This window comes from Cyanistes caeruleus, chromosome 38 (assembly GCF_971803275.1).
Source record: "Cyanistes caeruleus chromosome 38, bCyaCae1.hap1.1, whole genome shotgun sequence".
Lineage (NCBI taxonomy): Eukaryota > Metazoa > Chordata > Aves > Passeriformes > Paridae > Cyanistes > Cyanistes caeruleus.
In genome coordinates this window covers 1240269-1307858 of record NC_141739.1, presented here as the reverse complement: position 1 = coordinate 1307858, position 67590 = coordinate 1240269, and the positions used below count along the sequence as shown (strand labels likewise).

The window sequence follows — 67590 nt, the reverse complement described above, 5'->3', positions numbered from 1 at the left end:
AAATTTGGGATTTGTCCCCAAAATTTGGGATTTGGACCCAAAATTCCCAGAAATTTGGGATTTGGACCCAAAAATGCCCAAAATCTGGCATTTGGACCCAAAATTCCCAGGGAATTTATCCCTCCAAAAATGCCCAAAATTTGGGATTTGTCCCCAAAATTCCCAGAAATTTGGGATTTGGACCCAAAAATCCCCAAAATTTGAGATTTGTCCCCAAAATTCCCAGGGAAATTATCCCTCCAAAAATGCCCAAAATTTGGGATTTGGACCCAAAATCCCCAAAATTTGGGATTTGGACCCAAAATCCCCAAAATTTGAGATTTGGACCCAAAATTCCCCAAAGTTTGGGATTTGGACCCAAAATTCGGGATTTGGACCCAAAAATTGGGATTTGTCCCCAAAATTCCCAGAAATTTGGGATTTGTCCCCAAAATTCCCAGAAATTTGTGATTTGGACCCAAAATCCCCAAAATATGGGATTTGTCACTAAAATTCCCCAAAATTTGGGATTTGTCCCCAAAATTTGGGATTTGTCCCCAAAATTCCCAGAAATTTGGGATTTGTCCCCGAAATTCCCCAAAATTTGGGATTTGTCCCCGAAATTCCCGTGGTTTTGGAGCCTCCCAGGATTCCCGGGGCTGCTCTCCCCAAAAATCTCCATTTTCAGGGTTTCACCCCAAAAGTTGCTGCTGATTTCCCCAAACCTTGGGGTTTTCCCCCCAATTTTATTCCCCTGAGTTGAATTTTGGGGCCCCCCCAGGTGGCGATTTTGGGGTGAAATTGTTTCTTTTTGGTGAATTTTTGTTTATTTTGGGGTAAATTTGTTAATTTTGGGGTGAATTTGTTTATTTTGGGGTAAATTTGTATTTATTTTGGGGTGAATTTGTTTATTTTGGGGTAAATTTTTATTTATTTTGGGGTGAATTTGTTAATTTGGGGTGAATTTTTGTTTATTTTGGGGTGAATTTGTTTTTATTTTGGGGTAAATTTGTTTATTTTGGGGTGAATTTGTTTATTTTGGGTGAATTTTTGTTTATTTTGGGGTGAATTTGTTAATTTTGGGGTAAATTTGTTTTTATTTTGGGGTAAATTTGTTTATTTTGGGGTGAATTTGTTAATTTTGGGTGAATTAATATTTATTTTGGGGTGAAATTGTTAATTTTGGGGGAATTTGTATTAATTTGGGGTGAATTTATGTTTATTTTGGGGTGAAATTTGTTTATTTTGGGGTGAATTTGTTAATTTTGGGTGAATTTTTATTTATTTTGGGGTGAATTTGTTTATTTTGGGGTAAATTTTTATTTATTTTGGGGTGAATTTGTTAATTTTGGGGTGAATTTTTATTTATTTGGGGTAAATTTGTTAATTTTGGGTGAATTTTTATTTATTTTGGGGTGAATTTGTTTATTTTGGGGTGAATTTTTATTTATTTTGGGGTAAATTTGTTTATCTTGGGGTAAATTTTTATTTATTTGGGGTAAATTTGTTTATTTTGGGGTGAATTTTTATTTATTTTGGGGTGAATTTGTATTAATTTGGGGTGAATTTTTATTTATTTTGGGGTGAATTTGTTTATTTTGGGGTGAATTTTTATTTTTTTTGGGGTGAATTTGTTTATTTTGGGTGAATTTTTATTTATTTTGGGGTGAATTTGTTTATTTTGGGGTAAATTTGTTTTTATTTTGGGGTAAATTTGTTTATTTTGGGGTAAATTTTTATTTATTTGGGGTAAATTTGTTTATTTTGGGTGAATTTTTATTTATTTGGGATAAATTTGTGTTTATTTTGGGGTGAATTTGTTAATTTTGGGTGAATTTTTATTTATTTTGGGGTAAATTTGTTTATTTTGGGTGAATTTTTATTTATTTTGGGGTAAATTTGTAAATTTTGGGGTGAATTTGTTAATTTTGGGGTGAATTTTTATTTATTTCAGGTGAATTTCTATTTATTTTGGGGTAAATTTTTATTTATTTGGGGTAAATTTCTTTATTTTGGGGTGAATTTTTATTAATTTTGACTGAATTTGTATTAATTTTGACTAAATTTTTATTAATTTTGACTAAATTTGTATTAATTTTGATTGAATTTGTATTAATTCAACAAAACTTTATTTATTTGGGGAGGAATTGAATATTTAATTGGGGGAAATTGAGTTGATTTGATGAATTTGGATTTATTTGGGGTAATTTTGGAGGAATTTGTATTTATTTTAGATTAATTTGTATTTATTTAAGGGAAATTTGTATTTATTTTAAGGAAATTTGTATTTATTTTAGGTTAATTTGTATTTATTTTAGGGAAATTTGCATTTATTTGGGGGGAATTTTATTTATTTTAGATTAATTTGCATTTATTTTAGGTTAATTTGTATTTATTTTAGGTTAATTTGTATTTATTTTAAGAAAATTTCTATTTATTTTAGGGAAAATTGTATTTATTTTAGGGAAAATTGTGTTTATTTAAGGAAAAATTGTATTTATTTTAAAGAAATTTGTATTTATTTTAGGGAAATTTGTATTTATTTGGGGGGAATTTTATTTATTTTAGTGGAATTTGTGTTAATTTTAGAAAAAATTGTATTTATTTTAGGAAAAATTGTATTTATTTTAGATTAACTTGTATTTATTTTAGATTCATTTGTATTTATTTTAGGAAAAATTGTATTTATTTTAGATTAACTTGTATTTATTTTAGATTAATTTGTATTTATTTTAGATTAATTTGTATTTATTTTAGGGAGGATTAAATTCATTTTAGAAAAATCTGTGTTTCATTTAAAATCTGTGTTTATTTGAGAATAAATTGGGTTTAATTTGGAAAAATTTGTATTTAATTCGGATTAATTTGTATTTAATTTAGATTAATTTGTATTAAATTTAGGAAAATCTGTATTTAATTTAGAAAAATCTGTATTTTAGAAAAGTTTTTTTAATTTCGATTAATTTGTATTTATTTTAATTAATTTGTATTTATTTTAGGGAGGGTTAAATTTTAGAGAAATTTGCATTTACTTTAAATTAATTTGTATTTAATTTAAATTAATTTGTATTTAATTTAGAGAAATTTGTATTTAATTTAGATTAATTTGTATTTATTTTAATTAATTTATGTTTATTTTAGGGAGGGTTAAATTTATTTTAGAGAAATTTGTATTTAATTTAGATTAATTTGTATTTAATTTAGATTAATTAGTATTTAATTTAGATTAATTTGTATTTATTTTAGATTAATTTGTATTTAATTCAGAAAAATCTGTATTTATTTTAGAAAAATTTGTGTTTAATTTAGATTAATTTGAATTTATTTTAATTAATTTATGTTTATTTTAGGGAGGGTTAAATTTATTTTAGAGAAATTTGTATTTAATTCAGAAAAAATTGTATTTAATTTAGATTAATTTGTATTTAATTTAGATTAATTTGTATTTAATTTAAATTAATTTGTATTTATTTTAGGAAAATTTGGATTTAATTTAGAAAAATTTGTATTTAATTTAAATTAATTTGGATTTATTTTAGGAAAATTTGGATTTAATTTAGAAAAATTTGGATTTATTTTAGAGAAATTTGGATTTAATTTAGAGAAATTTGGATTTAATTTAAATTAATTTGGATTTAATTTAGAGAAATTTGGATTTATTTTAGGAAAATTTGGATTTATTTTAGAGAAATTTGGATTTAATTTAGGAAAATTTGGATTTATTTTAGAAAAAATTGTATTTATTTTAGAGAAGTTTGGATTTAATTTAGAAAAATTTGGATTTAATTTTAATTTGTATTTATTTTAGGAAAATTTGGATTTAATTTAGGAGAATTTGGATTTAATTTAGAAGAATTTGTATTTAATTTATATTAATTTGGATTTATTTTAGATTAATTTGTATTTATTTTACAGAACTTTATATTAATTTTAGGAAAATTTGTATTTAATTTAAATTAATTTGCATTTATTTTAGGAAAATTTGGATTTATTTTAAATTAATTTGGATTTATTTAAGGAAAATTTGGATTTATTTTAGAAAAATTTGGATTTAATTTAAATTAATTTGTATTTATTTTAGAAAAATTTGTATTTAATTTAGAATAATTTGTATTAAATTTAGAGAAGTTTGGATTTATTTTAGGAAATTTTTTGTATTTATTTTAGAATAATTTGTATTTATTTTAATTAATTCGTATTTATTTTAGAGAACTTTATATTAATTTTAGGAAAATTTATGTTAATTTAAGGAAAATTTGAATTCAAATTAATTTGGATTTATTTTAGGAAAATTTATATTTATTTTAGAGAAATTTGGATTTAATTTAAATTAATTTGTATTTATTTTAGAAAAAATTGTATTTAATTTAAATTAATTTGGATTTAATTTAGAGAAATATGGATTTAATTTAAATTAATTTGTATTTATTTTAGGAAAATTTGGATTTAATTTAGAAAAAACTATTTAATTTAGAGAAATTTGGATTTATTTTAGAGAAATTTGGATTTAATTTAGAAAAATTTGGATTTAATTTAGGAAAATTTGGATTTAATTTAGAGAAATTTGGATTTATTTTAGAGAAATTTGGATTTAATTTAGAAAAAATTCTATTTAATTTAAATTAATTTGTATTTATTTTAGGAAAATTTGGATTTATTTTAGAGAAGTTTAGATTTATTTTAGAAAAATTTGTATTTAATTTAAATTAATTTGTATTTAATTTAGAAAAAATTGTATTTCTTTTAGAGAAGTTTGGATTTAATTTAGAAAAATTTGGATTTAATTTTAATTTGTATTTATTTTAGGAAAATTTGGATTTAATTTAGGAGAATTTGGATTTAATTTAGAAGAATTTGTATTTAATTTATATTAATTTGGATTTATTTTAGAGAAATTTGGATTTAATTTAGAAAAAACTATTTATTTTAGAAAAATTTGGATTTATTTTAGGAAAATTTGGATTTATTTTAGGGAAGTTTGGATTTAATTTAGAAAAAATTGTATTTAATTTAAATTAATTTGGATTTATTTTAGGAAAATTTGGATTTAATTTAAAAAAATTGTATTTATTTTAGAGAAGTTTGGATTTAATTTAGAAAAATTTGGATTTAATTTTAATTTGTATTTATTTTAGGAAAATTTGGATTTAATTTAGAAAAATTTGGATTTAATTTAAATTAATTTGGATTTATTTTAGGAAAATTTGGATTTAATTTAGAAAAATTTGGATTTATTTTAGAAAAATTTGGATTTAATTTAGAAAAATTTGTATTTAATTTAAATTAATTAGTATTTATTTTAGAAAAATTTGGATTTATTTTAGGGAAGTTTGGTTTTATTTTAGGAAAATTTGTATTTAATTTAAATTAATTTGGATTTATTTTAGAAAAAATTGTATTTATTTTAGAGAAGTTTGTATTTATTTTAGGAAAATTTGGATTTATTTTAGAGAAATTTGGATTTAATTTAGAAAAATTTGGATTTAATGTAAATTAATTTGGATTTATTTTAGGAAAATTTGGATTTAATTTAGAAAAAACTGTATTTAATTTAGAGAAATTTGGATTTATTTTAGAGAAATTTGGATTTAATTTAGAAAAATTTGGATTTAATTTAAATTAATTTGTATTTATTTTAGAAAAAATTGTATTTATTTTAGAGAAGTTTGGATTTATTTTAGGAAAATTTGGATTTATTTTAGAGAAGTTTGGATTTATTTTAGAAAAAATTGTATTTAATTTAAATTAATTTGGATTTATTTTAGGAAAATTTGGATTTAATTTAGAAAAAACTATTTAATTTAGAGAAATTTGGGTTTATTTTAGAGAAATTTGGATTTAATTTAGAAAAATTTGGATTTAATTTAAATTAATTTGTATTTATTTTAGAAAAAATTGGATTTATTTTAGAGAACTTTGGATTTATTTTAGGAAAAATTGGATTTATTTTAGAGAAGTTTGGATTTAATTTAGAAAAAATTGTATTTAATTTAAATTAATTTGGATTTAATTTAAATTAATTTGGATTTATTTTAGGAAAATTTGGATTTATTTTAGCGAAGTTTGGATTTATTTTAGGAAAATTTGTATTTAATTTAAATTAATTTGTATTTATTTTAGGAAAATTTGGATTTAATTTAGAAAAAACTATTTAATTTAGAGAAATTTGGATTTATTTTAGAGAAATTTGGATTTAATTTAGAGAAATTTGGATTTAATTTAAATTAATTTCGATTTATTTTAGGAAAATTTGGATTTAATTTAGAGAAATTTGGATTTATTTTAAAGTTTGGATTTATTTTAGGAAATTTTTTGTATTTATTTCAGGGCAGTTTGTGTTGATTTGGGGATATTGAATTTTGGGGAGGGGGATCAGAGGTGCTGCAGAGCCCCCCAAAAATGTAAATAAATCAAGGGGTCACAGAGAGCTGAGGGGGCTTCCTGAATTTCCTGGGGAAAGAGGGGCTCAGACACCCCAAAAATGGGTTTAAAACACTCAGAAATGGGCTCAGACACCCCAAAAATGGGTTAAAACACCCCAAAAATGGGTTAAAACCCCCAAAAATGGGCTCAGACACCCCAAAAATGGGTTCAGACACCCCAAAATGGGTTAAAACACCCCAAAAATGGGATTAAAACCCCCAAAAATGGGATTAAAACCCCCAAAAATGGGTTAAAACACCCCAAAAATGGGCTCAGACACCCCAAAATGGGCTCAGACACCCCAAAAATGGATTAAAACCCCCAAAAATTGATTAAAACACCCCAAAAATGGGTTAGAACATTCAAAAATGGGCTCAGACACCCCAAAAATGGGTTAAAACACCCCAAAAATGGGCTCAGACACCCCAAAAATGGGATTAAAACACCCCAAAAATGGGCTCAGACACCCCCAAAATGGGTTAAAACACCCCAAAAATGGGTTTAAAACACTCAGAAATGGGTTAAAACCCCCAAAAATGGGCTCAGACACCCCAAAATGGGTTAAAACACTCAAAAATGGGTTCAGACACCCCAAAAATGGGATTAAAACCCCCAAAAATGGGATTAAAACATTCAAAAATGGGATTAAAACACTCAAAAATGGATTAAAACACCCCAAAAATGGGTTAAAACACCCAAAAATGGATTTAAAATTCCCAAAATTGGATTTAAACCCCCAAAATTGAATTTAAACCCCCCAAAAATGAATTTAAACCCCAAAAAACGAATTTAAACCCCAAAAAATGGATTTAAACCCCCCAAAAATGGATTTTTTTCCCCAAAATCGGATTTTTTCCCCCCAAAATTGGATTTAAAATTCCCAAAATTGAATTTAAATCCCCCAAAATTGAATTTAAACCCCCCAAAAATGAATTTAAACCCCCCAAAATTGGGGTTTTTTTCCCCCAAATTGGATTTTTTTTCCCCAAAATTGGATTTAAACCCCCCAAAAATGGATTTTTTTCCCCAAAATTGGATTTTTCCCCCCAAAATTGAATTTAAAATTCCCAAAATTGGATTTTTTTCCCCCAAAATTGGATTTTTTCCCCAAAATCGGATTTTTTTTCCCCAAAATTGGATTTTTTTCCCCAAAATTGAATTTAAACCCCCCAAAAATTGAATTTAAACCCCCAAAATTGGATTTAAACCCCCCAAAATTGGATTTAAACCCCCCAAAATTGAATTTAAACCCCCAAAATTGGATTTAAACCCCCCAAAATTGGATTTTTTTTCCCCAAAATTGGATTTTTCCCCCCAAAATTGGATTTTTTTTCCCCAAAATTGGATTTTTTTCCCCAAAATCGGATTTTTTCCCCCCAAAATTGGATTTTTTTCCCCAAAATTGGATTTAAACCCCCAAAATTGAATTTAAACCCCCCAAAATTGAATTTAAACCCCCCAAAATTGAATTTAAACCCCCCCAAAATTGAATTTAAACCCCCCAAAATTGGATTTTTTCCCCCCAAAATTGGATTTTTTCCCCCCAAAATTGGATTTTTTTCCCAAAATTGGATTTTTTCCCCCCAAAATCGGATTTTTTCCCCAAAATCGGATTTTTTTTCCCAAAATTGGACTTCTTTTTCCCAAAATCGGATTTTTTCCCCCCAAAATCGGATTTTTTCCCCCAAAATTGGATTTTTTTCCCCAAAATTTGATTTAAACCCCCCCAAAATTGGATTTTTTCCCCCCAAAATCGGATTTAAACCCCCCAAAATTGGATTTTTCCCCCCAAAAATGGATTTAAACCCCCCAAAATTGGATTTTTTTTCCCCAAAATTGGATTTTTTCCCCCCAAAATTGGATTTTTTTCCCCAAAATTGAATTTTTTTCCCAAAATCGGTTTTTTCCCCCCAAAGAAGAGCCCGGAGCCGCAGCTGCTGGTTGGGATTTATTGGGGGAGGGGTCCCGGTCCCGCTCACAGCCTGCAACAGAAACGGGGGAGGGGAAGGGTCAGGGGGGTCCCCAAAATTTGGGTGTCCCCCAGGGTCCCCAAATTTCGGGGTGTCCCCCCATCCCCGGTCCCCAGATTTTGGGTGTCCCCCCCCATGGTCCCCAAATTTCGGGGTGTCCCCCCTGGGTCCACAAATTTTGGGGTGTCCCCCCCCCGGGTCATCCAAATTTTGGGGTGTCCCCCCACTGGGTCCCCAAATTTGGGGTCTCCCCCCCGGGTCACCCAAAATTCGGGGTGTCCCCCCCCCCGGGTCCCCAAATTTGGGGTGTCCCCCCCTCCCCGGGTCCCCAGATTTCAGGGTGTCCCCCTCCCCGGGTCCCCAAAATTTGGGGTGTCCCCCCCAGGGTCCCCAAATTTGGGTGTCCCCCCCCAGGGTCCCCAAATTTGGGGTGTCCCCCCCCGGGTCACCCAAAATTCGGGGTGTCCCCCCCCCTGGGTCCCCAAATTCTGGGGTGTTTCCCCCCCCCCTGGGTCCACAAAATTCGGGGTGTCCCCCCCCAGGTCCCCAGATTTTGGGGTGTCCCCCCCCTCCCGGGTCCCCAAAATTCGGGGTCTCCCCCAGGGTCCCCAAAATTTGGGGTGTCCCCCCCAGATTCCCCAAATTTCGGGGTGTCCCCCCCTCCCCGGGTCCCCAAATTTGGGGTGTCCCCCCCTGGGTCCCCAAAATTTGGGTGTCCCCCCCAGATTCCCCAAATTTTGGGGTGTCCCCCCCTCCTGGGTCCCCAAATTCGGGCTCTCCCTCCCCTGGGTCCCCAAATTTTGGGGTGTCCCCCCCTCCTGGGTCCACAAATTTCGGGGTGTGTCCTCCCCCCGCCCCGGGTTCCCAAATTTCGGGGTCTCCCCCCATGGTCCCCAAATTTCGGGGTGTCCCCCCCTCCTGGGTCCCCAAATTTGGGGTGTCCCCCCCTCCCCAGGTCCCCAAAATTCAGATGTCCCCCCCTCCCCAGAATTCAGGGTGTCCCCCCTGGGTCCCCAAATTTCAGGTGTCCCCCCCCTGGCTCCCCAAAATTTGGGGTCTCCCCCCACAGGATCCCCAAATTTTGGGTGTCCCCCCACCAGGTCCCCAAAATTCGGGGTGTGTCGTGTCCCCCCCCCCCACCGATGCCCAGATTTTGGGGTGTCCCCCCCCCCGGGTCCCCAAATTTCGGGGTGTCCCCCCCCCCCGGGTCCCCAAAATTTGGGGTGTCCCCCCCCCCCCCGGGTCCCCAGATTTCGGGGTGTCCCCCCACTGACGTCACTTGGCGGAAGGATCGCTTCTCCACGTATTTCACCCGGTACCGACGGCGGAACCTGGGGAGGAACCGGCTCAGAACACCCCAAAAACACCCCGGAACGCCCCAAAAACACCCCGAAAACACCCCAAAACCACAAAAAACACCCCAGAAACACACCAAAACCACAAAAAACACCCCAAAACCACACCAAAACACCCCAAAACCACAAAAAACACCCCAAAAACACCCATAAACCCCCCCCAAAAACCCCTAAAACCCCCCAAAACCACCTCAAAAACCCCAAAAACCCCCAGAACACCCCAAAGTGTTTTCCACTACATTTTGGGATTTTCCTCCAAATTTTGGGATTTTCCCCAAAATCCCCATTTTCCCCAAAATCCCCGTTTCCCCCAAAATCCCCATTTTCCCCATTTTCCCCCCAAAATCCCCGTTTTTCCCCATTTTGCCCAAAATCCCGGTTTTTCCCCCCAGACCCCCATTTTCCCCAAAATCCCCATTTTACCCAAAATCCCGGTTTTTCTCCCCAAACCCCCATTTTCCCCCATTTTCCCCAAACCCCCCTTTTTTCCCCCAAAATCCCCATTTTCCCCCCAAAATCCCCGTTTTTCCCAAAATCCACATTTTTCCCCAAAATCCCGGTTTTTGCCCCCAATCCCCATTTTCCCCCATTTTGCCCAAAATCCCGTTTTTTCCCCCATTTTTCCCCATTTTCCCCCAAATCCCCGTTTTTCCCCCCAAACCCCATTTTCCCTAAAAACCCCCATTTTTCCCCATTTTCCCCAAAATCCCGTTTTTTCCCCCAAATCCCCATTTTTCCCAAAATCCCCATTTTGCCCAAAATCCCCGTTTTTCCCCCAAACCCCTTTTTCCCCCCAAACCCCATTTTTCCCCATTTTGCCCAAAATCCCGTTTTCCCCCCGTTTTTCCCCATTTTGCCCAAAATCCCGTTTTTTCCCCCCAAACCCCATTTCCCCCATTTTTCCCCATTTTGCCCAAAATCCTGTTTTTCCCCCCAAACCCCATTTTGCCCAAAATCCCCATTTTTCCCCCCAAACCCCATTTTTCCCCGTTTTCTCCCCAAACCCCGTTTTTCCCCATTTTGCCCAAAATCCCGGTTTTTCCCCCAAACCCCATTTTTCACCAAAATCCCCATTTTCCCCCATTTTCCCCCAATCCCCATTTTCCCCATTTTTCCCCATTTTCCCCAAAATCCCGTTTTTTCCCCCATTTTTCCCCATTTTGCCCGAATCCCTGTTTTTTCCCCCCAAATCCCGCCCTGCTCACTTGGCTCTCTGCCGGGGCTCGATCCAGTTCCTCCTCTGGAGGCTCCGGAAGCGATCGCGGAGCACGCTGCCCTCGGGCTGGGCACGGGATTCACCCCAAAACACCCGGATTTACCCCAAAACACCCCAAAACACCCGGATTTACCCCAAAACACCCGGAATTCACCCCAAAACACCCGGATTTACCCCAAAACACCCGGAATTCACCCCAAAACACCCGCAATTCACCCCAAAACACCCGCAATTCACCCCAAAACACCCGGATTTACCCCAAAACACCCCAGAACACCCGCAATTCACCCCAGAACACCCGGAATTCGCCCCAAAACACCCGGAATTCACCCCAAAACACCCGGAATTCACCCAAAACACCCGCAATTCACCCCAAAACACCCGGAATTCACCCCAAAACACCCGCAATTCACCCAAAACACCCGCAATTCACCCCAAAACACCCCAAAACACCCGGAATTCACCCCAAAACACCCGCAATTCACCCCAAAACACCCGGAATTCACCCCAAAACACCCGCAATTCACCCCAAAACACCCGCAATTCACCCCAAACACCCGCAATTCACCCCAAACACCCGCAATTCACCCCAAAACACCCGGAATTTACCCCAAAACACCCCAAAACACCCGGATTTACCCCAAAACACCCCAAAACACCCGGAATTCACCCCAAAACACCCGGATTTACCCCAAAACACCCCAAAACACCCGGAATTCACCCAAAACACCCGGAATTCACCCCAAACCACCCGCAATTCACCCCAAAACACCCGGAATTCACCCAAAGCACCCGGAATTCACCCCAAAACACCCGGAATTCACCCCAAAATCGGGAATTCACCCCAAAACACCCGGAATTTACCCCAAAACACCCGGTATTTACCCCAAAACACCCGGAATTCACCCCAAAACACCCGGAATTTACCCCAAAACACCCGGAATTCACCCCAAAACACCCCAAAACACCCGGATTTACCCCAAAACACCCCAAAACACCCGGAATTCACCCCAAAACACCCGCAATTCACCCCAAAACACCCGGAATTCACCCCAAAACACCCGCAATTCACCCCAAAACACCCGGAATTCACCCCAAAACACCCGGAATTTACCCAAAATACCCGGAGTTCACCCCAAAACACCCGAAATTCACCCCAAAATACCCGAAATTTACCCCAAAATTGGGATATTCCCAAAATACCGGGATTTTATCCCAAAATTTGGGGATTTTTCCCCTAAATTTTGGGGTTTTTTCCTTAAATTTTGGATTTTTTCCCATAAATTTTGGGATTTTTCCCCTAAATTTGGGGATTTTCTCTCCAATTTTGGGATTTTATCTCTAAATTTTGGCATTTTCCCCTTAAATTTTGGGATTTTCTCTCCAATATTGGGACTTTCTCTCCAATTTTGGGATTTTCCCTGTAAATTTTGGGATTTTCCCTGTAAATTTTGTGATTTCCCCCCTAAATTTTGGGATTTCCCCCCTGTAAATTTTGGTATTTCCCCCTAAATTTCGGGGTGCTCTCAGCAGCCTCAGCCTCTCCGGGGTCTCATCCACGCGACGAAACCCCGGAACCCCCAAATCCTTCACATTCCCGGCTCTGGGAATTCTCACAGCGCAAGGATGGCTCTCATCACCAGCTGCTGCCAGCCCCCAAACCCCCAAATTCGGGGTTTTTCCCCCAAAATCGGAGCTCACCCGGAGGCAGCGCAGGGATTCGGGCAGTTCCTCGCTCAGCTGCACCTCGGGGCCGGGCTCCTCGTACCTGGAATGGCCCAAAATCCCCAATTTTAGGGCTCAGGAAGGGCGGGGATGGCACAAAAGTCGCCACAAAATTTGGGATCCTTTCGGAATTCAGCGTTTGCTCCGTCCCCAAATCCCTGTTTCCCTCTGAAATCTCCTTTATTTCCCTCTAAATCCCCTTTATTCCCTTCTGAAATCCCCTTTATTCCCTTCTGAAATCCCCTTTATTCCCTTCTGAAATCCCCTTTATTCCCCCCAAATCCCCTTTATTCCCCCCAAATCCCCTTTATTCCCCCAAATCCTCTTTATTCCCCCCAAATCCCCTTTATTCCCTTCTGAAATCCCCTTTATTTCCCTCTAAATCCTCTTTATTCCCCCCCAAATCCCCTTTATTCTCCCCAAATCCCCTTTATTCCCCCCAAATCCCCTTTATTCCCCCCCAAATCCCCTTTATTCCCTTCTGAAATCCCCTTTATTCCCCCCAAATCCCCTTTATTCCCCTCTAAATCCCCTTTATTCCCCTCCAAATCCCTTTTATTCCCTTCTGAAATCCCCTTTATTCCCTTCTGAAATCCCCTTTATTCCCCCCAAATCCCCTTTATTCCCTTCTGAAATCCCCTTTATTTCCCTCTAAATCCTCTTTATTCCCCCCCAAATCCCCTTTATTCCCCCCAAATCCCCTTTATTCCCCCCAAATCCCCTTTATTCCCCCCAAATCCCCTTTATTCCCCCCAAATCCCCTTTATTCCCCTCCAAATCCCCTTTATTCCCCCCAAATCCCCTTTATTCCCCCCAAATCCCCTTTATTCCCTTCTGAAATCCCCTTTATTCCCCCCAAATCCCCTTTATTCCCCCCAAATCCCCTTTATTCCCCTCTGAATTCTTATTTTTCACCCCTAAATCCTTTCCTTTTCCACACAAATCCCCATTTCCTTCCACAAAATTCCATTTCCTCCCCATTCCCCATTTCCCCAATCCCCATTTCCAATCCCTATTTCCCATACAATCCCCATTTCCCTTTCCCAATCCCCAATTCCCCATTTGCAATCCCCATTTGCCCCCAAATCCCAATTTCTTTCCCCAGCTGCCATTTCCCAATCCCAATCCCCAAATCCCCATTATCCCATCCCCATTTGCCCCCCAATCCCCAATCCCCATTTCCCCAAATCCCCATTTCCCAATCCAAATCCCAATTTCCAATCCTCATTTGCCCCCCAATCCCCAATCCCCATTTCCCCCAATCCCCATTTTCCTTTTCCACAATCCCCTTTTACCCAATCCCCATCCCTCCCCAATCCCAATTTGTTTCCCCAATCCCCATTTCCTTTCCAAAACCTATCCCCAATCCCCATTTATTTCCCCAATCCCCATTTCCCCATCTCCCAATTCCCGTCTTCCCCTCCCTGAATCCCCATTACCAATTCCCATTCCCCAAATCCCCATTCCCAATACCAATCCCCATTTCCCAATCCCCATTTCCCTCCTCCAGTTCCCATTTCCCCCTCCAGTTCCCATTTCCCCTCCCTGCAATCCCCATTCCCCAATCCAATCCCCATTTCCCCAAATCCCCATATCCCAAAATCCCCATTTCCCAATCCCCATTTCCCTTTCCCAATCCCCACTCCCCAAATCCCCATTTCCCAATCCCAATCCCCATTCCCCCTTCCCCATTTCCCAATCCCCATTTCCCCCCCAAATCCCCAATCCCCATTTCCCCCATCCCCATTCCCCCAATCCCAATTTCCCAATCCCCAAATCCCCATTTCCCACTCCCCAAATCCCCATTCCCCAAATCCCCATTTTCCCCTCCCCAATTCCCATTCCCCATTCCCCAATCCCCAAATCCCCATTTCCCAAATCCCCATTCCCCAATCCCCAATTCCCCTCCCCACATTCCCCAATCCCCATTTCCCTTTCCCAATCCCCATTTGCCAATCCCCATTCCCCAAATCCCCATTTCCCAATCCCCATTTCCCCAATCCCCAAATCCCCATTTCCCTTTCCCATTTCCCCAATCCCCATTTCCCTTTCCCAATCCCCAATCCCCATTCCCCAATCCCAATCCCCATTTCCCCAATCCCCATTTCCCTTTCCCAATCCCCACTTCCCTTTCCAATCCCCATTTCCCAATCCCCATTTCCCGTTCCCCATTTTCCCTCACCGGATCCTCCCGAGCCGTTTCGGGGCTCTGTCCTTCATTTCCCGCAGCCGCGCCCGGCGCAGCCGCCGCTGCCGCAGCTCCTGCTCCCGCTGCCGCAGCGCCCGGCGCAGCACCCGCAGCCGGAACAGCCCCTGCAGCCTCAGGGCAGCCGCGCGTTCCCGAGCCCGCAGCCCCGCCTGGGAGGGGGAAAAACCCTGAGATCCACCCCAAAATCCCTGGGATCCACCCCAAATCCCCAGGGATCCACCCCAAATCCCCAGGGATCCACCCAGCCGCAGCTCCTGCTCCCGCTGCCGCAGCGCCCGGCGCAGCGCCCGCAGCCGGAACAGCCCCTGCAGCCTCAGGGCAGCCGCGCGTTCCCGAGCCCGCAGCCCGGCCTGGGAGGGGGGAAAAACCCTGAGATCCACCCCAAATCCCCAGGGATCCACCCCAAATCCCCAGGGATCCACCCCAAATCCCCAGGGATCCACCCCAAATCCCCAGGGATCCACCCCAAATCCCCAGGGATCCACCCCAAATCCCCAGGGATCCACCCCAAATCCCCAGGGATCCACCCAGCCCCAGCTCCTGCAGCCTCAGGGCAGCCGCGCGTTCCCGAGCCCGCAGCCCCGCCTGGGAGGGGGGAAAAACCCTGAGATCCACCCCAAAATCCATGGGATCCACCCCAAATCCCCAGGGATCCACCCAGCCGCAGCTCCTGCTCCCGCTGCCGCAGCGCCCGGCGCAGCGCCCGCAACCGGAACAGCCCCTGCAGCCTCAGGGCAGCCGCGCGTTCCCGAGCCCGCAGCCCGGCCTGGGAGGGGTTAAATCACAGGGATCTACCCCAAAATCCATGGGATCCACCCCAAATCCCCAGGGATCCACCCCAAATCCCCAGGGATCCACCCCAAATCCCCAGGGATCCACCCAGCCGGAACAGCCCCTGCAGCCTCAGGGCAGCCGCGCGTTCCCGAGCCCGCAGCCCCGCCTGGGAGGGGGGAAAAACCCTGAGATCCACCCCAAAATCCACTGATCCACCCCAAATCCCCGGGATCCACCCCAAAATCTGTCAGGGAGCACCCAGGGATCACTGATCCCTTCCCATGGATCCCATCCCACCCCCCAAACGCTCCAATACTACTCCAGACCTCCCCAGTCCCAACCCCGATCCTGACCTCAATCCCAATCCTGATCCCAATCCTGATCCTGACCCCAATCCCAATTCTAATTCCAATCCGGACCTCAATCTCGATCCCAACCCCAATCCCCATCCTGACCCCAATCCCAATCTCGATCCCAATCCTGACCCCAATCCCAATTCTAATTCCAATCCTGACCCCAATCTCGATCCCAATCTCGATCCCAATCCTGACCCAAATACCAACCCCGATCCAAATCCCAATCCCAAATCCCGATCCCAATCCTGATCCTGATCTCGATCCCAATCCCGATCCCAAATCCCAATCCCAATCCTGATCCCAATCCCTATCCCGAATCCCGATCCCGAATCCTGATCCCGAATCCCGATCCCAATCCCGATCTTGACCCCGATCCCAATCCCAATCCCAATCCCAATCCCGATCCCAATCCCGATCCCGATCCCAATCCCGATCCCGACCCCAATCCCAATCCCAATCCCAAATCCCGATCCCAATCCCGATCCCAATCCCAATCCCAATCCCGATCCCGATCCCAATCCCGATCCCGATCCCAATCCCAAATCCCGATCCCAATCTCGGTCCCAATCCCGATCCCGATCCCAAATCCCAATCCCGATCCCAAATCCCGATCCCAATCCCGATCCCGACCCCGACCCCAATCCCGACCCCGATCCTGACCCCAATCCCGACCCCAATCCCGATCCCGACCCCGACCCCAATCCCGACCCCGATCCTGACCCCAATCCCGACCCCAATCCCGATCCCAAATCCCGATCCCGACCCCGCTCTCTCACCTTCTCCCTCTGCTCCTTCTCCTTCCGTCGCTGTTTCTCCGTTTTCCTGCCCGGCTGTTGCCGTTTCCGGGGCCGATCCCCATTCTCCTCCTCCTCCTCCTCCTCCTTCTGCTCTTCCTCCTCCTCCTCCTCTTCCTCCAGGAGCCCCTGCAGCTGCTCCTGCAGCACGGCCTCCTGCGGGACCCCAAATCCCGGGATCAGACCACAAATCCTGGGCTCAGATCCCAAACTCCGGGCTGAGACCCCAAATCCCGGGCTGAGACCCCAAATCCTGGGCTCAGATCCCAAATCCCGGGCTCAGATCCCAAACTCCAGGCCCAGATCCCAAATCCTGGGCTCAGATCCCAAATCCCATAGCTCAGATCCCAAATTCCAGAGCTCAGATCCCAAATCCCGGGCTCAGATCCCAAATCCTGGGCTGAGACCCCAAATCCTGGGCTCAGATCCCAAATTCCAGAGCTCAGATCCCAAATTCCAGGGCTCAGATCCCAAATCCTGGGCTCAGATCCCAAATTCCAGGCCCAGATCCCAAATTCCGGGCTCAGACCCTGAATCCCGGGCCCAGATCCCAAATTCCAGGCCCAGATCCCAAATTCAGGAGCCCTGACCCCAAATTCCGGGCTCAGACCCTGAATCCCGGGCCCAGATCCTGAATCCCGGGCCCAGATCCCGAATTTTGGATCTCAGATCCCAAATTCCAGGCTCTGATCCCGAATCCCGGGCCCAGATCCCGAATCCTGGGCCCAGATCCCAGATCCCGGGCCCAGATCCCAAATCTTGGGCCCAGATCCCAGATCCCGGGCCCAGATCCCAGATCCCAGGCCCAGATCCCAGATCCCGGGCCCAGATCCCGGGCCCAGATCCCGAATCCCGGGCCCAGATCCCAGATCCCAGGCCCACTCCGGAATTCCCGCGCTCCCACCTGCGAGGGCGGCTCCTCGGTGACCTTCAGCCTCCGCTCCACCTTCTCCTCCTCCCTCCTCCTCCTCGTCTCCACCTCCAGCGCCCGCAGCAGCAAATCCTGGGAAAACGGCCACGGGCTCACCCCAAAACCACCCAAAACACCCCAAAACACCCCAAAACAGCCTCAAAACACCCCAAAACAGCCTCAAAACACCCCAAAACAGCCTCAAAACACCCCGAAACCTCCTCAAAACACCCCAAAACAGCCTCAAAACACCCCAAAACAGCCTCAAAACACCCCAAAACAGCCTCAAAACACCCCAAAACCTCCTCAAAACACCCCGAAACCTCCTCAAAACACCCCAAAACAGCCTCAAAACACCCCAAAACAGCCTCAAAACACCCCAAAACAGCCTCAAAACACCCCAAAACCTCCTCAAAACACCCCGAAACCTCCTCAAAACACCCCAAAACAGCCTCAAAACACCCCGAAACAGCCTCAAAACACCCCAAAACAGCCTCAAAACACCCCGAAACAGCCTCAAAACACCCCAAAACCTCCTCAAAACACCCCAAAACCTCCTCAAAACACCCCAAAACAGCCTCAAAACACCCCAAAACAGCCTCAAAACACCCCAAAACCCACCCAGGACCCCTAAAACCCCCCAAAACCCACCCAGGACCCCCAAAACATCCTCAAAACCCACCCAGGAGCCCCAAAAAACCCACCCAAGACCCTCAAAAGCCTCCTCAGGACCCCCCAAAACCCCTCTAGAACCCCCCAAAACCCCCCAGGGACCCTTCAGAAACCCTCCACAACCCCCCAAAACCCCCTCGTGACCCCACAACCACCCCTTGCAACCCCCCAAAAACCCCTCAAACTCTTCAGAACCCCCCAAAACTCCCTCAGGACCCCCCAAAACCCCCTCAGGACCCCCCAAAACTCCCTCAGGACCCCCCAAAACTCCCTCAGGACCCCCCAGGACCCCCCAAAACCCCCTCAGGACCCCTGAAAACCACCTCAGAACCTCCCAAAACCCCCTCAAGACCCCCCAACACCCCCTTAGGACCCCCCAAAACCCCCTCACGACCCCTCAGGACCCCCAAAAAACTCCCTCAGGACCCCCCAAAACCCCCCCAGGACCACCCAAAACCCCCCAAAAACTCCCTCAGGACCCCCCAAAACCCCCTCAAGACCCCCACAGGACCCCTCAAAACCCCCTCAGGACCCCCCAAAACCCCCCCAGGACCACCCAAAACCCCCCCAGGACCCCCCAAAACCCCCCCAGGACCCCCCAAAACACCCTTAGGACCCCCCAAAACCCCCTCATGACCCCCCAAAAACTCCCTCAGGACCCCCCAAAACCCCCCCAAAACCTTCTCACGACCCCCCAGGACCCCCAAGACCCCCTCAGGACCACCCAAAACCCCCTCACGACCCCCCAGGACCCCCCAAAAACTCCCTCAGGACCCCCCAGGACCCCCTCAGGACCCCCCAAAAACTCCCTCAGGACCCCCCAAAACCACCCCAGGACCACCCAAAACCCCCCAGGACCTCCCAACACCCCCCCCCAGGACCCCCAAAACCCCCCCAGGACCCCCCAAAACCCCCCCCAGGACCCCCAAAACCCCCCTCAGGACCCCCAAAACCCCCTCACCACCCCCCAAAACCCCCTCAGGACCCCCCAAAACCCCCCCAGGACCACCCAAAACCCCCTTGTGACCCCCACAGGACCCCCCAAAACCCCCTCAGGACCCCCCAAAACTCCCTCAAGATTCCCTCAGGACCCCCCAAAACCCCCTCACGACCCCCCAGGAGCCCCCAAAACCCCCCCAGGACCCCCCAGGACCCCCAAAAACTCTCTCAGGACCCCCCAAGACCCCCCCAGGACCCCCCAAAAACTCTCTCAGGACCCCCCAAAACCCCCCCAGGACCCCTCAGGACCCCCCAAAAACTCTCTCAGGACCCCCCAAAACCCCCCCAGGACCCCCCAAAACCCCCCCAGGACCCCCCAGGACCCCCCAAGACCCCCTCACGACCCCCCAGGACCCCCCAGGACCCCCACCTGGTGGGCCTGGAAGGGGGGGTTGTAGGAGCCCCCCTGGCCGATCACCTCCACGGGGGGAAGGGGCGACGGCCGCACCTGGAGCCGGGGGGGACGCTGGAAAAAAGGGGGTGGGGGACCCCAAAATGAGACCCCTGACCCGGGGAGGGGCAGTCAGGGGATTTGGGGGGGTCCTGAGGGGGTTTTGGGGGTCCTGAGGGGGTTTGGGGGGTCCTGAGGGGGTTTTTGGGGGGTTGTGGAGGGTTTCTGAAGAATTCTGGGAGGTTTTGGGGGGTCCTGAGGGGGTTTTTGGGGGGGTTGTGGAGGGTTTTTGAAGGGTTTTGGGGGGTTCTGAGGGAGTTTTGGGGGGTCCTGAGGGGGTTTTGGGGGGATGTGCAGGGTTTCTGAAGAATTTTGGGAGGTTTTGGGGGGTCCTGAGGGGGTTTTGGGGGTCCTGAGGGGGTTTTGGGGGTCCTGAGGGGGTTTTGGGGGTCCTGAGGGGGTTTTTGGGGGGGTTGTGGAGGGTTTTTGAAGGGTTTTGGGGGGTTCTGAGGGGGTTTTGGGGGTCCTGAGGGGGTTTTGGGGATCCTGAGGGGGTTTTGGGGGTCCTGAGGGGGTTTTGGGGGGTCCTGAGGGGGTTTTGGGGGGGTTGTAGAGGGTTTTTGAAGGGTTTTGGGGGGTTCTGAGGGGGTTTTGGGGGTCCTGAGGGGGTTTTGGGGATCCTGAGGGGGTTTTGGGGGTCCTGAGGGGGTTTTGGGGGGTCCTGAGGGGGTTTTGGGGGGGTTGTAGAGGGTTTTTGAAGGGTTTTGGGGGGTTCTGAGGGGGTTTTGGGGGTCCTGAGGGGGTTTTGGGGATCCTAAGGGGGTTTTGGGGGGTCCTGAGGGGGTTTTGGGGGGGTTGTGGAGGGTTTCTGAAGAATTTTGGGAGGTTTTGGGGGGTCCTGAAGGGGTTTTGGGGGTCCTGAGGGGGTTTTGGGGGGTTGTGGAGGGTTTTTGAAGGGTTTTGGGGGGTTCTGAGGGGTCTCGGGGGGTTGTGGAGGGCTTTTGAAGGGTTTTGGGGGGTTCTGAGAGGTTTTAGAGGATTGTGGAGGGCTTTTGAAGGGTTTTGGGGGGTTCTGAAGGGTTTTGAAGGATTGTGGAGGGTTTTTGAAGGGTTTTGGGGGTTGTGAGGGGTTTTGGAGGATTGTGGAGAGCTTTTGAAGGGTTTTGGGGGTTCTGAGGGGTTTTGGGGGATTTTGGAGGGTTTTTGGAGTGTCCCAGGGTGGGTTTTGGGGGGTCCCAACCTGAACTCGCAGCTTCTTGGTCTGCTGGAGGTACCAGGGGTCCTGCCCGGCCAGGGGGGCATCCAGAGGGTCTGGGGGAGGCACAGAGAGCTCAGGGAAGGGGTCCCCAAAATCCCCCCACCCCTAAAAAGTGCCTTTAAACCCCCCCAAACCTCCCCCACCCCAAAAAGAGCCCCCCCAAAATCCCTCCTGAATTTTTCCGAGATCGTTAAAATCGTTTCTCCCGCCCCTAAATTCATCAGAATTGCTCCCAAATCTCCCCCCCAGACTCACTGTGCTCGCCCCAGATGTCGTAGAAGCCCCTCTGGGGGTCTGAGCGCCCCAATTCGGGGGGTTTTTCGGGGGTGGGGGTCTCCCCCCGGCTGAGCCGGGCCCGGAGCCGCCGCTCCCCGCGAGGGAAAATCCCTTTTTCCGCTTTTTTCTCCCAAAACTCCCGGCGCCGCTTCTCCTTCCGCCCGTTCGGGGTCTGGTGGGCGCAGATGCTGCGGGAAGGGACCCCCAGAACTGAGACCCCTCCCCAAAATATCCTTCAGGAGCTCACAAAGCCCCTCCCAAACCACTTCAGGACACCCCAAAACCCCCCGGGAGCCTTCAAAAACCCCCTCAGAACCCCCAAAAACCCCCTTGTGACCCCTCAACCACCCCCTGCAAACCCCCAAAAACCTCTCAAAGCCCCCCAAAACCCCCTCAGAACCCCCCAAAACCCACCAGGGACCCTTCAAAAACCCTCCACAACCCCCCCAAAACCCCCTCAAAGCCCCCAAAAACCCTCCAGGATCCCCCAAAACCCCCTCAGAAACCCCAAAAACCCACCAGGGACCCTTCAAAAACCCTCCAAAATCCCCCAAAACCCCCTTGTGACCCCTCAACCACCCCTTGCAAACCCCCAAAAACCCCTCAAAGCCCCCCAAAACCATCAAGGACCCCCCAAAACCCCCTCAGAACCCCCCAAAACCCCCCGTGACCCTTCAAAAACCCTCCAAAATCCCCCAAAACCCCCCCAGAACCTCTCAACCACCCCTTGCAAACCCCCAAAAACCTCAAGGACCCCCCAAAACCCCCCAGGGACCCTTCAAAAACCCTCCACAACTCCCCCAAAACCCCCTCAAAGCGCCCAAAAACACTCCAGGATCCCCCAAAACTCCCTCACGACCCCCAAAGCCCCCTCAGAAACCCCAAAACGCCCCAGGGACCCCCCAAAAACCCGAGGGACCCTTCAAAAACCCTCCAGGATCCCTTAAAACCCCCTCAAAGCCCCCAAAAACCCTCCAGGATCCCCCAAAGCCCCCTCAGAAACCCCAAAACCCCCCAGGGACCCCCCAAAAACCCGAGGGACCCTTCAAAAACCCTCCAGGATCCCCCAAAAGCCCATCAGGACCCCCAAAACCCTTCAGAAACCCTCCACAACCCCCCAAAACCCCCTCAGGACCCGTCAACCACCCCTTGCACCCCCCCAAAAACTCCTCAAAGCCCCCAAAAACCCTCCAGGATCCCCCAAAACCCCCTCAGGACCTCCCAAAACTCCCTCAGGACCCCCAAAACCCTTCAGAAACCCTCCACAACCCCCCATAACCCCCCTGTGACCCCTCAACCACCCCTGGCAACCCCCCAAAAACCCCTCAAAGCCCCCCAAAACCCTCAAGGACCCCCCAAAACCCCCTCAGAACCCCCAAAAACCCACCAGGGACCCTTCAAAAACCCTCCACAATCCCCCCAAAACCCCCTCAAAGCGCCCAAAAACCCTCCAGGATCCCCCAAAACCCCCTCAGAACCCCCAAAACCCTTCAGAAACCCCAAAACCCCCCAGGGACCCCCCAAAAACCCAAGGGACCCTTCAAAAACCCTCCAGGATCCCCCAAAAGCCCATCAGGACCCCCAAAACCCTTCAGAAACCCTCCACAACCCCCCAAAACCCCCTCAGGACCCGTCAATCACCCCTTGCAAACCCCCAAAAACCTCTCAAAGCCCCCAAAAACCCTCAAGGACCCCCCAAAACCCCCTCAGAACCCCCAAAAACCCACCAGGGACCCTTCAAAAACCCTCCACAATCCCCCAAAACCCCCTTGTGACCCCTCAACCACCCCCTGCAAACCCCCAAAAACCTCTCAAAGCCCCCCAAAACCCTCAAGGACCCCCCAAAACCCCCCAGGGACCCTTCAAAAACCCTCCACAATCCCCCCAAAACCCCCTCAAAGCCCCCAAAAACCCTCAAGGACCCCCCAAAACCCCCTCAGACCCCCCAAAAACCCGAGGGACCCTTCAAAAACCCTCCACAACTCCCCCAAAACCCCCTCAAAGCCCTTCAAAAACTCTCCAGGATCCCCCAAAACTCCCTCATGACCCCCAAAGCCCCCTCAGAAACCCCAAAACCCCCCAGGGACCCCCCAAAAACCCGAGGGACCCTTCAAAAACCCTCCAGGATCCCCCAAAACCCCCTCAGGACCCCCCAAAACTCCCTCAGGACCCCACCAAAACCCTTCAGAAACCCTCCACAACCCCCAAAACCCCCTCACGACCCCTCAACCACCCCTGGCAACCCCCCAAAACCCCCGCAGAACCCCCAAAAACCCACCAGGGACCCTTCAAAAACCCTCCACAATCCCCCCAAAACCCCCTCAAAGCGCCCAAAAACCCTCAAGGACCCCCCAAAACCCCCTCAGACCTCCCAAAAACCCGAGGGACCCTTCAAAAACCCCCCACAACTCCCCCAAAACCCCCTCAAAGCCCTTCAAAAACTCTCCAGGATCCCCCAAAACTCCCTCACGACCCCCAAAACCCCCTCAGAAACCCCAAAACCCCCCAGGGACCCCCCAAAAACCCGAGGGACCCTTCAAAAACCCTCCACAACTCCCCCAAAAACCCCTCAAAGCCCTTCAAAAACCCTCCAGGATCCCCCAAAACTCCCTCACGACCCCCAAAGCCCCCTCAGAAACCCCAAAACCCCCCAGGGACCCCCCAAAAACCCTCGGGACCCTTCAAAAACCCTTCAGGATCCCCCAAAAGCCCATCAGGACCCCCAAAATCCCCTCGTGACCCGTCAACCACCCCTTGCAAACCCCCAAAAACCTCTCAAAGCCCCCAAAAACCCTCCAGGATCCCCCAAAACTCCCTCAGGACCCCCCAAAACCCTCCAGAAACCCTCCACAACCCCCAAAACCCCCTCACAACCCCTCAACCACCCCTGGCAACCCCCCAAAAACTCCTCAAAATACGGGGAGGGTTCCTGAGGGGGAAACTGAGGAAGAACCCACCCAAAAAAGTTTCCCCCCGAGTCAGTTTTTTAGGGAAATAGAGCCCCAAAAGCACCCCCAGACTCACTTTTTGGGGGGAGGCACTTTGGAGAGGGGCTGAAGAACCAGGTCTACGTGCAGGGGTTTCTGTGGGGGTTTCTTGGGTCGCCGGCCTGAGGAGGTTCGGGAAGGTCAAAGCACCCCAAAATCCTCGGGAGAGCTCGAATTTAGGCAAAAAACCCAAAAGATCGCCCTCACCTTTGCGGGTTTTTCCCGTGTCCAGGAAGAAAAGACCCTCGTCGGGCTGCTCAGAGATCAAACCCCTGCAAAAGATTCCCCCCAAAAAAGCGGAGACCCTCATAAACCTCAAAATCCCCCAAAACTCCCTCAGAGCTTCCCCTTCCCCTCTCAAATCCCCTGCGAGACCCTCGGGGAGCTCCGGCACCCCCAGAACCGCTGGGAGCTCCCTCACGATTCTCCCCCAAAAGCCCCTCACGACCCCCTCCTCACCCCGCCGCTCGCTCCTGCAGCCCCACATCCTCCAGGAAATCGCCGATTTCCCGGCCCAGCTGCGCCTCGGGGCCGCTCCAGCGCTTCCAGCCCTTTTTGCGGTTGCGGGGACCGCGGGAGCGGCGCCGGGAGCCGGCGGAGAGGCCGGACCGAGCCGCGGGGTTGAAGGCGAGGAACGACTCGGCCGCCGCCATTTCGTGAGGGAGCAGCGTGAGGGGAGAGGAAGCGGAAGTGGCCGAGGCGGAAAAAAGGCGGGAACGACCCGGCCGCCATTTTAGGGAGGGCGTGGCAACGGCGGCGCCATTTTAGGGAGGTCGTGGGGGGCTGAACTTTGCCCCTAAATCGCCTTTAAAACGTTATAAAAACAAGCCCAAATGTGCCCAAAACTCCTAAACGTGCCACGAGTCCTCCTAGGTGTGCCCAGACGTCCCAGAACACCGTAAGCAACAATGCTTGGGAGGAGAGGAAACGTTTCCTTCGCCATCTTGGGAAGGACAGGAAAAAAAAATATCGTCGCCCTCAGGGGACGGGAAATGATTTTGTGTCTTCCCGGTAAGGAGAGGAAACGATGCGGCTGCCGGGTCGGGAAGGACAGGAAATGGAGCCGCCGCCATCTCTGGGAGGACCGGAAATGACGGAGGCGCCATTTGGGGAAGGGCCTGGCACGGGCGCGACGCCATCTTGGGAAGGTCGAGGGCCGCCCTCAGCTGAGGGGGGGCCCAAGGAGCCCCAAAACCACTTAAAATGTTCCCAAAAATCCGCACAAAATGTTCCCAAAAATCCCCCCAAAATGTTCCTCCCAAATGTTCCCCAAATCCCCTCAGATGTTCCCCAAAACGCCACAAAATGTTCCCCCCAAATGTTCCCCAAATGTTCCCAAAATCCCCTCAGATTTTCCCCAAATCCCCCAAATGTTCCTCAAATCCCCAAAAATCCCCCCAAAATCCCAAAATGTTCCCCAAATCCCCCAAAATCCCCCCCAGATATTCCCCAAATCCCCTCAGATTTTCCCAAAATCCCCCCAAATGTTCCCAAAATCCCCCCAAATGTTCCCCAAATACTCCCAAAAGTCCCCCCAAATATTCCCAAAATTCCCCAAATCCCCCCAAATATTCCCCAAATCCCCCCAAATCCCCCCAAATATTCGCAAAATCCCCCCAAAATCCCCCCAAAATCCCAAAATATTTCCCAAATCCCCCAGATGTTCCCCCAAATGTTCCCCAAATGTTCCCCAAAATCTCCCCCAAATCCCCCAAAATCTCCCCCAAATCCCCCAAATATTCCCAAAATCTCCCCAAATCCCCCCAAATGTTCCCCAAATCCCCCCCAAATCCCCCCAAATCCCCCCAAATCCCAAAATATTTCCCAAATCCCCCAAATGTTCCCCAAATCCCCCCAAAATCCCCCCAAATCTCCCCAAATCCCCCCAAATGTTCCCAAAATCTCCCCAAATCCCCCCAAATGTTCCCAAAATCTCCCCAAATCCCCCCAAATCCCCCAATTTTCCCCCCAATTTCCCCCAAATTTCCCCCAAATTTCCCCCAAATCCCCCAAATTCCCCCCAAATCCCCCAAATTATTCCCAAATCCCCCAAATTTCCCCCAAATTTCCCCCAAATTTCCCCCAAATTTTCCCCAAATTTCCCCCAAATTTCCCCCAAAATCTCCCCAAATTTCCCCAATTTCCCCCAAATTTTTCCCAAAATCTCCCCCAAATTTTCCCCAAATTTTCCCCAAATATCCCCAAAATCCCCCCAAATTTCCCCCAAATTTCTCCCAAATTTTCCCCAAAATTTCCCCCAAATTCTCCCCAAATTTCCCCCAAATCCCCCAAATTTCCCCCAAATCCCCCAAATTTCCCCCAAATTTCCCCCAAATTCCCCAAATTTCCCCCAAATGTTCCCAAAATCCCCCAAATTTCCCCCAAATTCTCCCCAAATTTCCCCCAAATTCTCCCCAAATTTCCCCCAAATTTCCCCCAAATTTCCCCCAAATCCCCCCAAATCCCCAAATCCCCCCAAATCCCCAAATCCCCCCAAATGTTCCCAAAATCCCCCCAAATCCCCCAAATTTCCCCCAAATTTCCCCAAATTTTTCCCAAATTTTCCCCCAATTTTCCCAAAATCCCCCCAAATTTCCCCAAATTTCCCCAAATTTCCCCCAAATTTCCCCCAAATTCCCCCAAATCCCCCAAATTTCCCCCAAATCCCCCAAATTTCCCCCAAATTTCCCCCAAATCCCCAAATTTCCCCCAAATGTTCCCAAAATCCCCCCAAATCCCCCAAATGTTCCCCCCAAATCCCCCCAAATTTCCCCCAAATCCCCCAATTTTCCCCAAATCCCCCAAATTTTCCCCAAATTTTCCCCAAATTTTCCCCAAATTTCCCCAAATTTCCCCAAATTTCCCCAAATCCCCCAAATTTTCCCCAAATTTTCCCCAAATTTCCCCCAAATTCTCCCCAAATTTCCCCCAAATCCCCCAAATTTTCCCCAAATTTCCCCAAATTCCCCAAATTTCCCCCAAATCCGAGTTGGGGGCGGCCCCTCCCCCCCGGCTCCGCCGTTTTTGGGGCGTCCCCGGTTTTTTTGGGGGGTTTTGCTTCTCCAGGGGAGCAATTTTGGGGCAAATTCGGGCGATTTTGGGTTCGTCCGGAGGAGCCCGGGACTGCCGGGGTTGGGGCTGGGATTTTGGGGTGAAAAACGGGGATTTTGGGGTTTTTGGGGTGAATAATGGGGATTTTGGGGTTTTTGGGGTGAATAACGGGGATTTTGGGGTTTTTTGGGGTGAAAAATGGGGATTTTGGGGTTTTTTGGGTTGAATAACGGGGATTTTGGGGTTTTTGGGGTGAATAACGGGGATTTTGGGGTTTTTGGGGTGAATAATGGGGATTTTGTGTTTTTTGGGGTGAAAAATGGGGATTTTGGGGTTTTTTGGGTTGAATAACGGGGATTTTGGGGTTTTTGGGGTGAATAATGGGGATTTTGTGCATTTTTGGCGTGAAAAATGGGGATTTTGGGGTTTTTGGGGTGAATAATGGGGATTTTGGGGTTTTTTGGGGTGAATAATGGGGATTTTGGGGTTTTTGGGGTGAATAATGGGGATTTTGGGGTTTTTGGGGTGAATAATGGGGATTTTGTGCATTTTTGGGATGAAAAACGGGGATTTTGGGGTTTTTTGGGGTGAAAAACGGGGATTTTGGGGTTTTTGGGGTGAAAAACGGGGATTTTGGGGTTTTTGGGGTGAAAAACGGGGATTTTGGGGTTTTTGGGGTGAATAATGAGGATTTTGGGGTTTTTGGGGTGAATAACGGGGATTTTGTGGCTTTTTGGGGCTGTTTTTTGGGGTGAATAACGGGGATTTCATTGGTTTTTGGGGCGGAGTTTTTGGATTTCCTGCCTGGTTTTGGGGCTGTTTTTTGGGGTGAATAACGGGGATTTTGTGTTTTTTTGGGGTGGATGATGGGTTTTTGTGCCTGGTTTTTGGGCTGGGTTTTTGGGGCGGATGATGGGGATTTTGTGGTTTTTTGGGGCTGAGTATTGGGTTGAATAACGGGGATTTTGTGGTTTTTTGGGGCTGGGTTTTGGGTTGAATAACGGGGATTTTGTGGCTTTTTGGGGCTGTTTTTTGGGGTGAATAACAGGGATTTCGTGGCTTTTTGGGGCTGAGTTTTTGGGTTGAAAAAAGGGGATTTCAAGCCATGTTTTGGGGCTGGGATTTTGGATTCCATTCCCGGTTTTGGAGCTGAGTTTTTGGATTTCAAGCCTGGTTTTGGGGTGAATAATGGGAATTTCGTGCCTGGTTTTGGGGTGGATGACGGCGATTTCTTGCCTGGTTTTGGGGCTGAGTTTTTTGATTCCATTCCCGGTTTTGGGGCTGAGTTTTTGGATTCCATTCCCGGTTTTGGGGCTGAGTTTTTGGATTCCATTCCCGGTTTTGGGGCTGGGATTTTGGATTCCATTCCCGGTTTTGGGGCTGAGTTTTTGGATTCCATTCCCGGTTTTATTGCCGGATTTTCACCCCCAACAACAGCCCTTTCCTTTTTTCCCCCTCTCACTCGGCCGAGCCCTTTGGCCTCCTCTTGGACGGCGGCACCAATATTGCTGGGTTTTTGGGGTGAATAACGGGGATTTGGTGGGTTTTTGGGGCTGGGTTTTTGGGGTGAATAACGGGGATTTGGTGTTTTTTGGGGTCTGGATTTTTGGGGTGAATAACGGGGATTTTGTGTTTTTTGGGGTCTGGATTTTTGGGGTGAATAACGGGGATTTCGTGGCTTTTTGGGGCTGGGTTTTTGGGGTGAATAACAGGGATTTTGTGGCTTTTTGGGTCTGGGTTTTGGGATGAATAACGGGGATTTCGTGGCTTTTTGGGGCTGGGTTTTTGGGGTGAATTACGGGGATTTCCTGCCTGGTTTTGGGGCTGTGAATTTTTATTTCATGCTTGTTTTTATTGCTGGGTTTTTGGGGTGAATAACGGGGATTTGGTGGTTTTTTGGGGTGGATGATGGGATTTTGTGTCTGGTTTTGGGGCTGTTTTTTGGGTTGAATTACGGGGATTTCGTGGTTTTTGGGGTGGATGATGGGTTTTTGTGCCTGGTTTTGGGGCTGGGTTTTTGGGGTGAATAACGGGGATTTTGTGGCTTTTTGGGGCTGTTTTTTGGGGTGAATAACAGGGATTTCGTGGTTTTTTGGGGCTGAGTTTTTGGGTTGAAAAAAGGGGATTTCAAGCCCAGTTTTGGGGCTGAGTTTTTGGATTTCAAGCCTGGTTTTGGGGTGAATAATGGGAATTTCGTGCCTGGTTTTGGGGTGGATGACGGCGATTTCTTGCCTGGTTTTGGGGCTGAGTTTTTGGGTTGAAAAAAGGGGATTTCAAGCCCAGTTTTGGGGCTGGGATTTTGGATTCCATTCCCGGTTTTATTGCCGGATTTTCACCCCCAACAACAGCCCTTTCCTTTTTCCCCCTCTCACTCGGCCGAGCCCTTTGGCCTCCTCTTGGACGGCGGCACCAATATTGCTGGGTTTTTGGGGTGAATAACGGGGATTTGGTGTTTTTTTGGGGCTGGGTTTTTGGGGTGAATAACGGGGATTTCATGCCTGGTTTTGGGGCTGTGAATTTTTATTTCATGCTTGTTTTTATTGCTGGGTTTTTGGGGTGAATAACGGGGATTTCGTGTTTTTTTGGGGTGGATGATGGGATTTCATTCCTGTTTTTGGGGCTGAGTTTTTGGATTCCATGCCCAGTTTTGGGGCTGAGTTTTTGGATTTCACGCCCAGTTTTGGGGCTGAGTTTTTGGATTTCACGCCTGGTTTCGGGGTGAATAATGGGAATTTCGTGCCTGGTTTTGGGGTGAATAATGGGAATTTCGTGCCTGGTTTTGGGGTGGATGACGGCGATTTCTTGCCTGGTTTTGGGGCTGAGTTTTTGGATTCCATTCCCGGTTTTGGGGCTGAGTTTTTGGATTCCATTCCCGGTTTTGGGGCTGAGTTTTTTGATTCCATTCCCGGTTTTGGGGCTGAGTTTTTGGATTTCATTCCCGGTTTTGGGGCTGAGTTTTTGGATTCCATTCCCGGTTTTGGGGCTGAGTTTTTTGATTCCATTCCCGGTTTTGGGGCTGAGTTTTTGGATTCCATTCCCGGTTTTGGGGCTGAGTTTTTGGATTCCATGCCCGGTTTTGGGGCTGAGTTTTTTGATTCCATTCCCAGTTTTGGGGCTGAGTTTTTGGATTCCATGCCCGGTTTTGGGGCTGAGTTTTTGGATTTCAAGCCTGGTTTTGGGGTGAATAATGGGAATTTCGTGCCTGGTTTTGGGATGGATGACGGCGATTTCTTGCCCAGTTTTGGGGCTGAGTTTTTGGATTCCATTCCCGGTTTTATTGCCGGATTTTCACCCCCAACAACAGCCCTTTCCTTTTTTCCCCCCTCTCACTCGGCCGAGCCCTTTGGCCTCCTCTTGGACGGCGGCACCAAGCGCGGCGGCAAATCCTCCGGCAGCCCCCGTCCCTCCAGCTTGACCCCGATCAGGTGCCCGGCCAAGGCGAACTCCTCGTGGTCCAGCATCCCATCCCTGTCCACGTCGCTGAGCTTCCAGATCCTTCCCAGCACCGAGCTGGGCAGTTTGCTGCTCGCCCGCTGCTGGGGCTGCATCTTGGGCTTCCTGACCGATTTGGGGCTGGGGTTTGGGGTGAAGAACGGGGATTTCCTGACTGATTTGGGGCTGTTTTTTGGGGTGAAGAACGGGGATTTCCTGACTGATTTGGGGCTGGGGTTTGGGGTGAAGAACGGGGATTTCCTGACCGATTTGGGGCTGGGGTTTGGGGTGAAGAACGGGGATTTCCTGACTGATTTGGGGCTGTTTTTTGGGGTGAAGAACGGGGATTTCGTGGTTTTTTGGGGTGGATGATGGGATTTCATTCCTGGTTTTGCTGCTGGGTTTTTGGGGTGGATGATGGGATTTCGTGCCTGTTTTTGGGGCTGAGTTTTTGGATTTCATGCCCAATTTTGGGGCTGAGTTTTTGGATTTCATGCCCAGTTTTGGGGCTGGGATTTTGGATTTCACGCCTGGTTTTGGGGTGAATAATGGGAATTTCGTGCCTGGTTTTGGGGTGTATGACGGCGATTTCTTGCCTGGTTTTGGGGCTGAGTTTTTGGATTCCATTCCCGGTTTTGGGGCTGAGTTTTTGGGTTTCAAGCCCAGTTTTGGGGCTGAGTTTTTGGATTCCATGCCCGGTTTTGGGGCTGAGTTTTTGGATTTCACGCCCAGTTTTGGGGCTGGGATTTTGGATTTCACGCCTGGTTTCGGGGTGAATAATGGGAATTTCGTGCCTGGTTTTGGGATGGATGACGGCGATTTCTTGCCTGGTTTTGGGGCTGAGTTTTTGGATTCCATTCCCGGTTTTGGGGCTGGGATTTTGGATTCCATTCCCGGTTTTGGGGCTGAGTTTTTGGATTCCATTCCCGGTTTTGGGGCTGAATTTTTGGATTCCATTCCCGGTTTTGGGGCTGAGTTTTTGGATTCCATTCCCGGTTTTGGGGCTGAATTTTTTGATTCCATTCCCGGTTTTATTGCCGGATTTTCACCCCCAACAACAGCCCTTTCCTTTTTTCCCCCTCTCACTCGGCCGAGCCCTTTGGCCTCCTCTTGGACGGCGGCACCAATATTGCTGGATTTTTGGGGTGAATAACGGGGATTTCGTGGCTTTTTGGGGCTGGGTTTTTGGGGTGAATAACGGGGATTTCGTGGTTTTTTGGGGTGGATGATGGGATTTTGTGCCTGTTTTTGGGGCTGGGTTTTTGGATTTCAAGCCCAGTTTTGGGGCTGAGATTTTTGATTTCACTCCTGGTTTTGGGGTGAATAATGGGAATTTCGTGCCTGGTTTTGGGGTGGATGACGGCGATTTCTTGCCTGGTTTTGGGGCTGGGATTTTGGATTCCATGCCCGGTTTTGGGGCTGGGTTTTTTGATTCCATTCCCGGTTTTATTGCCGGATTTTCACCCCCAACAACAGCCCTTTCCTTTTTTCCCCCTCTCACTCGGCCGAGCCCTTTGGCCTCCTCTTGGACGGCGGCACCAAGCGCGGCGGCAAATCCTCCGGCAGCCCCCGTCCCTCCAGCTTGACCCCGATCAGGTGCCCGGCCAAGGCGAACTCCTCGTGGTCCAGCATCCCATCCCTGTCCACGTCGCTGAGCTTCCAGATCCTTCCCAGCACCGAGCTGGGCAGTTTGCTGCTCACCCGCTGCTGGGGCTGCATCTTGGGCTTCCTGACCGATTTGGGGCTGGGGTTTGGGGTGAAGAACGGGGATTTCCTGACTGATTTGGGGCTGGGGTTTGGGGTGAAGAACGGGGATTTCCTGACCGATTTGGGGCTGGGGTTTGGGGTGAAGAACGGGGATTTCCTGACCGATTTGGGGCTGGGGTTTGGGGTGAAGAACGGGGATTTCCTGACCGATTTGGGGCTGGGGTTTGGGGTGAAGAACGGGGATTTCCTGACCGATTTGGGGCTGGGGTTTGGGGTGAAGAACGGGGATTTCCTGACCGATTTGGGGCTGGGGTTTGGGGTGAAGAACGGGGATTTCCTGACCGATTTGGGGCTGTTTTTTGGGGTGAAGAACGGGGATTTCCTGACCGATTTGGGGCTGGGGTTTGGGGTGAAGAACGGGGATTTCCTGACCGATTTGGGGCTGGGGTTTGGGGTGAAGAACGGGGATTTCCTGACCGATTTGGGGCTGGGGTTTGGGGTGAAGAACGGGGATTTCCTGACCGATTTGGGGCTGGGGTTTGGGGTGAAGAACGGGGATTTCCTGACCGATTTGGGGCTGGGGTTTGGGGTGAAGAACGGGGATTTCGTGGTTTTTTGGGGTGGATGATGGGATTTCATTCCTGGTTTTGTTGCTGGGTTTTGGGTTGAATAACGGGGATTTCCTGACCACTTTTGGGGCTGAGTTTTTGGATTCCATTCCCGGTTTTGGGGCTGAGATTTTGGATTCCATGCCCGGTTTTGGGGCTGAGTTTTTGGATTCCATGCCCAGTTTTGGGGCTGAGTTTTTGGATTTCACGCCGGGTTTTGGGGTGAATAATGGGAATTTCGTGCCTGGTTTTGGGATGGATGACGGCGATTTCTTGCCTGGTTTTGGGGCTGAGTTTTTTGATTCCATGCCCAGTTTTGGGGCTGAGTTTTTGGATTCCATTCCCGGTTTTGGGGCTGAGTTTTTGGATTCCATTCCCGGTTTTGGGGCCGGTTTTTTTGATTCCATTCCCGGTTTTATTGCCGGATTTTCACCCCCAACAACAGCCCTTTCCTTTTTCCCCCCTCTCACTCGGCCGAGCCCTTTGGCCTCCTCTTGGACGGCGGCACCAAGCGCGGCGGCAAATCCTCCGGCAGCCCCCGTCCCTCCAGCTTGACCCCGATCAGGTGCCCGGCCAAGGCGAACTCCTCGTGGTCCAGCATCCCATCCCTGTCCACGTCGCTGAGCTTCCAGATCCTTCCCAGCACCGAGCTGGGCAGTTTGCTGCTCGCCCGCTGCTGGGGCTGCATCTTGGGCTTCCTGTCCGATTTGGGGCTGGGGTTTGGGGTGAAGAACGGGGATTTCCTGACCGATTTGGGGCTGGGTTTTGGGGTGAAGAACGGGGATTTCCTGACCGATTTGGGGCTGGGGTTTGGGGTGAAGAACGGGGATTTCCTGACCGATTTGGGGCTGGGGTTTGGGGTGAAGAACGGGGATTTCCTGACCGATTTGGGGTTGGGGGTTTTTGTTTCATGCCTGGGTTTATTGCTGGGTTTTTGGGGTGAAGAACGGGGATTTCGTGTTTTTTTGGGGTGGATGATGGGATTTCATTCCTGGTTTTGTTGCTGGGTTTTTGGGGTGGATGATGGGATTTCATTCCTGTTTTTGGGGCTGAGTTTTTGGATTCCATGCCCAGTTTTGGGGCTGAGTTTTTGGATTTCACGCCTGGTTTTGGGGTGAATAATGGGAATTTCGTGCCTGGTTTTGGGATGGATGACGGCGATTTCTTGCCTGGTTTTGGGGCTGAGTTTTTTGATTCCATTCCCGGTTTTGGGGCTGAGTTTTTTGGATTCCATTCCCAGTTTTGGGGCTGGGATTTTGGATTCCATTCCCGGTTTTATTGCCGGATTTTCACCCCCAACAACAGCCCTTTCCTTTTTTCCCCCTCTCACTCGGCCGAGCCCTTTGGCCTCCTCTTGGACGGCGGCACCAAGCGCGGCGGCAAATCCTCCGGCAGCCCCCGTCCCTCCAGCTTGACCCCGATCAGGTGCCCGGCCAAGGCGAACTCCTCGTGGTCCAGCATCCCATCCCTGTCCACGTCGCTGAGCTTCCAGATCCTTCCCAGCACCGAGCTGGGCAGTTTGCTGCTCACCATCCAGCCCTTGGCCCTGCGCCCGCTCAGCTTCCCCCCGTTGGGCGCCAGCCCGTAGAAAATCTCGTCGTATTTGGCTTTGTCCTTCATCACCACCCACTCGTCGTCGTCGTCGTCGTCGTCGTCGTTGTCGGAGTCGTCGGAGTCGGTGAAGGGCGCCGGGGGCGCGTCCAGGGCGCCGCCGCGGGCGCCGGGCGTGGTGGGGGTCAGCAGAGGGGTGAGGGAGGGGAGGTCGCGGGTGAGGAGCTCGTCCAGCCTCTCCAGCAGGCGCCGGTTGGGGCCGGGCAGTTTGGAGAGGTCCCGGGCCAGGAGCTGCTCCTGGGGGGTGTGGGGGGAATGGAAAAAGCAGGGGAGGTGGGGATGGGTGGGGTGGGGTGGAGAGGGGGGGGTGAGGAGTCACAGAGGGGGTTGGTAGATTGAAAACAGGCGAGGAAACGCCCCAAAAACCCCCTCAGATCCTCAAAAAAACCCCTCAGATCCCCCCAAAAAACCCCTCAGATCCCCCCAAAAACCCCCTCAGATCCCCCCAAAAACCCCCTCAGATCCCCAAAAACCCTCTCAGATCCTCAAAAACCCCCTCAGATCCCCCCAAAAACCCCCTCAGATCCCCCAAAACCCCCTCAGATCCCCCAAAACCCCCTCAGAGCACCAACCCCCCCCCCATCCCCCCAAAGCCCCCTGGATCCCCCCAAATCCCCCCCCAGATCCCCCCCAGATCCCCCTGGATCCCCCCAAATCCCCCCCCAGATCCCCCCCAGATCCCCCTGGATCCCCCCAAACCCACCCAGATCCCCCCCGGATCCCTTTGGATCCCTCCAGATCCCCCAAATCCCCCTGGATCTCCCCCCAGGATTCCCCAGATCCCCCCCAAATCCCCATAAAACCCCCCCGGATCCCCCCTGGATCCCCCCAGATCCCCCTGGATCCCTCCAGACCCCCCGGATCCCCCCAGATCCCACCCCCCAGGATTCCCCAGATCCCCCCCAAACCCCCCCGGATCCCCCCAGATCCCCCTGGATCCCCCCAGATCCCCCCCCCAGATCCCCTTGGATCCCTCCAAACCCACCCAGATCCCCCCCAGATCCCTCCAGACCCCCCAAATCCCCGCAGATCCCCCCCCAGATCCCCCTGGATCCCTCCAGATCGCCCAAATCCCCCTGGATCTCCCCCCAGGATTCCCCAGATCCCCCCGGATCCCCATAAAACCCCCCCCAGATCCCTCCCAGCCCCCCCCAGATGCCCCCCAGATCCCCCTGGATCCCTCCAGACCCCCCAAATCCCCCCAGATCCCCCCCCCCAGGATTCCCCAGATCCCCCCCAAACCCCCCCGGACCCCCCCAGATCCCCTTGGATCCCTCCAGATCCCCCCCCAGATCCCCCTGGATCCCTCCAGATCCCCCAGATCCCCCCGGATTCCCCCCCGGCTCCCCCCGATCCCCGTCACCTGCAGCCGGGCGCAGTCGGGGATCTCCCCGGCCGGGATCTGCTGCTCGCTCTGGATCTGGGCCAGCAGCTCCGGCAGCCGCTGGATCAGGCGCTTGCGGCGGCCGCGGCTCCCGAGCAGCGCCGGCAGCTCCCGCTGCAGCCGCGACAGGATCAGCGCGTGCACCTGCCCGGGGACGGCCGTGGGATCCACTGGATCCACCGGATCCACTGGGATCCCCCAAAGATCCCAACCCCGGCAGCGCCGGCAGCTCCCGCTGCAGCCGCGACAGGATCAGCGCGTGCACCTGCCCGGGGACGGCCGTGGGATCCACCGGATCCCCCCCAGGGATCCCCCAAAGATCCCAAACCCCAGGGAGATCCCGCATGCACCTGCCCGGGGGCGGCCGTGGGATCGACCGGATCCCGCCGGATCCCTGTGGGGATCCCCCAAAGATCCCAAACCCCAGGACATCCCGCGTGCACCTGCCCGGGGACGGCCGTGGGATCCACTGGATCCCCCGGGATCCCCCCAGGGATCCCAAACCCCGGGAGATCCCCCGTGCACCTGCCCGGGGACGGCCGTGGGATCGACCGGATCCCGCCGGATCCCTCCGGGGATCACAAAGACCCCCCTGGATCCCCCCAGGGAGATCCCACGGTCTCGGGGAGGCTCTGAAGGGTCCCCCCCGTGGGATCTCCAGGGATCCCCGCAGGAGCTCCAGGGGATCCCGGGATCCCCAGGGGATCCTGGAGGGATCAGGGGGAGGTTCAGTGAACCCTGGAATCGCTTCAGTCCCTGGGGATCCCCAAAGAACCTTGGGATTCCCTGGAGATCCCTGGAGATCCCTGGAGATCCCTGGGGATCCCTGGAGATCCCCCAAACCCCGGGGGGAATCGCCAATCCATTCCCAACCCCAGGAGATCCCCCAGGAGAGAGATCCCACCGGAGAGAGATATCCCCCTGGTCAGAGAGATCCCCCAGTGGATCCCCCCAGTGGATCCCCCAGTGGATCCCCCCAGTGGATCCCTCCCCCTCTCACCTTGACGAGCCGCGCCCTCTTCACCAGCTCGTTGACCTTGGGGATCTCCAATCCCAGGAGAGAGATCGATCCCCAGTGGATCCCCCCAGTGGATCCCCCCCAGTGGATCCCCCCAGTGGATCCCACCCCCCCTCACCTTGACGAGCCGCGCCCTCTTCACCAGCTCGTTGACCTTGGGGATCTCCAGCCCCAGAAGAGAGATCCCCCAGGAGATCCCCAGTCGATCCCCCAGTGGATCCCCCCAATGGATCCCCCCAGTGGATCCCCCCAGTGGATCCCCCCCCTCACCTTGACGAGCCGCGCCCTCTTCACCAGCTCGTTGACCTTGGGGATCTCCAATCCATTCCCAACCCAGTGGATCCCCCCAGTGGATCGATCCCCAGTGGATCCCCCCAGTGGATCCCCCCAGTGGATCCCCCCAGTCGTTCGATCTCCAGTGGATCCCTCCCCTCTCACCTTGACGAGCCTCGCCCTCTTCACCAGCTCGTTGACCTTGGGGAGCTCCAATCCCAGGAGAGAGATCCCCCAGTCGATTGATCCCCCAGTGGATCCCCCCGTCGATCGATCCCCAGTCGATCCCCCCAGTCGATCCCCCTCCCCCTCACCTTGACGAGCCGCGCCCTCTTCACCAGCTCATTGACCTTGGGGATCTCCAACCCATTCCCAACCCAGTGGATCCCCCAGTGGATCCCCCCAGTGGATCCCCCCAGTGGATCCCTCCCCTCTCACCTTGACGAGCCGCGCCCTCTTCACCAGCTCGTTGACCTTGGGGATCTCCAGCCCCAGTAGACTGATCCCCAGTGGATCCCCCAGTGGATCCCCCCAGTGGATCCCCCCAGTGGATCTCCTCTCACCTTGACGAGCCGCGCCCTCTTCACCAGCTCGTTGACCTTGGGGATCTCCAACCCATTCCCAACCCAGTCGATCCCCCCAGTGGATCCCCCCAGTGGATCCCTCCCCCCCTCACCTTGACGAGCCGCGCCCTCTTCACCAGCTCGTTGACCTTGGGGATCTCCAATCCCAAGAGATAGATCCCCCAGTCGATTGATCCCCAGTGGATCCCCCCAGTAGATCGACCCCCCCAGTGGATCCCCCCCAGTGGATCCCCCCAGTTGATCGATCTCCCCCTCACCTTGACGAGCCTCGCCCTCTTCACCAGCTCGTTGACCTTGGGGATCTCCAGCCCCAGGAGAGAGATCCCCCAAGAGATAGATCCCCAGTGGATCCCCCCAGCAGATCCCCCAGTGGATCGATCCCCAGTCGATCGATCCCCTCAGTGGATCCCCCGGTGGATCCCTCTCCCCCTCTCACCTTGACGAGCCGCGCCCTCTTCACCAGCTCGTTGACCTTGGGGATCTCCAGTCCCAAGAGATAGATCCCCCAGTCGATTGATCCCCAGTGGATCCCCCCAGTGGATCCCCCCAGTCGATCGATCTCCAGTGGATCCCTCCCCCCCTCACCTTGACGAGCCGCGCCCTCTTCACCAGCTCGTTGACCTTGGGGATCTCCAGCCCCAGCAGAGAGATCCCCCAGTCGATCGATCCCCCCAGTGGATCCCCCAGTCGATTGATCCCCAGTGGATCCCCCCAGTGGATCCCCCCAGTGGATCCCCCCAGTGGATCCCCCCAGAGGATCCCTCTCCCCCCCTCACCTTGACGAGCCGCGCCCTCTTCACCAGCTCGTTGACCTTGGGGATCTCCAGCCCCAGTAGACTGATCCCCAGTGGATCCCCCAGTGGATCCCCCCAGTGGATCCCCCCAGTCGATCCCCCCTCACCTTGACGAGCCGCGCCCTCTTCACCAGCTCGTTGACCTTGGGGATCTCCAGCCCCAGGAGAGAGATCCCCCAGTCGATCGATCCCCCCAGTGGATCCCCCCAGTGGATCCCTCTCTCCCCCTCACCTTGACGAGCCGCACCCTCTTCACCAGCTCGTTGACCTTGGGGATCTCCAACCCATTCCCAACCCAGTGGATCCCCCCAGTGGATCCCCCTCTCACCTTGACGAGCCGCGCCCTCTTCACCAGCTCGTTGACCTTGGGGATCTCCAGCCCCAGGAGAGAGATCCCCCAGTGGATCGATCCCCAGTGGATCCCCCCAGTGGATCCCCCCAGTGGATCCCCCCAGTGGATCCCCCCAGTGGATCTCCCCCTCACCTTGACGAGCCTCGCCCTCTTCACCAGCTCGTTGACCTTGGGGATCTCCAAGCCATTCCCAACCCAGTGGATCCCCCCAGCGGATCCCCCAGTCGATCGATCCCCAGTAGACTGATCCCCAGTGGATCCCCCCAGTGGATCCCCCCAGTGGATCCCCCCAGTGGATCTCCTCTCACCTTGACGAGCCGCGCCCTCTTCACCAGCTCGTTGACCTTGCGCGTGGCGGCGTGGCGCGGCAGCGCCCGGATCTCCCGGAACAGATCCCTCTCCTCGCGCTGGAAGAGGCGCCGGTGCTCGGCGTGGCGCAGCGGCCGCGCCCAGAGGGAGCCCAGGAACACCCGCAGCACCTCGGGGGCGCCCAGGGCGCGGCCCAGGCCCCACATCAGCGCCCCGTAGACGCGCAGCAGCCGCTGCGGCGCCACCGCGTCCGCCTTGTTCAGCACCAGCCGCAGCTTCTCCTCGTGGCCCCGCAGCGCCGCCAGCGCCGCCGACAGCTCGGCAGAGATCTCCAGGTGCTCGGCGTCCAGGAGGAGGATCACCAGGTCCGAGCGCTCGGCGAACCAGCGCAGCACGGCCGGGAAGTCGTAGCCTGGGGAAAGATCCCAAAATCCCGGTGGAAAACCCAAAATAATCCCAAATTAATCCCAAATAATCCCAAATAATCCCAAATAATCCACCCCAAGAACCAGCGCAGCACGGCCGGGAAGTCGTAGCCTGGGGAAAGATCCCAAAATCCCGGTGGAAAACGCTAAATCCAGCCCAAAATCCCGGTGGAAAACCCTAAATCCAGCCCAAATCCCAAATAATCCCAAATAATCCCAAATCATAAATTAATCCCAAATAATGCACCCCAAGAACCGGCGCAGCACGGCCGGGAAGTCGTAGCCTGGGGAAAGATCCCAAAATTCCAATGGAAAACCCAAATAATCCCAAATAATCCCAAATTCCAAAATAATCCCAAATAATCCACCCCAAGAACCGGCGCAGCACGGCCGGGAAGTCGTGGGCTGAGGGAAAATGGGATTGGATCCCAAAATTATGGTGGAAAAACCTAAATCCAGCCCAAAATCCCAAAATAATCCCAAAATAATCCCAAAATAATCCCAAATAATCCAAAATCCCAAATTAATCCCAAATAATCCACCCCAAGAACCGGCACAGCACGGCCGGGAAGTCGTAGCCTGGGGAAAGATCCCAAAATTCCAATAAATAATCCCAAATTAATCCCAAATAATCCCAAATAATTCCAAATAATCCAAAATCCCAAATTAATCCCAAATAATCCACCCCAAGAACCGGCGCAGCACGGCCGGGAAGTCGTGGGTTGAGGGAAAGATCCCAAAATCCCGGTGGAAAACCCTAAATCCAGCCCCAAATTCCAATGGAAAACCCTAAATCCAACCCAAAATTCCAATGGAAAACCCTAAATCCAGCCCCAAATTCCAATGGAAAACCCTAAATCCAGCCCAAAATCCCAAATTAATCCCAAATAATCCGTTGTAAAAACCAGCGCAGCACGGCCGGGAAGTCGTGGGCTGAGGGAAAAATGGGATTGGATCCCAAAATTCCAATGGAAAACCCTAAATCCCAAATTAATCCCAAATTAATCCCAAATAATCCACCCCAAGAACCAGCGCAGCACGGCCGGGAAGTCGTAGCCTGGGGAAAGATCCCAAAATCCCAGTGGAAAACGCTAAATCCAGCCCCAAATTCCAATGGAAAACCCTAAATCCAGCCCTAAATTCCAATGGAAAACCCTAAATCCAGCCCTAATCCCAAATTAATCCCAAATCATCCACCCCAAGAACCAGCGCAGCACGGCCGGGAAGTCGTAGCCTGGGGAAAGATCCCAAAATCCCGGTGGAAAACCCAAAATAATCCCAAATTAATCCCAAATAATCCCAAATTCCAAAATAATCCCAAATAATCCACCCCAAGAACGGGCGCAGCACGGCCGGGAAGTCGTAGCCTGGGGAAAGATCCCAAAATCCCGGGGGAAAACCCAAAATAATCCCAAATAATCCCAAATAATCCCAAATAATCCCAAATCATCCACCCCTAGAACCAGCGCAGCACGGCCGGGAAGTCGTAGCCTGAGGGAAAATGGGATTGGATCCCAAAATCCCAGTGGAAAACCCTAAATCCAGCCCAAAATTCCAATGGAAAACCCTAAATCCAGCCCTAAATCCCAAATAATCCCAAATAATCCCAAATCATAAATTAATCCCAAATAATCCACCCCAAGAACCAGCGCAGCACGGCCGGGAAGTCGTGGGCTGAGGGAAAAATGGGATTGGATCCCAAAATTCCAATGGAAAACCCTAAATCCAGCCCAAAATTCCAATGGAAAACCCTAAATCCAGACCAAAATTCCAATGGAAAACCCTAAATCCAGCCCTAAATCCCAGTGGAAAACCCTAAATCCAGCCCAAAATTCCAATGGAAAACCCTAAATCCAGCCCAAAATCCCAATGGAAAACCCTAAATCCAGCTCTAATCCCAAATTAATCCCAAATAATCCCAAATAATCCACCCCAAGAACCGGCGCAGCACGGCCAGGAAGTCGTGGGCTGAGGGAAAATGGGATTGGATCCCAAAATTATGATGGAAAACCCTAAATCCAGCCCCAAATTCCAATGGAAAACCCTAAATCCAGCCCAAAATCCCGGTGGAAAATCCTAAATCCAGCCCCAAATTCCAGTGGAAAACCCTAAATCCAGCCCCAAATTCCAAATAATCCCCAAATAATCAAAAAAAATTCCCAAAAACTCCCCCCAAATCCCAAATAATCCAAAATAATCCCAAAATATCCCCAAATAATTCCAAAATATCCCCCCGAAATAAAAAAAATTCCCCAAATCCCCAAAAATCCCCAAAAAAATCCCCAAAAAATCCCCCAAAAATCCTAAATAATCCCAAAAAATCCCAAAAAAATCCCAAAAAACCCCCCAAAAAATCCCAAAAAAATCCCAAAAAAATTCCCCCAAAATCCCCAAAAATTCCAAAAAAAATCCCCAAAAAATCCCCCAAAAATCCTAAATAATCCAAAAAAATCCCCAAAAAATCCCCCAAAAATCCTAAATAATCCCAAAAAATCCCAAAACATCCCCCAAAAAATCCCAAAAAATCCCAAAAAAATCCCAAAAAAATTCCCCCAAAATCCCCAAAAATTCCAAAAAAAAATCCCAAAAAATCCCAAAAAATCCCCAAATAATCCCCAAAAAATCTCCCCCCAAAAATTCACCCTAAAATCCTAAATAATCTCAAAAAAATCCCAAAACATCCCCCAAAAAATCCCCCAAAAATCCCCCCAAAATCCCAAAAAAATCCCCAAATAATCCCCAAAAAATCCCCAAAAAAACCCCATAAAATCCCAAAAAAAATCCCCCAAAATCCCCAAATAATCCCCCCCCCAAAAAATCCACCCAAAATCCTAAATAATCCCAAAACATCCCCCAAAAAATCCCAAAAAAATCCAAAAAAATCCCCCAAAAATCCTAAATAATCCCAAAAAATCCCCAAAAAAATCCCCCAAAATCCCCAAATAATCCCCAAAAAATCCCCAAAAAATCCCAAAAAAAATCCCCCCAAAATCCCCAAAAAATCCTAAATAATCCCAAAAAATCCCAAAAAAAATCCCCCCAAAATCCCCAAATAATCCCCAAAAAATCCCCCCCCAAAAAATTCACCCTAAAATCCTAAATAATCTCAAAAAATCCCAAAACATCCCCCAAAAAATCCCAAAAAAATCCCCCAAAATTCCCAAAAAATCCCCAAATAATCCCCAAAAAATCCCCCCCAAAAAATCCACCCAAAATCCTCAAATAATCCCCCCAAAAATCCCCCCAAATCCTAAATAATCCCAAAACATCCCCCAAAAAATCCCAAAAAATCCCTCAAAAATCCTAAATAATCCCAAAAAAATTCCCCAAAAAATCCCCCAAAAATCCCCAAATAATCCCCAAAAAATCCCCAAAAATTCCCCAAAAAATCCCAAAAAATCCCAAAACAAATCACCCAAAAATCCCCAAATAATCCCCAAAAAATCCCCCCCAAAAATCCACCCCAAATCCTAAATAATCCCAAAACATCCCCCAAAAAATCCCAAAAAATCCCAAAAAAATCCCAAAAAATTCCCCAAAAAATCCCCAAAAAATCCTAAATAATCCCAAAAAATCCCCAAAAAATCCCCCAAAATCCCCAAATAATCCCCAAAAAATCCCCCCAAAAATCCCCCAAAAATCCCCAAATAATCCCCCCCAAAAATCCCCCCAAAATCCTAAATAATCCCAAAACATCCCCCAAAAAATCCCAAGAAAATCCCCAAAAAATCCCAAAAAATCCCCCCAAAAAATGCCCCAAAAATCCCCCCAAAAAATCCCCCAAAATCCCCAAATAATCCCCCCCAAAAAATCCCCCAAAAATCCTAAATAATCCCAAAAAATTCCCCAAAAAATCCCCCAAAAATCCCCAAATAATCCCCCCCAAAAATCCCCCAAAAATCCTAAATAATCCCAAAACATCCCCCAAAAATCCCCCAAAAATCCCAAGAAAATCCAAAAAAAATCCCCAAAAAATCCTAAATAATCCCAAAAAATCCCCCAAAAAATCCCCCAAAAATCCCCAAATAATCCCCAAAAAATCCCCCCCCGAAAATCCCCCCAAAATCCCCAAATAATCCCCCCAAAATCCTAAATAATCCCAAAAAATCCCCCCAAAAATCCACCCAAAATCCCCAAATAATCCCCAAAAAATCCCCCCCAAAAAATCCACCCAAAATCCTAAATAATCCCAAAAAATCCCAAAACATCCCCCAAAAAATCCCAAAAAATCCCAAAAAAATCCCAAAAAATCCCAAAAAAATCAAAAAAAAATCCCCAAAAATTCCCAAAAAAATCCCCCCAAAATCCAAAAAAATCCTAAATAATCCCAAAAAATCCCCAAAAAAATCCCCCCAAAATCCCCAAATAATCCCCAAAAAATCCCCCCCAAAAAATCCACCCAAAATCCTAAATAATCCCAAAAAATCCCAAAACATCCCCCAAAAAATCCCAAAAAAGTCCCAAAAAAATCCCAAAAAAATCCCCAAAAAATCCCCAAAAATCCCCAAAAAATCCCCAAAAAATCCCCCAAAAATCCTAAATAATCCCAAAAAAATCCCCTAAAAAATCCCCAAAAATCCCCAAATAATCCCAAAAAATCCAAAAAAAATCCCCAAAAAAATCCCCCAAAAAATCCCCAAAAAATCCCCAAAAAATCCCCAAAAAATTCCCAAAAAATCCCCCCCAAAAAAACCCCCCAAAATCCCAAATTCCCAAAAAAATCCCCAAAAACCCCCCAAAAACCCCCCAAAAAAACCCCAAAATCCCAAATAATCCCCCAAAAAATCCCCAAAATCCCCAAAAAATCCCCCAAAAAATCCCAAAAAAATTCCCAAAAAAATCCCAAAAAAATCCCCAAAAAATTCCCAAAAAAATCCCCCAAAAAATCCCCAAAAAAATCCCCCAAAAAATCCCAAAAAAATCCCCCCCCAAAAATCCACCCAAAATCCTCAAATAATCCCCCCAAAAATCCCCCCAAGTCCTAAATAATCCCAAAACATCCCCCAAAAAATCCCAAAAAATCCCTCAAAAATCCTAAATAATCCCCCAAAAATTCCCAAAAAATCCCCCCAAAATCCCCAAATAATCCCAAAAAAATCCCCCCCCAAAAAATCCACCCAAAATCCCCAAATAATCCCAAAATATCCCCCCAAAAATCCCCCAAAAATCCCCAAAAAATCCCAAAAAATCCCCAAAAATTCCCCCAAAAATCCCAAAAAATCCCAAAACAAATCACCCAAAAATCCCCAAATAATCCCCAAAAAATCCCCCCCCAAAAATCCACCCCAAATCCTAAATAATCCCAAAACATCCCCCAAAAAATCCCAAAAAATCCCAAAAAAATCCCAAAAAATCCCAAAAAAATCCCCAAAAATTCCCAAAAAAATCCCCCCAAAATCCCAAAAAAATCCTAAATAATCCCCAAAAATCCCCAAAAAAATCCCCCCAAAATCCCCAAATAATCCCCAAAAAATCCCCCCCCCCAAAAATCCACCCCAAATCCTAAATAATCCCAAAAAATCCCCAAAAAAATCCCAAAAAAATCCCCCCCCAAAAATCCCAAAATTCCCCAAAAAAATCCCCAAAACCCCCCCAAAAACCCCCCCAAAAAACCCCAAAATTCCAAATAATCCCCCAAAAAATCCCCAAAAAAATCCCAAAAAAATCCCCAAAAAATCCCCAAAAAATTCAAAAAAAAATCCCCCCCAAAAATGCCCCCAAAAATCCCAAAATTCCCCAAAAAATCCCCAAAACCCCCCCGAAAACCCCCCAAAAAAACCCCAAAATCCCCAAATAATCCCCCAAAAATCCCAAAAAAATCCCCAAAAAATCCCAAAATTCCCAAAAAATCCCCAAAAAATCCCCAAAACCCCCCCAAAAACCCCCCCAAAAAACCCCAAAATCCCCAAATAATCCCGATTTAATTCCCAACCCCCATCCCAAAACTTTCCCTCCCCCTCCTTTTCCCACCCCTCCCCCTTTTCCCACCCCTCCCCCCACTCCCGGCCCCTCCCCCACCCCTCCCTTGGCAGCCGCCGCCGATTTTGGGGTGGGGGAGGAAGCGGGGGGAGGGGCCCGGGGGGGGTCCCGGGGGGGTTCGGCCCCGCCTGGAAAATTGGCGAAATTCCCGGGAATTCGGGGCCGGCCCCGCCCCTCTGGCACCCAAATCCTTGGCAGAATTCCCAAATTTACCCGGAACCGCCTCAAAATCAGTCCAGAACAACCCTAAATCCCCCCCAAAACACCTCAAAACACCCCAAATCCTCCCCAAAACACCCCAAAACACCCCCAAATCCATCCCAAAACACCCCAAATCCTCCCCAAAACACCCCAAAACACCCCAAATCCTCCCCAAAACACCCCCAAATCCATCCCAAAACACCCAAATCCCCCCCAAACCCCCCCAAAACACCCCAAAACACCCTAAAACACCCCAAAACACCCAAATCCTTGGCAGAATTCCCAAATTTACCCGGAACCGCCTCAAAATCCGTCTGGAACAACCCTAAATCCTCCCCAAAACACCCCAAAACACCCCAAACCCATCCCAAAACAACCCAAACCCCCAAAATCCCCCCCAAATCCCCCCAAAACACCAAAATCCTTGGCAGAATTCCCAAATTTACCCGGAACCGCCTCAAAATCCGTCTGGAACAACCCTAAATCCTCCCCAAAACACCTCAAAACACCCCAAATCCATCCCAAAACACCCCAAAACACCCCAAATCCTCCCCAAAACACCCTAAAACACCCCAGAACACCCAAATCCTTGGCAGAATTCCCAAATTTACCCGGAACCGCCCCAAAATCCGTCTGGAACAACCCCAAATCCCCCCCAAAACACCCCAAAACACCCCAAATCCATCCCAAAACACCCCAAAACACCCCAAAACACCCCAAAACACCCCAAAACACCCCCAAATCCATCCCAAAACACCCCAAATCCATCCCAAAACACCCTAAAACACCCCAAAACACCCGAATCCTTGGCAGAATTCCCAAATTTACCCGGAACCGCCCCAAAATCCGTCTGGAACAAGCCTAAATCCTCCCCAAAACACCTCAAAACAACCCAAATCCGTCCAAAAACACCCCAAAACACCCCAAAACACCCCAAATCCATCCCAAAACACGCCAAAACACCCCAAAACACCCCAAATCCATCCCAAAACACCCCAAAACACCCCAAACACCCCAATCCATCCCAAAACACCCCAAATCCCCCAAAATCCATCCCAAAACACCCCAAAACACCCAAATCCCCCCCAAAACACCCAAATCCTTGGCAGAATTCCCAAATTTACCCAGAACCGCCCCAAAATCCATCTGGAACAACCCCAAATCCTCCCCAAAACACCTCAAAACAACCCAAATCCTCCCCAAAACACCCAAATCCCCAAAATCCCCCCCAAATCCCCCCAAAACACCCAAATCCTTGGCAGAATTCCCAAATTTACCCGGAACCGCCTCAAAATCAGTCCAGAACAACCCTAAATCCTCCCCAAAACACCCCAAAACACCCAAAACACCCCAAAACACCCCAAAACACCCCAAAACACCCTAAAACACCCCAGAACACCCAAATCCTTGGCAGAATTCCCAAATTTACCCGGAACCGCCCCAAAATCCCTCTGGAACAACCCTAAATCCTCCCCAAAACACCCCAAAACACCCCAAATCCGTCCCAAAACACCCCAAATCCCCCCAAAACACCCCAAAACCCCCCAAAACACCCAAATCCTTGGCAGAATTCCCAAATTTACCCGGAACCGCCCCAAAATCTGTCCGGAACAACCCTAAATCCCCCCCAAAACACCTCAAAACACCCCAAATCCATCCCAAAACACCCCAGAACACCCCAAAACACCCCAAAACACCCCAAATCCATCCCAAAACACCCAAATCCTCCCCAAATCCCCCCCAAAGCACCAAAATCCTTGGCAGAATTCCCAAATTTACCCGGAACCGCCTCAAAATCCGTCCGGAACAAGCCTAAATCCCCCCCAAAACACCCAAAACACCCCAAATCTGCCCCAAATCCCCCCCAAATCTGCCCCAAATCCCCCCCAAATCTGTCCCAAAACACCCAAATCCTTGGCAGAATTCCCAAATTTACCCGGAACCGCCTCAAAATCCCTCTGGAACAACCCTAAATCCTCCCCAAAACACCCCAAAACACCCCAAACCCATCCCAAAACACCCCAAAACACCCCAAATCCACCCCAAATCCATCCCAAAACACCCCAAAACACCCTAAAACACCCCAAAACACCAAAATCCTTGGCAGAATTCCCAAATTTACCCGGAACCGCCCCAAAATCCGTCTGGAACAACCCTAAATCCTCCCCAAAACACCCCAAAACACCCCAAACCCATCCCAAAACACCCCAAAACACCCCAAATCCACCCCAAATCCATCCCAAAACACCCCAAAACACCCTAAAACACCCCAAAACACCAAAATCCTTGGCAGAATTCCCAAATTTACCCGGAACCGCCTCAAAATCCGTCTGGAACAACCCCAAATCCTCCCCAAAACACCCCAAAACACCCCAAATCCATCCCAAAACACCCCAGAACACCCCAAAACACCCCAAAATGACCCAAATCCATCCCAAAACACCCCAGAACACCCAAATCCTTGGCAGAATTCCCAAATTTACCCGGAACCGCCTCAAAATCCCTCTGGAACAACCCTAAATCCCCCCCAAAACACCCCAAATCCACCCCAAAACACCCCAAATCCCCCCCAAATCCATCCCAAAACACCCCAAAACACCCCCAAAACCCCCCAAATCCCCCCCAAATCCCTCCCAAAACACCCAAATCCTTGGCAGAATTCCCAAATTTACCCGGAACCGCCCCAAAATCCGTCTGGAATAACCCTAAATCCCCCCCAAAACACCCCAAAATCCCCCCCAAATCCATCCCAAAACACCCCAAAACACCCCAAAACACCCTAAAACACCCCCAAAACACCCCAAAACACCCCCAAAACACCCCAAAACACCCTAAACCACCCCAGAACATCCAAATCCTTGGCAGAATTGCCAAATTTACCCGGAACCACCCCAAAATCCGTCCGGAACAACCCTAAATCCCCCCCAAAACACCCCAAAACACCCCAAAACACCCCAAATCCCCCCAAATCCATCCCAAAATCCCCCCAAAACACCCCAAAATGACCCAAATCCATCCCAAAACACCCCAAAACACCCAAAATTCTCCCCAAAACACCCCAAAATGACTCAAATCCATCCCAAAACACCCCAAAACCCCCAAATCTTCCCCAAATCCCCCCCAAATCCCCCCAAAACACCCCCAAAACACCCCAAAATGACCCAAATCCATCCCAAAACACCCCAAAACACCCAAATCAAATTGGGGATTTTTTGCTGGGGTTTTTCTTTAATTTTGGAGATTTTTGGGGATTTTTTTGGGATTTTGGGGATTTCTTGGGGATTTTTGGGGGATTTTGGGGATTTTTTTGGGTTTTGGGGATTTTTTTTTGATTTTGGGGATTTTTTTGAAATTTTTTTTTTATTTTGGGGATTTTTTTGGGTTTTGGGGATTTTTTTTGGATTTTGGGGATTTTTTTTGGATTTTGGGGATTTTTTGGAGATTTTTTTCTGGATTTTGGAGATTTTTTGGTGATTTTTTTAGGATTTTGGGGATTTTTTGGGGATATTTTGGGGATTTTTTGGGTTTTGGGGATTTTTTTTGGATTTTGGGGATTTTTTTGAGATTTTTTTTTTGGATTTTGGGGATTTTTTGGGGGATTTTTTTCTGGATTTTGGGGATTTTTTTGAGGTTTTTTTTGGATTTTGGGGATTTTGGGGGGGATTTTTTTTTCTGGATTTATTTGAGATTTTTTTTGGATTTTGGGGATTTTTTGGGGGATTTTTTTCTGGATTTTGGGGATTTTTTTTGGATTTTGGGGATTTTTAGGGTTTTGGGGATTTTTTTTGATTTTGAGGATTTTTTGGAGTTTTTTTTTGGATTTTGGGGATTTTTTGGGGATATTTTGGGGATTTTTTGGAGATTTTTTTTTGGGTTTTGGGGATTTTTTTTGGATTTTGGGGATTGTTTTGGGGATTTTTTTTGGATTTTGGGGATTTTTTTGGGTTTTAGGGATTTTTTTTTGGATTTTGGGGATTTTTTGGAGATTTTTTTTTTTGGATTTTGGCGATTTTGGGGGTATTTTTTTTGGATTTTGGGGATTTTTGGGGGATTTTTTTTGGATTTTGGGGATTTTTTGGGGATGTTTTGGGGTGGTTTTTTTTATTTTGGGGATATTTTGGGTTTTGGGGATTTTTTTTGGGTTTTGGGGATTTTTGGGGGGTCTTACCCCTGCAGACCCTCTGCTCGGGCCCCGCCAGGATCCCGGGGGTGTCGATCAGGCTGATGCTCTCCAGGACCGGATTGTTCAGGGTGGCACAAACGAACCTGGGGGCGTCCCGGGGGGGTCAGAAACACCCCAAAAACAACCCGAAACACCCCAAAAACAGCCCCAAAAATACCCCAAAAACAGCCCCAAAAACAACCCGAAACACCCCAAAAACAGCCCCAAAAATACCCCAAAAACAACCCGAAACACCCCAAAAACAGCCCCAAAATCAGCCCCAAAACCAACCCGAAATACCCCAAAAACAGCCCCAAAAACAGCCCCAAAAACAACCCGAAACACCCCAAAAACAGCCTCAAAAACACCCCAAAAACAGCCCCAAAAACAACCCCAAAAATACCCCAAAAACAACCCTGAAACACCCCAAAAACAGCCTCAAAAACAACCAGAAACACCCCAAAAACAGCCCCAAAAACACCCCAAAAACACCCCAAAAACAGCCACAAAAACACCCCAAAATCAGCCTCAAAAACAATCCAAAACACCCCAAAAACAGCGCCAAAAACAGCCCCAAAAACAGCCTCAAAAACAGCCCCAAAAATACCCCAAAAACACCCCAAAAACACCCCAAAAACAGCCCCAAAAACAGCCCCAAAAACCCGAAACACCCCAAAAACAGCTCCAAAAATACCCCAAAAAAACCCCGAAACACCCCAAAAACAGCCCCAAAAACACCCCAAAACCAGCCCCAAAAACAACCCGAAACACCCCAAAAACAGCCCCAAAAACACCCCAAAAACAACCCGAAACACCCCAAAAACAGCCCCGAAAACACCCCAAAAATACCCCAAAAACAACCCGAAACACTCCAAAAACAGCCCCAAAAATACCCCAAAAACAGCCCCAAAAACAACCTGAAACACCCCAAAAACAGCCCCGAAAACAGCCTCAAAAACACCCCAAAACCAGCCCCAAAAAAAACCCCAAAACCAACCCGAAACACCCCAAAAATACCCCAAAAACACCCCAAAAACAACCCTGAAATACCCCAAAACCAGCCCCAAAAACAGCCCCAAAAACACCCCAAAACCAGCCCCAAAAACAGCCCCAAAAACACCCCAAAAACACCCCAAAAACAGCCCCAGAAACAACCAGAAACACCCCAAAACCAACCCGGAAACACCCCAAAAACAGCCTCAAAAACAACCCGAAGCACCCCAAAAACAGCCCCAAAAGCAGCCCGAAACACCCCAAAAACAGCCCCAAAAATACCCCAAAAACAGCCCCAAAAACAACCTGAAACACCCCAAAAACAGCCCCAAAAACACCCCAAAAACAGCCCCAAAAACACCCCAAAAATACCCCAAAAACACCCCAAAAACAACCCTGAAACACCCCAAAAACAGCCCCAAAAACACCCCAAAAACAGCCCCCAAAACACCCCAAAAACAGCCCCAAAAACACCCCAAAAACAGCCACCAAAACACCCCAAAAATACCCCAAAAACACCCCAAAAACAACCCGAAACACCCCAAAAACAGCCACAAAAATACCCCAAAAACAGCCCCAAAAACAGCCCCAAAAACAACCCGAAACACCCCAAAAACAGCCTCAAAAACACCCCAAAAACAACCCGAAACACCCCAAAAACAGCCACAAAAATACCCCAAAAACAGCCCCAAAAACAGCCCCAAAAACAACCCGAAACACCCCAAAAACAGCCCCAAAACCAGCCCCAAAAATAACCCAAAAACAACCCTGAAACACCCCAAAAACAGCCCCAAAAACAACCCGAAAACAGCCTCAAAAACACCCCAAAACCAGCCCCAAAAACACCCCAAAAACAGCCCCAAAAACAACCCCAAAAATACCCCAAAAACAGCCCCAAAATCAGCCTCAAAAAACAGCCCCAAAACACCCAAAAACAGCCCCAAAAACACCCCAAAAACAACCCGAAACACCCCAAAAACAGCCCCAAAAATACCCCAAAAACAGCCCCAAAAACAACCCTGAAACACCCCAAAAACAGCCCCAAAAACAACCCGAAAACAGCCTCAAAAACACCCCAAAAACAACCCCAAAAATACCCCAAAAACAGCCCCAAAAACAACCCTGAAACACCCCAAAAACAACACAAAAACAGCCCCAAAACCAGCCCCAAAAACAACCCGAAACACCCCAAAAACAGCCCCAAAAATACCCCAAAAACAACCCGAAACACCCCAAAAACAGCCCCAAAAATACCCCAAAAACAGCCACAAAAACAACCCGAAACACCCCAAAAACAGCCCCAAAACCAGCCCCAAAAACAACCCAAAAACAACCCTGAAACACCCCAAAAACAGCCCCAAAAATACCCCCAAAAACAACCCCAAAAATACCCTAAAAACAACCCAAAAATACCCCAAAAACAGCCCCAAAAACAACCCTGAAACATCCCAAAAACCTCACACCCCCCCAAAAACCCTCAAAACCCCCCAAAACCCCCCCAAAAAACCCCTAAATCCCCCCAAAACCCCTAAAAAAACCCAAAAAAACCCCTAAAAAACCCTAAAAAAACCCCCCAAAAATCCCAAACCCCCCCAAAACCCCCCCAAAAAATCCTAAATCCGCCCAAAACCCCTAAAAAAACCCCAAAAAAACCCCTAAAAACCCCCCAAAAAACCCCCCAAAATCCCCAAACCCCCACAAAAAATCCCCAAAACCCCCCCAAAACCCCAAAAAACCCTCAAAACCCCCCCAAAAACCCCCCTAAAAACCCCTAAAAAACCCCAAAAAACCCCTAAAAACCCCCAAAAAACCCCAAAAAAACCCCAAAAAATCCCCAAAAAACCCCAAAAAAACCCCAAAAAATCCCAAAGCCCCCCCAAAATCTCAAAACCCCCCAAACCCCCCCAAAGAACCCCAAAATCCCCCCAAAACCCCTAAAAAAATCCCAAAAACCCCTAAAAAACCCCTAAAAAAAAACCCAAAAACCCCCCCAAAAAAACCCCAAAAAACCTCCAAAAATCCCAAAAAAAATCCCAAAAATCCCCAAAAATTCCCCAAAAATCCCGAACCCCCCAAAACCCCCCCCAAAAAACCCGAACCCCCCCAAAACCCCTAAAAAACCCAAAAAAACCCTAAAAAACCCGCAAAAAAACCCTAAAAAAACCCCAAAAATCCCAACCCCCCCCAAAAATCCCCAAACCCCCCCAAACCCCCCCAAAAATCCCCAAAACCCCAAAAAAAACCTCAAACCCCCCCAAAAACCCCAAAACGTCCCCAAAACCCCCCCAAAAAACCCCTAAAAAAACCCCAAAAAACCCCTAAAAAAATCCCAAAAAACCCCCAAAAAAACCCTAAAAAACCCCAAAAAAACCCTAAAAAAAACCCCCAAAAAACCCTAAAAAATCCCAAAAAACCCCAAAAAACCCCTAAAAACCCCCCCAAAAAACCCTAAAAAATCCCAAAAAAAACCCCCAAAAATCCCCAAAAATTCCCCAAAAATCCCGAACCCCCCCAAAGCCCCCCAAAAAACCCCTAAAAAAACCCCCCAAAAAACCCTAAAAAACCACAAAAAAACCAAAAAAACCCCTAAAAAAACCCCCAAAAAACCCTAAAAAATCCAAAAAAAACCCTAAAAAATCCCAAAAATCCCCCAAAAATCCCGAACCCCCCCAAAAAATCCCGAACCCCCCTAAAACCCCCCCAAACCCCCCCAAACCCCCCCCTCGGCCCCCCCTTGGCCCCCCCGGCCCCGCCCGCCCGGCCGGGAGCGGGGGGGGGAGGGGCGGAATTCCAGAGGCTTCGCTCATCCCGGGGGGGGCAGCGGGAAACCGGGAAAAACGGGGGGAAAACGGGAAAAAATGGGGGGAAACCGGGAAAAATGGGGGGAAACGGGGGGAAAACGGGAAAAAATGGGGGGAAACCGGGAAAAATGGGGAAAAACGGGGGGAAAACGGGAAAAAATGGGGGGAAACCGGGAAAAATGGGGAAAAATGGGGAAAAATGGGGGGAAATGGGGGGAAAATGGGAAAAAACAGGGATAAAAATGGGGGGAAAATGGGGAAAAATGGGGGGAAAATGGGGAAAAATGGGGGGAAAATGGGGGGAAATGGGGGGAAAATGGGGGGAAACCGGGAAAAACGGGGGGGAACCGGGAAAAAAGGGGAGAAAATGGGAAAAATGGGGAAAAACGGGGGGGAAAAACGGGGGGAAACAGGAAAAATGGGGAGAAAATGGGAAAAATGGGGAAAAACGGGGGGAAAATGGGGAAAAACGGGGGGAAAATGGGAAAAATGGGGGGAAAATGGGAAAAATGGGGGGAAAAGGGGGAAAAACAGGGATAAAAATGGCAAAAATGGGGAAAAACGGGGGGAAAATGGGGGGAAACGGGGGGAAAAATGGGGGAAATGGGAAAAAACAGGGATAAAAATGGGAAAAATGGGAAAAAATGGGGGGAAAATGGGGAAAAATGGGGGAAATGGGGGGAAAACGGGGGGAAAATGGGAAAAATGGGGAAAAATGAGGGGAAAATGGGGGAAAATGGGAAAATGGGGGGAAATGGGGAAAAACGGGGAAAAATGGGGGGAAACGGGGGGAAAATGGGAAAAAATGGGGGGAAATGGGGGGAAAATGGGAAAAAATGGGAAAAATGGGGGGAAAATGGGGGGAAAATGGGGAAAAACAGGGATAAAAATGGGAAAAATGGGGAAAAACGGGGGGAATGGGGAAAAACGGGGGGAAAATGGGAAAAATGGGGGGAAAATGGGAAAAATGGGGGGAAAAGGGGGAGAAAAATGGGGGGAAAATGGGGGGGAAATGGGAAAAATGGGGATAAAAATGGGAAAAATGGGGGGGACATGGGGGAAAATGGGAAAATGGGGGGAAAATGGGGAAAAATGGGGGGAATCGGGGGGAAAATGGGAAAAACGGGGGGAAAATGGGAAAAATGGGAAAAACGGGGGGAAAAGGGGGGGAAAATGGGGAAAATGGGGAAAATGGGGGGAAATGGGAAAAATGGGGAAAAATGGGAAAAATGGGGGGAAAAGGGTGGAAAATGGGGGGAAAATGGGGGGAAAATGGGAAAAATGGGGAAAAATGGGGAAAAAATGGGGGAAAATGGGGAAAAATGGGGAGAAATGGGAAAAAGATGGAAAAAAAGGGGAAAAATGGGGGGAAAAAAGGGGAGAAAAATGGGGGGAAAAGGGTAGACCCTGGTCCAGATCCCAGCCCAGATCCCAGCCCAGATCCTGGCCCAGATCCCAGCCCAGATCCCGGCCCAGATCCCAGCCCAGATCCCAGCCCAGATCCTGGCCCAGATCCCAGCCCAGATCCCAGCCCAGATCCCCTCTCCAGATCCCACTCCAGATCCTGGCCCAGATCCCAGCCCAGATCCCAGCCCAGATCCTGGCCCAGATCCCAGCCCAGATCCCCTCTCCAGATCCCAGCCCAGATCCCCTCTCCAGATCCCAGCCCAGATCCCTCTCGAGATCCCACTCCAGATCCTGGCCCAGATCCCAGCCCAGATCCCAGCCCAGATCCCACTCTAGGTCCTGTTCCAGATCCCAGCCCAGATCCCAGCCCAGATCCCTCTCGAGATCCCACTCCAGATCCTGGCCCAGATCCCAGCCCAGATCCTGGCCCAGATCCCAGCCCAGATCCCACTCCAGATCCTGGCCCAGATCCCAGCCCAGTTCCCACTCTAGATCCTGTTCCAGATTCCAGCCCAGATCCCCTCTCCAGATCCCTCTCCAGGTCCCTTCTCCAGATCCCCACACCAGATCCTGTTCCAGATCCCCACACCAGATCCCCACACCAGATCCCCACACCAGATCCCATAACCCTAACCCTAACCCCACACCAGATCCTGTTCCAGATCCCTCTCCAGATCCCTGTTCCAGATCCCATCCCAGATCCCCACACCAGATCCTTGCTCCAAATCCCGTTCCAGATCCCTCTGAGATCCCCACACCAGATCCTATTTTGGATCCCCGTTCCAGATCCCTCTCCAGAACCCTCTGAGATCCCCACACCAGGCCCCATCCCACATCCCCACTCCAGATCCCCACACTGGATCCCCTGCCCAGATCCCTCTGAGATCCCCACACCAGATCCTATTCCGGATCCCCACCCCAGGCCCCATCCCACATCCCCACTCCAGATCCTCACACTGGATCCCCACTCCAGATCCCCTCTCCAGATCCCCACTCCAGATCCTTGCTCCAAATCCCTCTGAGATCCCCACACCAGGCCCCATCCCAGATCCCCACACCAGATCTTGCTCCAGCTCTCCCCACCAGATCCCCCCACCAGCTCCCCCCAGATCCCCACTCCTGATCCCCACACTGGATCCCCTCTCCAGCTCCCCCTCCCGATCCCCCCTCCCGATCCCCTCACCGGATCCCCCCCCCCAGATCCCCTCCCGATCCCCACACTGGATCCCCCTCACCGGATCCCCCCTCCCGATCCCCACACTGGATCCCCTCTCCAGATCCCCCCCTCCTGATCCCCCCACCGGATCCCCCCCCCAGCTACCCCCTCCCAATCCCCACACTGGATCCCCCCCCAGATCCCCCCAGCTCCCCCCTCCCGATCCCCACACCGGATCCCCACACCGGATCCCCTCACCGGATCTCCCCCCCAGATCCCCCCTCCCAATCCCCCCTCCCGATCCCCACACTGGATCCCCTCTCCAGATCCCCCCTCCCGATCCCCACACTGGATCCCCCCTCCCGATCCCCTCTCCAGCTCCCCCCCCCCCCCCCAGATCCCCACACTGGATCCCCCCACCAGATCCCCCCTCCCGATCCCCACACTGGATCCCCTCTCCAGCTCCCCCCACCAGATCCCCCCACCAGCTCCCCCCAGATCCCCCCTCCCGATCCCCACACTGGATCCCCCCTCCCGATCCCCTCTCCAGCTCCCCCCCCAGATCCCCACTCCCGATCCCCCCTCCCGACCCCCACACTGGATCCCCCCACCGGATCCCCTCCCCAGATCCCCTCCCGATCCCCCCCCTGGATCCCCCTCCAGATCCCCCCTCCCGATCCCCTCACCGGATCCCCCCCCCAGATCCCCCACTGGATCCCCCCTCCTGATCCCCCCTCCTGACCCCCACACTGGATCCCCTCTCCAGATCCCCCCCAGATCCCCACTCCCGATCCCCACACTGGATCCCCCCTCCTGATCCCCCCTCCCGATCCCCTCACCGGATCCCCCTCACCGGATCCTCCCCCAATCCCCCCTCCCGATCCCCTCACCGGATCCCCCTCACCGGATCCCCCCACCAGCTCCCCCCTCCCGATCCCCCCCCCCAGATCCCCCCACCAGATCCCCCCTCCCGATCCCCTCACCGGATCCCCCCCCCAGATCCCCCCACCGGATCCCCCGTCCCGGTCCCCTCACCGGTTGAGGAAGGCGCTGCCGAAGCGCTCCAGGTTGCGGAAGGGTTTGCTGGGGTCGGCCAGCAGAGCGTGGCCGGGGATGATGCCCTCGGCCTGGCCGTGCATGACGGCCACGAAGCCGTCGGGGCTGGGCTCGGGGCCCAGGCGGGAGCCCGGGATCTCCTGCCCCAGCAGGTACTGGATGAAGGAGGTTTTCCCGCTGGAATATTGGCCCAGCACCAGCACCAGGGGCTTGGCCTCGAAGTCGGCGTCGTGCAGAGGGGGCGAGTGGAAGGAGCCGAAGTTGTAGAAGCGCTCGGCCGGGAGCAGCTTGGAGCGGTACAGGGAGCGCAGCGAGGCCGAGAGCGCCGGCAGAGCCCCGGCCGAGCCAGAACGGGCACGGAAACGGCGCAGCATGGCCCGGAACGGCACTGGGGACACCGGGGAGAGGGACTGCGGAGAGGGACTGGGGGGACTGGGGAGAGTGGGGAGAGCGGGGAGACTGGGGAGAGACTGGGGAGAGACTGGGGAGACTGGGGAGAGGGACTGGGGGGACTGGGGGACTGGGGAGAGTGGGGAGACTGGGAGAGACTGGGGAGAGACTGGGGAGACTGGGGAGAGGGACTGGGGGGACTGGGGGGACTGGGGAGGGGGACTGGGGGCACTGGGGGGACGGGGGAGTGACTGGGGAGACTGGGGACAGGGACTGGGAGAGATGGGGGGGACTGGGAGAGACTGGGGGCACTGGGGAGAGGGACTGGGAGGACTGGAGGGTGACTGGGGAGTGACTGAGGGGACTGGGAGAGACTGGGGGCACTGGGGGCACTGGGGAGAGGGACTGGGGAGTGACTGGGGACACTGGGGGCACTGGGGAGAGGGACTGGGGACACTGGAGGGACTGGGAGAGACTGGGGAGACTGGGGAGACTGGGAGAGACTGGGGAGAGACTGGGGAGAGACTGGGGGGACTGGGGAGACTGGGAGGGACGGGGAGGGACGGGGAGGGACTGGGGTGTGACTGGGGAGACTGGGGACAGGGACTGGGAGAGACTGGGGGGACTGGGGAGACTGGGATAGACTGGGGAGACTGGGGAGACTGGGAGAGACTGGGGAGAGGGACTGGGGAGAGACTGGGAGGGACGGGGAGGGACTGGGGTGTGACTGGGGAGACTGGGGACAGGGATTGGGAGAGACGGGGAGGGACGGGGAGAGACTGGGGAGACTGGGGAGAGTGGGGGGACTGGGGAGAGACTGGGGAGAGGGACTGGGGAGAGGGACTGGGGGGACTGGGAGGGACTGGGAGAGACTGGGGACAGGGACTGGGAGGGACTGGGAGAGACTGGGGACAGGGACTGGGAGGGACTGGGAGGGACTGGGAGGGACTGGGAGGGACTGGAGGAGACTGGGAGAGGGACTGGGGAGATCCTGAATGAGCCTGAACGAGACTGGGGATCCTGGGGAGATCCTGACTGGGGATCCTGGGGAGATCCTGACTGGGGACACTCAAAGATCCCGGAGATCCTGACTGGGGATCCTGGGGAGATCCTGACTGGGGAGACTGAGGGATCCTGGAGATCCTGAGGATCCTGAATGAGCCTGGGGATCCTGGGGAGATCCTGAGAGATCCCAGGAGATCCTGACTGGGGACACTCAAAGATCCCGGGGATCCTGAATGAGCCTGAAGGAGTCTGGGGATCCCAGGGATCCTGGGGAGATCCTGGGGATCCTGACTGGGGAGATCCTGAGAGATCCCAGGAGATCCTGGGGATCCTGACTGGGGAGACTGAGAGATCACAGGAGATCCTGGGGATCCTGACTGGGGAGACTGAGAGATCCCAGGAGATCCTGGAGATCCTGACTGGGGAGACTGAGAGATCACAGGAGATCCTGGGGATCCTGACTGGGGAGACTGAGAGATCCCAACTGGTCCTGGGGATCCCAACCGAGCCTGGGGAGCCTGCACAAACCTGGGGATCCCAACAGATCCCGGGGATCCCAACCGATCCCGGGGATCCCGACCGATCCCGGGGACCCTGAGGGGAAGGACGGAGCCCCCCTGGAGATGGGGAAGAGCAGAGATCCCAGAGGATCCCAGAGGATCCCAGAGGATCCCAGAGGATCCCAGCAGGCTCCGGCCGATCCCGGGGGGATCCCGAGGCGGGAGGGGAAGGGAAACCCCCCGGAAAACCCCGGGGATCCCCCTGGAATTCAGGGATCCGCAGGGAGAGCGGAGATCCCCAGGGATCCCAAAGGATCCCGGGGCAAAGGGACCCTGGGAGGGCGGAGATCCACAGGGATCCGCAGGGAAAAGTGGGGAAAAGTGGGGAAAAATGGGGAAAAATGGGGAAAAGTGGGGAAAAATGGGGAAAAATGGGGAAAAATGGGGAAAAGTGGGGAAAAATGGGGAAAAAGTGGGAAAAGTGGGGAGAAAGTGGGAAAAAGTGGGGAAAATTGGGAAAAAGTGGGAAAAATGGGGAAAAAGTTGGAGAAAATGGGGAAAAGTGGGGGAAAAGTGGGGAAAAAGTGGGAAAAAAGTGGGAAAAAGTGGGAAAAAGTGGGGAAAAAAATGGGGAAAAGTGGGGAAAAGTGGGGAAAAAAGTGGGGAAAAGTGGGAAAAATGGGGAAAAGTGGGGAAAAATTGGGAAAAAGTGGGAAAAAGTGGGGAAAAGTGGGAAAAATCGGGAAAAAGTGGGAAAAATCGGGAAAAAGTGGGGAAAAAGTGTGAAAAAAGTGTGAAAAAAGTGTGAAAAAGTGGGAAAAAGTGGGAAAAAAGGGGAAAAAGTAGGGAAAAGTGGGGAGAAAGTGGGGAAAAATGGGGAAAAAGTGGGGAAAAGTGGGGAAAAAGTGTGAAAAAAGTGTGAAAAAGTGGGGAAAAGTGGGGAAAAATGGGGAGAAAGTGGAATAAAATGGGAAAAAGTGGGGAAAAAGTGGGAAAAAGTGGGAAAAAGTGGGAAAAAGTGGGAAAAGTTGGAAAAAGTGGGAAAAGTGGGAAAAAGTGGGGGAAAAGTGGGGAAAAAGTGGAAAAAAAGTGGGAAAAAGTGGGAAAAAGTGGGGAAAAGTGGGAAAAAGTGGGGAAAATGGGGAAAAAGTGGGAAAAATGGGGAAAAAGTGGGAAAAGTGGGGAAAAAGTGGGGAAAAAGTGGGAAAAAAGTGGGGAAAAAGTGGGAAAAAGTGGAGAAAAGTGGGGAAAAATGGGAAAAAGTGGGGAAAAAGTGGGGAAAAAGTGGGAAAAAAGTGGGGAAAATGGGGAAAAAAGTGGGGAAAAAGTGGGGAAAAAGTGGGAAAAAGTGGGAAAAATGGGGAAAAGTGGCAAAAAGTGGGGATAAAGTGGGAAAAAGTGGGGAAAAAGTGGGGAAAAAAGTGGGAAAAAGTGGGAAAAAGTGGGAAAAAGGTGGGAAAATTTGGAAAAAGTGGGAAAAAGTGGGAAAAAGTGGGAGAAAGTGGGAAAAAGTGGGAAAAAGGGAAAAAAGTGGGAAAAAGTGGGGAAAAAGTGGGGAAAAGTGGGGAAAAATGGGGAAAAAGTGGGAAAAAGTGGGAAAAAAGTGGGGAAAAGTGGGAATGGGGGAGGGGCTCAGGCGGAGAGAGGATCCATGGGGGGGGAGGGGAGGGAAAAACGAGGATTTGGGAGGAGAAAAAAGAGCAGGAAAAGCAAATTCCGGGGATTTATCCCCAAAAAATCCGGGCGGGAAATGAGGATTTAGGGAGGATTCCCCCAAAAAATGGGAGGGGAAGGAGCTTCGGGAATTTTCCCTGGGAAAAAAATTGGGGATTTGAGGGATTTTCCCTTAAAAAGAAGAGGAAAAAAAAGGTTTAGGGAGAGTTTTCCTTAAAAGGAGGGAGAAAAAAAAGGAGCTGAAGGAATTTTTTCCATAAATCCGAGCCAAAAGCGAAGTTTCAGGGATGAGTTGTCGTGAAAAAAAGGGGAAAAGGAGATTCCTGGGATTTTTTTCCTGTCAAAATAAGGAGAAAAATGAAATTTTTAGGGATTTTCCCAGGAAATCGAGGAAAAAAAAGAGTTTGGGTTTTTTTTTTTGTAAAAATGAGGAGAAAAACAAATTTTGGGGCTTTTTTATCTGTAAAATCCAGGCCAGAAATGAAAATTTTGGGGTTTTTCCCATAAAATCCAACCCCAAACATGAAATTTTTTGGGATTTCCCGCCGAAAAACAGCGGGAAAAGGGAATTTTGGAGGATTTTTCCCAGAAAAACAAACCGAGGAATCCCAAAATTCCCGGCGTTTCTCTCCCAAACAAACGGAAACCCGGAACTCCCGGGATTTCCTCCTCCCCCATCCCACAAAATTCCCTTTTCCCTCTTTTCCCAACCCCTCCCAGGGGGGATTTCCGCTTCTTCCCGGTGGAAAATTCCCATTTTTCCCTTAAAATTCCCATTTTTCTGCTTTAAATCCCCATTTTTCCCCCTTAAAATCTCCATTTTCCCCCTTAAATTCCCATTTTCCCCCTTAAAATCCCATTTTTCCCCTTTAAATTCCCATTTTTCCCCCTTAAATTCCCACTTTTCCGCCTTAAATCCCCATTTTTCCCCTTTAAATCCCCATTTTCCCTCTTAAATCCCCATTTTTCCCCCTTAAATCCCCATTTTTCCCCTTAAAATTCCCATTTCTCTGCTTTAAATCCCCATTTTTCCCCTTTAAATTCCCATTTTCCCCCTTAAATTCCCATTTTTGCCCCTTAAATCCCCATTTTTCCCCTTAAATTCCCATTTTTCCCCCTTAAATCCCCATTTTTCCCCTTAAATTCCCATTTTTCCCCCTTAAATCCCCATTTTTCCCCTTTAAATCCCCATTTTTCCCCCTTTAAATCCCCATTTCTCTGTTTTAAATCCCCATTTTTCCCCTTAAATTCCCATTTCCCCCTTAAATTCCCATTTTCCCCCTTAAAATCCCATTTTTCCCCTTTAAATTCCCATTTTTCCCCCTTAAATTCCCACTTTTCCGCCTTAAATCCCCATTTTTCCCCTTTAAATCCCCATTTTCCCTCTTAAATCCCCATTTTTCCCCCTTAAATTCCCATTTTTCCCCCTTAAATTCCCATTTTTCCCCCTTAAATTCCCATTTTCCCCCTTAAAATTCCCATTTTCCCGCCCGGAATCCCCATTTTCCCGCCAGGAATCCCCATTTTCCCGCCCGGAATCCCCATTTTCCCGCCAGGAATCCCCATTTTCCCGCCCGGAATCCCCATTTTCCCGCCAGGAATCCCCATTTTCCCGCCCGGAATCCCCATTTTCCCGCCCGGAATCCCCATTTTCCCGCCCGGAATCCCCATTTTCCCGCCCGGAATCCCCATTTTCCCGCCAGGAATCCCCATTTTCCCGCCCGGAATCCCCATTTTCCCGCCCGGAATTCCCATTTTCCCGCCCGGAATTCCCATTTTCCCGCCAGGAATTCCCATTTTTTCCCGCCCGGAGCCGCTCCCGGGTTTTTTCCCGACCTTTTCCCGCCGATCCCGGTTTTTTTTCCAGGGATTTTTTCTCCCGGAGGAGCCGCGGGCTCCGAGCGGGGCCGCGCCTCAAAAGCCGCCCGGGGGGGGTTCATTTGCATAAATTTGCATGGATTACCATAAATTTGCGTGCCGCGGAGCCGCGCCATAAAAGAGCAGCGGGGGGTTATTAAGGGTTAATGAATTAATTAAGGGGGCGGGAATTAATGAAGGCGGAAATGGGCGGGGGGATAATTAAAGGGAGAGGTGAGTGATAATGAAAATGAAATGAAATGGAATAAAATGAAATGAAATGAAATTAAATTAAATAAAATGAAATAAAATAAAATAAAATAAAATAAAATAAAATAAAATAAAATAAAATAAAATAAAATAAAATAAAATAAAATAAAATAAAATAAAATATAAATAAAATACAATGAAACGAAATGAAATGAAATGAAATGAAATGAAATGAAATAAAATGAAATGAAATGAAATGAAATGAAATGAAATAAAATAAAATAAAATAAAATAAAATAAAATAAAATAAAATAAAACAAAATAAAAAATAAATAAAATAAAATGAAAAGAAATGAAATAAAATAAAATAAAACAAAATGAAATGAAATGAAATGGAATGGAATGAAATAAAATTAAATTAAATTAAATAAAATGAAATGAAATGGAATGAAATGAAATGAAATGAAATGAAATGAAATATAATGAAATAAAATAAATAAAATAAAATAAAATGAAATAAATTGAAATGAAATGAAATGAAATGAAATGAAATAAAATAAAATAAAATAAAATAAAATAAAATAAAATAAAATAAAACAAAATAAAATAAAATAAAATAAAATGAAATGAAATAAAATAAAATAAAATGAAATAAAATGAAATAAAATAAAATAAAATAAAATAAAATGAAATAAAATGAAATGAAATGAAATGAAATGAAATAAAATAAAATGAAATGAAATAAAATAAAATAAAATAAAATGAAATAAAATAAAACGAAATGAAATGAAATAAAATAAAATAAAATAAAATAAAATAAAATAAAATAAAATAAAATAAAATAAAATAAAATAAAATAAAATAAAATAAAATAAAATGAAACAAAGTAAAACAAAATAAAATAAAATGAAACAAAGTAAAACAAAATAAAATAAAATAAAATGAAATAAAATAAAATAAAATAAAATAAAACAAAATGAAATGAAATGAAATGAAATGAAATAAAATAAAATAAAATGAAATGAAATAAAATGAAATGAAATAAATAAAAATAAAATAAGTAAAAATAAAATAAAGAGAATAAAAATAAAATTAAAAAGAAAAAGAAAAAGAATAATGATTATGATAAAATAATAGTAATAATAGTATAAAAATAAAATAGAAATAATAAATACAAAATAAAAATAAAATAAATAAATAAAATAAATAGAATAAAAATAATAAGAAAAAGAAAAAGAAAAAGAATAATGATTATGATAATAACAATAGTAACAATAGTATAAAAATAAGATAGAAATAATAAATACAAAATATAACAAAAATAAATAAATAAAATAAAATAAATAAAAATAAAATAAATAGAATAAAAATAAAATTAAAAATAAAAATAAAAAGAAAAAGAATAATGATTATGATAATAACAATAGTAATAGTAGTATAAAAATAAAATAGAAATAATAAATATAAAATAAAAATAAAATAAATAAATTAAATAAATAGAATAAAAATAAAAATAAAAAGAATAATAACGATTATGATAATAATAATAGTAATAATAGTATAAAAATAAGATAGAAATAATAAATACAAAATATAACAAAAATAAATAAATAAAATAAAATAAATAAAAATAAAATAAATAGAATAAAAATAAAAATAAAACAAAAATAAATCAATAAAATAAAATAAATAAAAATAAAATAAGTATAATAATAAGAAATAAAAATAAAAAATAATTATAATGATGATATTACGATGATGAAAATAATAATAGTAATAATAATAATAATAATAATAATAATAATAATAATAATAATAAATAATAATAATGGATTAATGAATTAATAAATTAATGATGGGGGGAGCAAGGGACGAGCCCGGTGGATCCCGGGAATTCCAGAGGATCCTGAGAATTCCAGAGGATCCCAAGGAATTCCAGAGGATCCCAGGGAAATTCCAGAGGATCCCAGGAATTCCAGAGGATCCCAGGGAAATTCCAGAGGATCCCAGGAATTCCAGAGGATCCCAGGGAAATTCCAGAGGATCCCAGGAATTCCAGAGGATCCCAGGGAAATTCCAGAGGATCCCAGGAATTCCAGAGGATCCCAAGAATTCCAGAGGATCCCAGGAATTCCAGAGGATCCCAGAAATTCCAGAGGATCCCAGGGAATTCCAGAGGATCCCAGAAATTCCAGAGGATCCCAGGAATTCCAGAGGATCCCAAGGAATTCCAGAGGATCCCAGAAATTCCAGAGGATCCCAAGAATTCCAGAGGATCCCGGGAATTCCAGAGGATCCCAGGAATTCCAGAGGATCCCGAGAATTCCAGAGGATCCCAGGGAATTCCAGAGGATCCCAGAAATTCCAGAGGATCCCAGAGGAATTCCAGAGGATCCCAAGGAATTCCAGAGGATCCCAGGAATTCCAGAGGATCCCAGAAATTCCAGAGGATCCCAGGGAATTCCAGAGGATCCCAGGAATTCCAGAGGATCCCAAGGAATTCCAGAGGATCCCAGAAATTCCAGAGGATCCCAGGAATTCCAGAGGATCCCAAGGAATTCCAGAGGATCCCAGAAATTCCAGAGGATCCCAAGGAATTCCAGAGGATCACAGGAATTCCAGAGGATCCCAGGGGAATTCCAGAGGATCCCAGGAATTCCAGAGGATCCCAAGGAATTCCAGAGGATCCCAGGGAAATTCCAGAGGATTCCAGGGGAATTCCAGAGGATCCCAGAAATTCCAGAGGATCCCGGGAATTCCAGAGGATCCCAGGAATTCCAGAGGATCCCGAGGGGCGCAGGGACCCCCCCGCCCCTCCCAACTCCAGGATTTTTTTTGGGAATTCCAGCCGGGATTTTCCAGGAATTCCAGCCGGGATTTTTCAGGAATTCCAGCCGGGATTTTTCAGGAATTCCAGCCGGGATTTTTCAGGAATTCCAGCCGGGATTTTTTGGGAATTCCAGCCGGGATTTTTTTGGGAATTCCAGCCGGGATTTTCCGGGAATTCCAGCCGGGATTTTTCCTAATTTTCCCAGAAATCCTGGAATTCCAGCCGGGATTTTTCCGGAATTCCAGCCGGGATTTTTTGGGAATTCCAGCCGGGATTTTTTGGGAATTCCACCCGGGATTTTTTGGGAATTCCAGCCGGGATTTTCTGGGAATTCCAGCTGGGATTTTTCAGGAATTCCAGCCGGGATTTTTCCTAATTTTCCCAGAAATCCCAGAATTCCAGCCGGGATTTTCCGGGAATTCCAGCCGGGATTTTTTCAGGAATTCCAGCAGAGATTTTTTCAGGAATTCCAGCCGGGATTTTTTGGGAATTCCAGCCGGGATTTTTCAGGAATTCCAGCCGGGATTTTTTGGGAATTCCAGCCGGGATTTTCCGGGAATTCCAGCCGGGATTTTTCCTAATTTTCCCAGAAATCCCGGAATTCCAGCCGGGTTTTTTCAGGAATTCCAGCCGGGATTTTCTGGGAATTCCAGCCGGGATTTTCTGGGAATTCCAGCCGGGATTTTTCAGGAATTCCAGCCGGGATTTTTTGGGAATTCCAGCCGGGATTTTTCGGGAATTCCAGCCGGGATTTTCCGGGAATTCCAGCCGGGATTTTTTGGGAATTCCAGCCGAGATTTTCCAGGAATTCCAGCCGGGATTTCCCGGGAATTCCAGCCGGGATTTTCCGGGAATTTTCCCAGAAATCCCAGAATTCCAGCCGGGATTTTTTCAGGAATTCCAGCCGGGATTTTTTGGGAATTCCAGCCGGGATTTTCCGGGAATTCCAGCCGGGATTTTTTGGGAATTCCAGCCGGGATTTTCCGGGAATTCCAGCCGGGATTTTTTGGGAATTCCAGCCGGGATTTTTTGGGAATTCCAGCCGGGATTTTCCGGGAATTCCAGCCGGGATTTTTTGGGAATTCCAGCCGGGATTTTTCCGGGAATTCCAGCCGGGATTTTTTGGGAATTCCAGCCGGGATTTTCCGGGAATTCCAGCCGGGATTTTTTGGGAATTCCAGCCGGGATTTTTCCGGGAATTCCAGCCGGGATTTTTTGGGAATTCCAGCCGAGATTTTCCGGGAATTCCAGCCGGGATTTTCCGGGAATTCCAGCCGGGATTTTCTGGGAATTCCAGCTGGGATTTTTCAGGAATTCCAGCCGGGATTTTTCCTAATTTTCCCAGAAATCCCAGAATTCCAGCCGGGATTTTCCGGGAATTCCAGCCGGGATTTTTTCAGGAATTCCAGCAGAGATTTTTTCAGGAATTCCAGCCGGGATTTTTTGGGAATTCCAGCCGGGATTTTTCAGGAATTCCAGCCGGGATTTTTTGGGAATTCCAGCCGGGATTTTCTGGGAATTCCAGCC

The 67590-nt window shown here is 48.6% G+C and overlaps 3 protein-coding genes across 7 annotated transcripts; all 3 read right to left on the bottom strand.

Moving 5' to 3' along the window:
• Nucleotides 1-7590: 7590 nt before the first annotated feature.
• Nucleotides 7591-24990, bottom strand: NOP53 (NOP53 ribosome biogenesis factor). 3 transcript variants are annotated; one of them, XM_086872083.1, is made up of 13 exons: nucleotides 24754-24983; nucleotides 24502-24566; nucleotides 24332-24416; nucleotides 21287-21495; nucleotides 21014-21084; nucleotides 19753-19848; nucleotides 17706-17804; nucleotides 16784-16957; nucleotides 14851-15026; nucleotides 12645-12711; nucleotides 10933-11009; nucleotides 9647-9703; nucleotides 8338-8384 (listed from the first exon to the last, which is right to left on the bottom strand). In XM_086872083.1, the coding sequence occupies exons 1-13, from the start codon at nucleotides 24945-24947 to the stop codon at nucleotides 8378-8380; spliced, it is 1377 nt and encodes a 458-aa protein (XP_086728209.1). In that variant the 5' UTR covers nucleotides 24948-24983; the 3' UTR covers nucleotides 8338-8377. The 3 variants fall into 3 exon arrangements, with proteins under 3 accessions (XP_086728208.1, XP_086728209.1, XP_086728210.1); XM_086872082.1 differs by lacking the exon at nucleotides 10933-11009 and having other exon boundaries at nucleotides 7591-8384; nucleotides 24754-24990; XM_086872084.1 differs by lacking the exons at nucleotides 8338-8384; nucleotides 9647-9703; nucleotides 10933-11009; nucleotides 12645-12711; nucleotides 14851-15026 and adding an exon at nucleotides 15481-15817.
• Nucleotides 24991-34346: 9356 nt separating this feature from the next.
• On the bottom strand, nucleotides 34347-59336 carry LOC147647417 (EH domain-containing protein 2-like). Of its 3 annotated transcripts, XM_086872064.1 has the most exons (8): nucleotides 59204-59336; nucleotides 58716-59055; nucleotides 58381-58621; nucleotides 57577-58311; nucleotides 50191-50288; nucleotides 39417-39829; nucleotides 36067-36231; nucleotides 34347-34940 (listed from the first exon to the last, which is right to left on the bottom strand). In XM_086872064.1, the coding sequence occupies exons 4-8, from the start codon at nucleotides 57969-57971 to the stop codon at nucleotides 34419-34421; spliced, it is 1593 nt and encodes a 530-aa protein (XP_086728190.1). In that variant the 5' UTR covers nucleotides 57972-58311; nucleotides 58381-58621; nucleotides 58716-59055; nucleotides 59204-59336; the 3' UTR covers nucleotides 34347-34418. The 3 variants fall into 3 exon arrangements, with proteins under 3 accessions (XP_086728190.1, XP_086728188.1, XP_086728189.1); XM_086872062.1 differs by lacking the exons at nucleotides 58716-59055; nucleotides 59204-59336 and having other exon boundaries at nucleotides 58381-58677; XM_086872063.1 differs by lacking the exons at nucleotides 58381-58621; nucleotides 58716-59055; nucleotides 59204-59336 and having other exon boundaries at nucleotides 57577-58364.
• LOC147647416 (uncharacterized) lies at nucleotides 59054-63160 on the bottom strand. Its single transcript, XM_086872031.1, has 3 exons — nucleotides 63130-63160; nucleotides 59150-61337; nucleotides 59054-59102 (listed from the first exon to the last, which is right to left on the bottom strand). The coding sequence occupies exons 1-3, from the start codon at nucleotides 63158-63160 to the stop codon at nucleotides 59057-59059; spliced, it is 2265 nt and encodes a 754-aa protein (XP_086728157.1). The 3' UTR covers nucleotides 59054-59056.
• Nucleotides 63161-67590: the final 4430 nt, after the last annotated feature.

Bases quoted from the DNA above. Each gene is read 5' to 3' on its own strand.
- NOP53 (XM_086872082.1), bottom strand. From the start codon at position 24,947: ATGGCGGCGGCCGAGTCGTTCCTCGCCTTCAACCCCGCGGCTCGGTCC. The intron at 21,085-21,286 runs GTGAGTCTGGGG...TGCCTCCCCCAG, and splicing joins CGACATCTGGGGCGAGCACA to ACCCTCTGGATGCCCCCCTG. The intron at 15,027-16,783 runs GTGAGAGAGCGG...TCCCCCTCCCAG, and splicing joins AGAAGGAGCAGAGGGAGAAG to GCGGGGCTGCGGGCTCGGGA.
- LOC147647416 (XM_086872031.1), bottom strand. From the start codon at position 63,160: ATGGCGCGGCTCCGCGGCACGCAAATTTATG. The intron at 61,338-63,129 runs GTAATCCATGCA...CTTCTTTTTAAG, and splicing joins CCGCGGCACGCAAATTTATG to GGAAAATCCCTCAAATCCCC. The intron at 59,103-59,149 runs GCTCATTCAGGA...CAGTCTCCCCAG, and splicing joins GATCTCCCCAGGATCCCCAG to TCAGGATCTCCCCAGGATCC.
- LOC147647417 (XM_086872064.1), bottom strand. From the start codon at position 57,971: ATGCTGCGCCGTTTCCGTGCCCGTTCTGGCTCGGCCGGGGCTCTGCCG. The intron at 50,289-57,576 runs GTGAGGGGACCG...GGACGCCCCCAG, and splicing joins GGCAGCGCCTTCCTCAACCG to GTTCGTTTGTGCCACCCTGA. The intron at 34,941-36,066 runs GTGACGGGGATC...CACACCCCCCAG, and splicing joins CCGACTGCGCCCGGCTGCAG to GAGCAGCTCCTGGCCCGGGA.